The sequence below is a fragment of the Bidens hawaiensis genome, unplaced genomic scaffold, assembly GCF_021521415.1.
Source record: "Bidens hawaiensis isolate Kalapana, Puna unplaced genomic scaffold, B.hawaiensis_p1.1 tig00018482_1, whole genome shotgun sequence".
In the NCBI taxonomy this organism is placed as follows: domain Eukaryota; kingdom Viridiplantae; phylum Streptophyta; class Magnoliopsida; order Asterales; family Asteraceae; genus Bidens; species Bidens hawaiensis.
The window spans coordinates 165,172-237,260 of record NW_027492790.1 but is presented as its reverse complement, the minus strand read 5'-3'; the positions used below and the strand labels follow the sequence as shown (position 1 = coordinate 237,260).

At 38.3% G+C, this 72,089-nt stretch overlaps 2 protein-coding genes across 3 annotated transcripts in view; one reads left to right on the top strand and one right to left on the bottom strand.

The window, feature by feature from the left end:
• Positions 1 to 2,299, top strand: part of LOC143556127 (transcription factor bHLH112-like) — a 2,349-nt gene extending 50 nt beyond the window's left edge. The window contains exons 1-7 of the mRNA XM_077045543.1: positions 1 to 165; positions 334 to 742; positions 1,013 to 1,123; positions 1,205 to 1,270; positions 1,360 to 1,425; positions 1,531 to 1,581; positions 1,942 to 2,299. The exon at positions 1 to 165 is cut by the window's left edge and continues 50 nt beyond it. Coding sequence (XP_076901658.1) covers positions 1 to 165; positions 334 to 742; positions 1,013 to 1,123; positions 1,205 to 1,270; positions 1,360 to 1,425; positions 1,531 to 1,581; positions 1,942 to 2,097 — 1,024 coding nt within the window. The 3' untranslated portion in view covers positions 2,098 to 2,299. The remainder of the gene's footprint in view (positions 166 to 333; positions 743 to 1,012; positions 1,124 to 1,204; positions 1,271 to 1,359; positions 1,426 to 1,530; positions 1,582 to 1,941) is intronic.
• Positions 2,300 to 29,826: 27,527 nt separating this feature from the next.
• Positions 29,827 to 35,619, bottom strand: LOC143556130 (receptor-like serine/threonine-protein kinase SD1-8). 2 transcript variants are annotated; one of them, XM_077045546.1, is made up of 7 exons: positions 34,147 to 35,619; positions 31,541 to 31,708; positions 31,267 to 31,460; positions 30,942 to 31,152; positions 30,612 to 30,849; positions 30,377 to 30,527; positions 29,827 to 30,261 (listed from the first exon to the last, which is right to left on the bottom strand). In XM_077045546.1, the coding sequence occupies exons 1-7, from the start codon at positions 35,444 to 35,446 to the stop codon at positions 29,953 to 29,955; spliced, it is 2,571 nt and encodes an 856-aa protein (XP_076901661.1). In that variant the 5' UTR covers positions 35,447 to 35,619; the 3' UTR covers positions 29,827 to 29,952. The 2 variants fall into 2 exon arrangements, with proteins under 2 accessions (XP_076901661.1, XP_076901662.1); XM_077045547.1 differs by having other exon boundaries at positions 31,267 to 31,454; positions 34,147 to 35,615.
• Positions 35,620 to 72,089: the final 36,470 nt, after the last annotated feature.

The window sequence follows — 72,089 nt, the reverse complement described above, 5'->3', positions numbered from 1 at the left end:
TTCACCAAGAGCCACCTTCAACGGCTCACCGTTTATCGGTAACGCCTATGTAAGCTGCTGGCAAAACGACTTAGCTATGAACATGAAAACAAGGTCAACCGACGAGTCTTCGGGTAGTTGTGTCACCGCTATCTCGCCTGATTCAACCTTTCAAGCTTTATTGGTGTAAGAATACATAGAGCTTTTGTTTTTCTTTTACTTTGTTTTTTCAATTATTGTTGTTACACCTTTTAATTCCACTAAAAAATGGTCCATGCATATATAGATAATATCTTTTGTAATTATTTGAAGCAAAAAAGAATCTGATGATCACTCATTTGAAATTATTATTAGAAATGGAACTACTGATCAGGATCAAGGCTATAATCAAACCCTGACAGAAATCTTGAACAACATACCGGCTGGAAGCGAAAACACGAGTTTCGGTATGAACCAAGAACAGACATCAAGTTTCATAACCACTTCATATGGATACCCTTCAAGTTTGCTACAAAATTTGTTTGATTGTTCATCACCGCCACCGCCGCCACCACAACAACCCCTTTATGATTTTCAAGGGAATTTAGATAATATTGATAGGGTTTCAAGCATGCCTAGAGGTTTACACTTAGCCAACAAAACCCCTTTTTGGAACGCTTCTGCGGTAGATATAAACGATACTCGAGCAGGTTTTTTCGCTTCGTCGCGGCCTAGATTCGTCTCCTCGACTTATGAAGAGAGACCCAATTGTCTTAACATCAAGGTAACCATAAAGATCAAGTTTTAATTGAAAATTCTCATGTTCATCAAGATTAGGGTTTCTTCAAGAGTTCAAGAACTTTGTTTTAATTATTCTATTTAGTCTCAAAACAGCCTCCCTCATAGAGAAGATATAGAGCTTGTTTTGAGCATAAATTAAATAAATTTGTTCTTGATATATAAGATATATATGCTCTAAATCCTAAAACCCTTATCTCATCCTTCTCAAATTTGACTATGAGTGTGATTTTACTGACTACGTTTGCGTGTTTAGTCTCAAAACAAGGAAATTCGAGACATGGGATCATCATTGAAGAAAGGTTCCGGTGAACCTACACTCAAGCGAGCGCGTATCGAAACACCATCACCATTACCAACATTTAAGGTATATATATACCACTTCACTTTCATGATTTTTATGTATAAAAAATTGCATACCCCTAATGAAGTCTCTGCGGATTTTAAGGTTCGAAAAGAGAAACTAGGAGATCGAGTCACCGCACTCCAGCAATTAGTTTCACCATTCGGAAAGGTATACATCTTAACCTGATCATTTTCTTTATGTATTCTTGCAAAATTGGATTTTATGTTATAGGTTCTGATGATCAAATAAATATACAGACTGATACGGCATCTGTACTTCATGAAGCCATTGAATACATTAAGCTCCTTCATGATCAAGTCAATGTACGTTTAAATATATTTATACAATATTAATCTAATCCAATATACATTAATCATAATCATAATCATAATCATAATTTCCTAATGTATCATACATGTATATTCCAGGTTCTAAGTACCCCTTATATGAAAAATGGAGCTACTATGCAAGTGCAACAAGTGAGATACTTTTCATTATTCATACTCCCTTCGTCCCATTAAAAGTGTTCATATTACCTTTTTTGTTTGTCTCATTACAAATGTCCACTTTTAAAATTTATTAGTTAATTTTCAAATTTACCCTTGAACACACACAACTAACATTAATAAACAATATTTATTGACCAATTTTCCAATGGCATTATTGTCATTTAGTAAGAAAAAAAAGTAAACATTCAATCCACCTTAAACTTTGTGTTTTTTAAACCACGACACTTGTAATGAGACGGAGAGAGTATTATTAAACTTTTACTTAAATCTTGATATGTTTAATACACTTTGATTAAAACTGCATTGTTTAACATAATAAACCATCTTTAGATGAATGTCAAATTGAAAGACAACCATGAAGGAGTTAAACAACAAGACTTAAAGAGCCGAGGACTTTGCCTCGTGCCGGTATCGAGTACTTTCCCTGTTGCTTCGGAGGCCGCACCCGAGTATTGGACATCAAGTTTCGGGAGCACATTTAAATAGGCACAACCATGATGTCTAAAACTGAAATCTTCATAAACTTAACATAAGCTCATGTACCCGTTGGTTGTTTTCATACAAGGACGGGCTCATTCTTAAGCTTTTTCATTATTTTGATACAAAATGATTATTCAAAATAACGAAAAAACTTGAAGAATTGAAAATATAACTTAGTGATGAATATGAGCCACATATTGGAGTAGTGTCGTAGGAAGTACAATATAAAAAGTTGGAAAAGGAAAGGGAAAAAGGAATGTATGAGAGCAAAAAAAAAAGCTACAAAGTGACCCTTGATGGATGGACAGCCAATGCCAGTTTGATGTAGGGCTAGCAAATTATTAGAATTTTATTTTATAGAAAGAAAAATGTTTTTATCTTGTTTTGTGTAATAATTGTAGTTTATCTTAGTTTTGTGTTAGTTTGATGATTGCAACTATATGGTGTTAAATTTGTAGGAACTTTGTTGTTATAATAAATATGCATATATACACACATACATACAAGCATGAATACTGAAGAAACACTAATTGATCCCGGGCAGATTACGGATAATCTGGGGGTTAAGTAGATGTTTCCCACGAGGGGTTAGGTCCGGCAAAGATGGTCCTTCTGATGACCTGCAAAACAGACACCGTGAGCTCGTCACTGAGAAGGGGGGGTACCTCCTTGTGACCACCCTCCGGCGTGAGAATCAGACTAGATTGCTCTTGAATAAAAGTGTATATTAAGAGATTGCTAGAGAAGATAAGATAATGAGATATCAGATAATATAAGATAATCATACCATTCCAAGGTGTTGGAGTATTTATAACCGAAGGTAGGTTTCCAAGAAGGTACAGCCGGCTGAATAGTATTCCTGTTCTGCCAATTGTGGGCTACGCACATGCCATGCTGGTGGTTGGTGGGTAGGCAGCGGCTGATAGTGACTAGGCCGGCTGTGTACTATTCCTTTTCCACCAACTGCAGGCTATGCACGTGCTATGACAGGTTGGTGAGTAGGCAGCGGCTGATAGTGACATTAAGTAATAGAGCATGCTGCTCGTTGTACTGTTGTCAGTGAGCTGTCGCAGCTTTGGTCAGATCTTTTGTCCATACCTCGTCAGGTACAGTACAAAAGATCCTCCAGTAGCGTACGGACTGGCTCATTTGTGCGGGAGTTTTCCCGGCTTGCTCACTCCTTCTTCAGGTGACATTACTGAATTATTTAAGAGTTAAGTGCCTTGTGCGTGTAGCCTTGCTGCGCGGGTAGCCTTCCCTGATGGCTAGTATCCGTTGCTGCGGGAACAGGCGGAGTACGTCGACCATTGGGAGGCTTTTCCTGCGGGAACAGCTTGCGTACTGCGCGTAAGGACGTCACGTCTCTGAGCATGGTGGGTCCTGCGGATCCAGTTGGTTTCTACGCAGACGTCTCTCTTCAAGGTGAGTCTTGCGAGTTTAGCCTTTGCGCAGACGTCCCTGTTGAAGGTGAGTCTTGCGGGTTCAACTGCGCAGACGTCCCTCTTTGAGGTGAGTCTTGCGGGTCCAACTGGGCTCTGCTGGGTACCTCTTCAAGTTCCCCCAGTCCAATGTTCTTCTCATGAATTGTTAATAAGTGAGGTGAACTTTTGGACTTAAGCAAAGGGTTTTGAAAAGGGTTTAGTTTTAAGGTTTTCCATGGGGATTCTTCCCGCGGAAGTCCTAATGTCACGTGCAGAAATTCCCGACTTTTCTGCTTGATCTTTGGGTATGATGCGGGTAGGTCTGTAACCTCCTCGCAAGTCAGGAGCGTTGAGTTCCACTTGTGTAGATTCTCCATGAGGTTTTGGTAGTTTTGAACATAGTGATCAATTATTTTTAAACAACCAATTCCATCTTGGAGCTTCAAACAATTTAGTTCTCGACGTTCCCGCTATGCGGGGATGTTATTCCCATTTCCGCAAGCACGGCCCAGAAGATCCTTCTTGGTTTCAATTCCCTGCGGAGTGCTAGGTATGTGAAGGGTTTCGCCTAGACACTTTACCCGCACTCGTCTTATAGTTACTTTACTTCCAAGGTATTCCTGGCTTCAATTCCCTGCGGATGCTAAGTATGTGAAGGGTTTTGCCTTGACACTGTACCTGCACCCGTCTTATAGTTACTTGGTTGCCGAGGTATTCTTGGCTTCAATTCCCTGCAGGTGCTCAATATGTGAAGGGTTTTGCCTTAACACTGTACTCGCACCTGTCTTATAGTTACTTGGTTGCCAAGGTAAAGGGTATAGTCCCGCTTACTTTTGAATCTTTTTGAATCTTTTTGAAATTCGAAGAGTTGGTGAAAGGATAAGAACAGTCCAAACTGTTGAAACGTCATCCGACGGTTTCTTCTGACAGTGTCAGGACGTGCAGGAAGTTATGGCGACGTGACAGTATATGGTCATTCCAGACGCTTTTTCAGGCGCGTGGGCGCGAGTTTTCGAGCGCGTGGCCGCGAAGTTTACGGCACGCGTCCTGTCAACAGTTGTTGCCAGCTTGCATATTCCACATGTCATAGTTTCATTGCACCTGCACTTTCCTCTCTCTTCCGCATTAAATTCATCGCATTCATTGCGATGAGTATATAAAGGGAGGAGAGGATGCATCTCAACTCACAGTTTCACCTCTCTTCTTCTTCTAAACGATTTCCGGCGAATACTCTAACTTTTCTGTCGAGCATTCTCCTGAAATCGTTCTTCTTTACATTCAAAACATGTCTTCTCATGATCTTGAAGTTACTGCTGAAGAGTCGGACGTGTATTCCGAGAACCCGACGTCCACTTCTGATAGGGACGATAAGAGTACTGCTGGCGAGTGCCAGTGTGCTCTTCCAGTCGACCAGTATCAGTACATCGTCAGGAAGTTCATGCTCGAGACTTTCGAGCCTGAGTTTCCTGAGCCACACCAGACGGTGTACGATGCCCCCAAGGGCAAAATAGGGGTGTATGATGCATTCTTCATCTATGGGAATCTCAGGTTCCCATTGACGAAGTTTGTGTACCGTGTTTTGGAGAGACACGGTGTACATCTGACGGAGGTATACCCAATGGCGATCGCCAAGATTCGCCATTTTGAATGGGTGTGCCTCATTCTGGGCGTGGAGCCCCACGTCGACCGCCTGATGACCTTCTATTCCTGGAGGTGCATCCAGGGGTGGTATACCTTGGTCACTCGGATCAAGGGTTTGAAGATCTGCGCTACCGAGCGCAGTCTTCGGTCTTGGAAGCGGGAGTTCTTCTATATCTCCACTCGCGTCGTCCCCATAGCGATGACGTTCAAGAACGGGAGAGCTCTCCCGAACCTTCACGCCTTCAACTTTGAGGAGGCGGAATGGTTCTCTAAGATTTCCCGGGTCCAGTCTCCGGTTTACCGCTTTGCGGAGTCCGGGATGGTGATGCTCGGAATGAGCCGGGTGTGGAAGGATGCTGGGGCGGAGGCGCCACAGATTCCCATCGTCCTTGAATACGATTTGAACTCTATCCCTTACGGTATGCTTCATCTTCTTAGCTGATTTAAAGTTTTCTTCTAACTGTTTTTCTTTTGTTTTCAAAGGGAAACGACCTACAATCGCTCCTGCATCCGCGGGAAGCTGGTGGTCCCGCTCGGATGAGTACCCGTGCTCTTGATGAGAACGAGTTGCCCATCTTGGAGCAAACGGCGGATCGGTTTGTGGAGGTCTACCCGCCGGGCCACCCGATTCTGAGCGCCACGCGGCCAGGTAATGAGTTATTAAACCCTCGCCCTGTCAATGCTCAAACCTCTGCTGGAATTCCTCTAATTTTGTCATCTTCTGATGAGGAATCCGCAGATGGTCCTTTCTTCACGCGGAAGAAGAAGGCTGCTGGCGGGAAGGGTAAGGCGAAGGTTGCCTCCACTGCCGATAAGGGGAATCGGTCAGAGTCAGAGACCGAGAGTGAAGAGGTGGCGGGGAACCCTGGTGGTGATGAGACCACTGTTCCGGAGGTTGAGACAGCTGTCACCTCCGGGCAGCCTAGGATGACGACGGTGAACGGCGTGAAGAGGCCGGCTCCATCAGGTTCGTCCCCGCCTATCAGAACCTTCAAGCTGAAGAGAACTCGTAAGTATAATTTTCATTTACTTTAACCGCATATCCTTCCGCCATTATATTTAACTATCTTGTCTTTACGCAGGCGTGGATGCAACTGCATTCCAAAGTGGTGCGGAGAGGAGCACCTCTGGACCCATGACGGTAGGTCTGGTCAACCTACCAGAGGCGATGACCCAGGCGGCTGCGCCTGTTTCAAGTGTTGGTTCAGTTGCTCATCCCGTTGAGGCAACTGTTCCAACTGTAACATCATCCCCGCCGGCTGTCAGTGCGATCTTCACGGAATCCTTCACTGAGCCGGCGGTGATATTTTCTGCGGGTTCTTCCGCAGCGGCGGCCACGGTTGTGAGTTCACCTCTAGGGAGTTCACCTCCGATGGTCTCTACCGCAACGGCTTCGACCGTGCCTCCGACGCTGGCGACTACCTCGCCCCCGGCCGGTTCAGCAGGTATGTTTGGGGCTTCTAGCCAATCTCTGCCTCCTTCCCATCTGCCTGACCTCTTGGATGAATATCCGTTAGGTTCGGGTGATGGGTTCGGCGGCTACCGGCCTGTTGTCGACCCTACAGGTGCGTAGGGTTATTTTGGTCTATTCTCTTTTTTTTTTTTTATATATATATCATATTTTCCTAACTGCTTTTTGTTTTTACAGTGTCGGGTTCTAATGAAGTGTATGTTCCACGTTGGAACATCCACCGAGGAACAACCCTTCGGACGGCTGTGGACTGCGTCGAGTGGGCGCGCCACGCCGCTCCAAGTGGGGCGCTGGGGGAAGCTATGTCGAGCTACCAGGAGGGTAGGCTGACAAACGAGCTCCGGATTCTCCTTGCCCGGATGCAGCCGCGCGTCGAATTGCTTTGTCGTGAAAACGACAAGTTAAAGGCGGCTCGTATCCAAGAAGTAGCTCAGGAACGGGCTATCCGGGAGGAGAACAGGAGACTCTCCGCCGTTGCTGCGGAGAAGGAGAAGGCCTTCAAGGCCCTTGAGGTTGAAGTTCAGGCCCGTCTCGAGGCCCGTTCCAAGGCTACCCAAGCTGTTAACGAACAGCTTCGGCTGGCTAAGGAAACTGCGCGGAACGCAACCGAGAGGGCCACCAAGGCTGAAGCTGTTGCGGAGCCTATGCGCGCCGAGAATGAGGAGCTCAAAGCCAAACTAGAGAGGCTCCAGTAGGCTCATGACGCCTTGGCCATGGAAGACGCCAAGAAGCTTCAAGAGATCTTGGACCAGAGGGGTATGCTTGACCATACTGAGCGTAAGCTTAAGGGCGTCGAAGAGGCTGCTGCTAAGGAAGTGTTGCTTGCCAACCTAACAAAAATGAAGCCGAACGCGCCCGCGGCCAAGCTCAAGCTGCCCTCCAAGAAGCTCTGATTACCAAGGAATGGCTTCTACGAGAAGCGTTGTCGTAGGTATGCATAGCTTCATAATGTCTTTACGCTTTTCTTGATACTTAGAAAAGGTTTTGACACTTGTATTTTTGTTTTGTAGGTTGTGCATCGGGTCTTCACGGACACATCATACGACGATGCCATGAGCACAGCCCTCAACGCTTCTCATGAGGATGGGGAAAAGGCTGGCTTCCTGCTTGGTCTAGGGTTTGTTGAGAAGGGCATCCCGCCTTCCAACTTCCCTCTCTATGATGTGGATACTGAAGTTGCGTATGACCAAGCAGTGAATCAGTATGCTGCCTTCCCGCATCTTGTGGTGGAGAAGGTGAACGAAGTTGCTGCCGCTGATGATGGGCTAACTATCCTCAAGACTTTCCTTGAACCGCCACAGCCAACTGATGGTGCGGGTACAAGTGGATTTGGAGGGAGTGGTCCTGAAGTTTGAACCTTTAGATCCATTCCCACTGTTAGGATAGGTTTATATTTTTGTATAGATTTACACTCTTGTAGGCGGGTAGATACCCGGCCATTCTTGTAATACTTGAATTTTTATGGAATGTATAAATCTTTGTGCGGGTAGGACCGCCACTTTAACTGGATGACTTGCTTTATAGACGTTATATGACTTGCTCATGCATATTATAGCTTAATTTGGCACTTGTTTTGCCGCATAAACAATATATGATTCGCTCGTGCATACTTTAACTTAGCAATTTTCCAAGTGTTTTGAACAAGTTAACCGTTCGACGCGCGGTTGTCAATAGGTTAGTGTTCAGTTTCCTCTATCATGATTGTGCGGGTAGGACCGTCACTTTCATTTAGTGGGATGACCGATCTTCACCTATAACTGACATGCGTGAAGGTTTGCCGTTTTTTGTGTTTATGCGGGTTTTGCTGCCGTCCACACGCAACGACTTTTCACACTTATTTATGCGGTGAATACCGGCATATCAGTGTTGAATAAGTTAACCGTTCGACGCGCGGTTGTCAATAGGTTAGTTCGGTTTCCTCTATCATGATTTGTGCGGTTAGGACCGGCACTTTCATTTAGTGGGATGACTGAACTTCACCTATAACTGACCTACGTGAAGGTTGTCCTCATCTGTTTTTTGTGCTTACGCGGGTTTTACCGTCGTCCACACGCAACGATTTCTTCACAGTTATTTATGCGGTGAAAACCGGCATATCAGTGTTTTGAATAAATTAACCGTTCGACGCGCGGTTGTCAATAGGTTAGTTCAGTTTCCTCTATCATGATTTGTGCGGTTAGGACCGGCACATTCATTTAGTGGGATGACCCAACTTTACCTATAACTGACCTGCGTGAAGGTTGGCCGTTTTTTGTGTTTATGCGGGTTTTGCCGCCTTCCACACGCAACGACTTACTTCCCCACTTATGTATGCGGTGAAGACCGGCATATAAGTGTTTTGAATAAATTAACCGTTCGACGCGCGGTTATCAATAGGTTAGTTCGGTTTCCTCTATCATGATTTGTGCGGGTAAAACGCACTTTCATTTAGTGGGATGACCGATCTTCACCTATAACTGACCTGCGTGAAGGTTGGCCGTTTTTTGTGTTTATGCGGGTTTTGCCGCCTTCCACACGCAACGACTTACTTCCCCACTTATGTATGCGGTGAAGACCGGCATATCAGTGTGGAAAGTTCATAAGTATAAATGTAAGATTGTCAGCGTCAATGTGATAAGGAGAATCATTTCCATTAGAAGTGGCTCTGGGCCTTTTCTTTTACAAGTTTGGAATTGATCTACATGCAGACTGTGTAATTGAGCTCCCTTCCATGTTGTTTGGATGGGAGTGCCATCGAGCCGATATGCACTTGGTTCAGAATCTCGTTGTTTACGCAGTATGTAGTCTCCAACATTGAAGCTGCAGTTTCGTGTTTTTCCCAACTAGGGTTCAACACGCATTAGCCTGCTCAGCGTTCATTACGCCACGAGGTGCATGAGCGTCCCATCTCTGACAAATGCTTCGACGATGTCCTTCAAGTCTACGCATTCCTCGGTGTTGTGGCCTCTTGTCCTGTGGAAGTCACAGAATTTGCTCTGATCAGCGTTGTGACGCTCTCGGATTATTGGAGCCTTTGGCCATGGGAGCCTCTCGGTGTCAAATATTTCGGTGACGCTTTTGGTGAGTGGCGTCCATCTAGAGTTCCGGTTTGACGACCGCATGTTATCCTTTCCGCCTTACCGAGGGTATGAGCCGGATGAGGTGTCAAAGTTTACCCTTGACTGCCAAATACCTAGCTTCCTCTTTTTGTTTAGTCGGGCGGTAAGGACGTTGTTTTCTCTTGTTTTCTGGGTGTAGAGGTTTGTGCTCTGGGGAAGATCTCTACCCAGTTGCTTTTCCGTTTCCGCGAAGCGTTTAGCTGCTGTCATGATGGCATCCCATGTGGACGGCATGCCATCTTTACCCGTTAAGGTGCGGATGAGCTCTGGGTCTTTCGCGCCCTGGATGAAAGCAGCGTGAACAAGATCTTCGCTAATACTGCCCAGACTTAGCTTCTTTGAATTGAAGCGCGTGATGAAGTCTAGTAAAGACTCATCTTCCTCTCGGATGCAGTTGAGGATTGTCCATTGCTTTTTAGTGTACTTTCTTTATTGACTGAAGTGTTGGCTGAACTTCTGTTGGAAGTCTGCCCAATCGTAGATGTGGTGGACCGGTAGACGGTCGAACCACGCTCTGGCTGCTCCAACCAGCGTCATCTGGAACATATAACACCACGTGGGTTCCGTCCAGTTGCTGACGGTTGCCCCCGTTATGAATCTGTTCAAATGATCGTCTGGGACGGATATACCATCATAAGTGCCGATGTTGGAGATCTGTTTGGCACTTCTTGGGGCGATTGCTTCCGCAATGTCCCTTGCAAACTTGGAGGTTCCCGCATTTGCAGCGGTTGGTCTGAAAGTTTTAGAGAAGTCACGTGGGTTTCCACCCGCGTTTTTTGGTTTGAAGGTTTCTCCAAAATTCCTTCTCGGTTGGAAGTCCGTTTCCTTACGCTTCCCTTTCGCCCTATGGCGAGGGTTTGCGTTGGTGTCGGATTCCTCCGAGTACTCGCACTCACTACTCATGTTGAGCTGTTGAGTGCTTCCAAATTCGTCAGCCTGTTGGATGGAACGTAAGCGTTCGTCCAACTCAACTTGGAATTCCTTCTGACGTGCTTCCGCCCACGCTTTAACTTGTTCAAGTGTTTGGCGGGGGAGCCTCGTCTGTTGTCTTTCCACCTGGGTATCAATGAATCCCAGGGGATGATTGTTTACTGCACTTGCCCCGGCTTGGGTAACCGGGGTAGTGTTCGTAAAATTTACTGCACTTGTCCCGGCTTGAGTAACCGGGGTAGTGTTCGTAAATATTGTGTACTCGCCGGTGTTCCCCCCAGTAGCTGGGGTTGTGGTTACCGGGGTTTCTTGGTCACTCGTTGGCTTTGGCAACGGAGTAACCTTAACCATCTTTCCAGAAGTTTGAAAAAACTGAAAATTAGTTCTAGCTTTTATGCACGGATGGCGTCAATGAAGAAACACTAATTGACCCCGGGCAGATTACGGATAATCTGGGGGTTAAGCAGATGTTTCCCACGAGGGGTTAGGTCCGGCAAAGATGGTTCTTCTGATGACCTGCAAAACAGACACCGTGAGCTCGTCACTGAGAAGGGGGGGGTACCTCCTTGTGACCACCCTCCGGCGTGAGAATCAGACTAGATTGCTCTTGAATAAAAGTGTATATTAAGAGATTGCTAGAGAAGATAAGATAATGAGATATCAGATAATATAAGATAATCATACCATTCCAAGGTGTTGGAGTATTTATAGCCGAAGGTAGGTTTCCAAAAAGGTACAGCCGGCTGAATAGTATTCCTGTTCTGCCAACTGTGGGCTACGCACATGCCATGCTGGTGGTTGGTGGGTAGGCAGCGGCTGATAGTGACTAGGCCGGCTGTGTACTATTCCTTTTCCACCAACTGCAGGTTATGCACGTGCTACGACAGGTTGGTGAGTAGGCAGCGGCTGATAGTGACATTAAGTAATAGAGCATGTTGCTCGTTGTACTGTTGTCAGTGAGCTGTCGCAGCTTTGGTCAGATCGTTTGTCCATACCTCGTCAGGTACAGTAAAAAAGATCCTCCAGTAGCGTACGGACTGGCTCATTTGGGTGGGAGTTTTTCCGGCTTTGTGCGGGAGTATTCCCGGCTTGCTCACTCCTTCTTCAGGTGACATTACTGAATTATTTAAGAGTTAAGTGCCTTGTGCGTGTAGCCTTGCTGCGCGGGTAGCCTTCCCTGATGGCTAGTATCCGTTGCTGCGGGAACAGGCGGAGTACGTCGACCATTGGGAGGCTTTTCCTGCGGGAACAGCTTGCGTACTGCGCGTAAGGACGTCACGTCTCTGAGCATGGTGGGTCATGCGGATCCAGTTGGTTTCTGCGCAGACGTCTCTCTTCAAGGTGAGTCTTGCGAGTTTAGCCTTTGCGCAGACGTCCCTGTTGAAGGTGAGTCTTGCGGGTTCAACTGCGCAGACGTCCCTCTTTGAGGTGAGTCTTGCGGGTCAAACTGGGCTCTGCTGGGACCTACCTCTTCAAATACCTACGTTGCGCCACAAGATACCTTACTGGTGTTGCATCTAATCCAATCTGTGCAAGCCAATGTGCATAATAAAAGTTATGCCATTAGAACAGTTTAAGTTATAGAGGGTGCCTTCAACATAACTTATCAAAATATTCTAATATATCTTCTTGTAACTTTATCAAAAACTTATTAGGAAAAAACCATATGTGTCTTACTAGGCATGATGCTCTTTTATATATATATGTAAAAAGTCAAAAAAAAAATATGACATTGAATTTTTTATATGTAAAAATTAGTTTTTAATGATCTTTTTATATGTAAAACTGATGGTTCTTCGATTTTTTATGGTCTTATGTTTGGACTTATACTGTTTTACATTTCATGTAGAGGTGCATATATCCTCTTTGTGTTACATCTACAACTTATAAGAGTCCACGTGCATGTCCATACAATGTATGCATGTGTTTGTTTGAGAAATTTGATATCCAGAATTTAAATTATTTTCTTAAAATGACTTACATTTACACAAATCTTTATATGAATGAACACCATGTATCACCTTAAGACCAATTTAAGTCCTCTAGTGAATTGTCATATGCCATGTAATTAATTTCATTAGAAAGTTAAAAACTTTAGATGGAAATGTGATGAGAGAATTGAGGAAAAAAAAATACTTCCTCCGTCATATTATAAGTGTCCAAATTACTTTTTTTAATTTGTCTCATTACAGGTGTTCACTTTCAAAACTTATTAGCCAATTTTCAAATTAACCATTAAACACACACAACTAATATTAATAAACAATATTGATGGACCCACTTTTTAAGGACATTATTGTCATTTGGTAAGAAAATAAAGTAATAGTTCAATCCACCTTAAACTTTGTGTTTTTCAAATATGGACAATTATTATGAGACGGATGGAGTAAAATGAGTGGGAAAGAGAGAAAAAATCATTCCATTTCTAGCCCTTGCATATTATCTGGTTCTCTCACTATTTCAGTAATTAGAAGAATACAAGAATATTGAATAGGGCTACATATGGTAAAAAGAAAAGGAATTCTATTAACAATGATATATATCATTTTGACACTTCTATGCATGTATGCTTTTGGAAAGGTTCTTGAAATAGATATTCGTCATGTTACATATTGTTTGTAGCATTTCAGGAACATATTCTTGCGCGAGTGTTTATATATATATATATGTGGAATATTTAAAATATATATAGTGGAATTTGTGTATAAGACATAATGACTAATCAAATAAAGAAATTTAATTATTCGACGAGGATGGTTTTAGTTGATTGATACTTACTGGGTCCGATCGATGGGTTTATATGCTTTACATTTTGCGAAATTTGACTAGATCGATGGATTGTTTGTGCTGTTTCTTTAAGCATCAGGATCAGTACCTCTTGTCCTTAAGACATAAAAAAACAATATCAAACTTCCCTATCACTTTTTAGGGTAAATCTAAGACAGGAAGATTAAACACAAAGGAATACTTTACAAAAAGCATACTAGACATCATTAATAATCATCATGAGCTCTGTGTGTGTATATATAGGGTGAGGTTACTGTACAATAATTGCTTAATGTATGATAGGTACGCGAGACGCTCAAAGGCAAAAACAAAAACGCTCAAAGGCGAAAAATTCTAAAACGCTCAGCCAAAAAACTAAAACGCTCAAAAACGGTTTTTGTGAATAAAAGTAACAAAATTGATCGATTAACGATCCCAAACTGTTTTTCGGTGAACCAATGATTAATTGGATATGTATTGACGATTCCGAGATGTTGAGATGTAATTTCATGGATCGATTTTGTGAATATAGGGTTTTCGCGTACCTAGGTACGTTATGGTATTATTGTACGTTCAGCAATGAACCATTAACGTAGTCTTGTTCATTGGAAAGTCAATAAGGGTGACTTTATGAGTGATTTAACCAAGTGACAGTTGTAAAATCTAACTTACCAGGTTCTATTATCACCACTATCAATTTAATTGTACAATAACATATATCAACATCAAATTGATAAAAGCAAAATCAAATAAATATCAATTACAATCTATACACAATCAATTTTTTAATTGTTGAACTACAAGTTGAAATAAAGTAACTTAAGAGGTTATAATTTAATCCTAAATACCTGAACAAAACAAAACAAAATAATTTCTTACATGAACCCTACACATGGAGGTGATCACAAAGAAATTAGCTAATCATAATAACTTAATAAGAAAGAAAACAAATATTGTTAATGAGTAAACAATACAACACCGAACACGTAAACCAACTCTTTAGCAACAGGAAAGGTTGTTTGTTTCTAACTTCACCATGCATGCAATAAGCAATGATGTCGCTGCCTCTTGTCCTAGAACCCTTTACTAGTCATCACGCACCATGTGAAGTCTCCCAAATAAACTTGAGCATTAAATCCGGTTCCGGACGGTAACCGGACTCGTCTTACCCAACTCGCAGGTACAAACCGTGTTCCAGTCCCTCAGAGAAACCATACCTGGACCTGGAACTCAATCAAAATCACCAGAACCCAGTGGCGGATCTAGAAAATTTTCTCACATGAGTCGGGAATTTTTATGGTCGGTACTAATACAACTGTCGGGTCGAATCGGGTCGAGTCGGGTCATATATATAAAAAAAATATTACCAAACAAAATATTAGATAACAAATATATTAAAGTTGTTCTCTACGAGTTTTCATTTTTTGAAATCTAACCATTACATCATCTACTTTAACATTGACAAACAAGTCTTTCTTAATATAACAAATACAACTGTCGCTTAAAATTTTCATCACCCATTCGATTACGCAAAATCGGACTTCACATACTTCATCGCCGAAAATGATCTTTCAACGGTTGCGGTTGCAACGGGTAATACGAGAGCTAACTTTAATAAACGATACACCAATGCAAAGGAATGGTGTTTCTTTTTTTGAACCATCAATTGAACAAGACTTGCTGAACCATTCAAGTTTTTAAATCGTTTATCTCCTTTCAAATTATCGATGTATGTCGCGAGTTCAACCGGGAGTCTTCTTTTATCACTTTCATCAAAATCATATGGGTACAATTCGACTAATCGTAAAATTTTTGGAATTGAAAATGCCCGAAAATTATCACAATGAGTCAAACAACTCAACAAAACAAGTCGGATGTTACCTCGTTAAAACGGTCCCCAAACTCTTGGATTTGCAAATCTAGAACCGCATTGAAGCAATCATACTCATAATAGTGGCAATTTTTCATGTTTGTTTTTTTTCTTGGCCTTAGTATGTTAATGTAGTCATCATCGATCGAAAGGACGAAGTGAGGTAGCAGAGGCGGTCAAAAAATAAATTTTAGAAGTTAGAACTGGATTTTGGGCTAAAAATTGAGTAGGTTTTGAATTGGGTTTTGGGCTTAAAAGTTGGATTAGATATTGGACTAATGGACTTGTTAATATTAAAGTCAAATTTAATTGAAAAATTGTTTATATAACGTTTATATAATTATATTTATAAAAATGTCATTGTATTTTTTGTTAGGGTTAGTCTCAAAATCTCATGGGGGTCCTCTTAAAATTATACAGGGTACGGCTTCAAAGTTTCACAGGGGTCGGTACCAAAATTTTACAGGGGTCGGTCGGGAATTTTTCGGTATATTAACACTAAATTTTTTTTTCACAGGGGACGGGGGACACCCCTCCCTTGTAAGTGGCTACGCCCCAGCCAGAACCGGTTCCACTTCTACGGTTCTACCCGGTCAAAATCCATACTAGACCCTACCAAAAATCGGTAAAAGCACAACCAAACCGGTAAAAAACCGATTATACCCGGAACCTGTTCGTGCCGTACCTGGTTCTAGACTTTGTTGACCAAACCTAAACCAATTTAAAAAAAAAAGATTTGTGCACCTTTACTCCCAAATCCTCTAATATGCCATTTTTCTATTATGGTTTTCATTGATTGTCTTACCATTAGTAAGGGTAGCCCATCAGTCTTAGCCCACATGGATTACAACCTTTTCATTCTTCTCCTGGCTACCCAAACATCTTGATATAGGCCCAATACAATTAATATAATTCTCACTTCAACTAGTTTATTTTGAGTTATAAATAGTAAGTTGCAAATTAAACCATACAATAAAGTTGAATTCCACTCTATAATGCATATTTAATTACTTTTGATAGTTTTGTCATTCATCTTGTTTTTTAATTTGTTTATTTTATTGTTGTTTCATTATTAAAATATCTTTAAATATTAAAAAATAGTAAAGTAAGATAACATATATTAAACCTAACTCATTTAAAAAATACTTAACATGCAAACACCATTGTCTAAAATAAACCGATCATATATTCATCTTGTTGATTCGTCTCATAATAATCTATCGTGTGGTATCTATACTCCCATGTATGTATGTTACATCAGTAATAGTTATAAGTTACTAAGTCAAGGGTGAGTTTTTTAATTGTTAGAAAGTTATGGATACCATTCTAATTGGTTAGTTAGTTGTAGCTGATCGAGTCTGTATAAGTAATTGTGTTACCAGTAATAACAGTAGGCTTGATTTGGTGTGAACACCCTTCTTCTATGACTTTTCATTCTACCATAACAAGTGGTATCAGAGCATCCGTTCCTCGGAAGTTCTTGATTTTGTTCAATTTCGTTCAATTCAGTTCAAATTCCGTTCAAACCATAATCATCAAAAATTCATTCATCTTCCATTCAATTCGTCCAATTTAATTGTTCATTCCTTTGAATTCACTAGAATTTGATCATTCGTTCGATCAAATTCGTTCCCGAAACCCTAATTCTTTCCAATTACTCTAATTGTTTGTCAATTGATCAAACCCCAAATTTCTGCACAAATGGCTACTCATAATCAGTCTCTTGAACAAAGACTTAATGATCATGACACGGCACTAAAAAGATTAGAATCAGCTACTAGTCTCACACAAACACAATTAAATGTGGAGATTGATTCTGTGAAAACCCAATTGAATCAAACTCAATTGCAATTGTCGGCACATATTGCAGAGCTTCTCCAAACTATACAACAAATGAATGTTAATCAATAGAATTCTAATGGAGTGGGAGGATAGAACCAACAGCAACAACCCCAATTTCAGCCATATAATCAAAATCATGATACAACGGGTCACAATTTTGGAAGTTTCAGTCGTTTAACCAAGATTGATTTCCCAAAACTTAACTGTACAACTGTGGAAAGGTGGTTATGTCATGTAAAACATTTTTTTTTCTGTGGATGCTACCCCTGAACATCATAAGGTAAAAATTGTTGTTAAACACCTTGAAGATATGGCCTAACTGTGGCATCAGTCTTTTGTTAAGTCTAGAGGAGGATATTACTTGGAACTTTAAAGACTTGACTATGAAGGTAAACAATAAAGTGCTTGGGTTGAAGGGGGCTAAAGATCAAGGGGTCAGTTTATGTTATAGTGAAAAAATGGAGGGTATTTTGGGAACTTCTGCCAAGTTTGCGCAAGGTCAATTATTTAATGTTCAACCGATGTCATCAACAATTTAAGAGGGAAATTTTGCTCCTGTTATACAAGAATCCACATCTAACAGTCAACTTAATACTCTATTACAAAAATATGGTGAGGTATTTTGCTTACCTTCTTCTTTACCTCCGAAAAGAAATTGTGAACATCAAATCATTTTAAAATATGGTGTTAGTGTCATTGCTCAAAAGCCTTATAGATATCCAGCAGCTCAGAAGGATATCATTGAGAAAATGACACGAGAACTATTAGATATGGGTATTATCAGAGAGAGCACTAGTTCATTTGCTTCATCTGTAGTTTTAGTTAAGAGAAAATGTAACACCCGAAATTTAGATACAACTTTATTACAGTATTTTAGTGCGGAAAATACAGTCCTAGAAGTTTCTTTTGTTTCCAAAAACATAACATCCATTCTATCAACCGAACATCACAAATAATATCCATAGGAACTTGTCTTTTTAATCAAAGACAATACATATTTTAAAACTTGTTCATAACTCTTTATCAAAATTAGAACTATGAACTTTAGATGTGTATTGGTGTCCAAATCCGAGCACTTGATCTTCGACTATCCGGTTCCATTTGGGGGCTTCACCTAAAGCAGTCTAACACCACATATTAGTTTTTAGTTATTAACAATATATATATATATATATATATATATATATATATATATATATATATATATAAACAAGACATTAAACCCGGAGTAACATTAATCAAAATTTTAAAGCCAAACCAGATCTAGCATAGTCTACACTAGCTATCGTTATGCAACTCCAAATATTCAATTTAATATGTATCTTAACTCGTTTGATTGATCCCGAGCTTCTCGTACCTGCTTCTAGTCAACGTGATCATAATCCATCAACATAATCACAACCCATTGAAATTAATCTTAATGTGATTTTCACGTCTCCACTAAATTTCAACTTAGAAACGGTTACAACTTATCAACATATTATTTACAATGCATCTAAACAACTTAGCAAATCATTTCTCCAATTAAATTATGCTACTAATCTAATATTCACCAACTAGTCAAAACGTCATCTAACCGTACAACTTTATTATTATAATCAACAAGTGGGTCCGGAACCCAAATCAAATCGTACTACACCATGCTAGTATTATTTATATTCTAGACACGAGTCATTCCCACTTAAACATTTGGTAAGGTGAACTTCAAATTTAAACGGGTTAAAGCCACCCATACACATCAAGCATAGTCAAAAGAATCAACTTGCAATCTAAATGTCAAGGCAACCCGTATCAATTTAATAATGTGTAATAAATTAAAACATACTGATAGGACTTATAACTTCTTAAACTAGATGTAAGATAAACTTACCTTTACCCGTAGGAGCTTGGTTACGCTTTGTTCATTTGAATTTGACACATTGACTTCCAAGCTCATCGTGCCTATCTTGTTAATAAGTCAAACTTTTAATACTTAGAATACTAACATGTGGAAAGAATTTCAACATGTAAAGCTCAACAAAGTTAATCATTCAATATTCATTTCTTTTGACCTGTTAATGCAATTTCTTACATAACCAATTTGCTAGTATTTCAAACCCACTAAAACAACTTCTAATAGATAATTAAAACCTATTAGAATCAGCAAATTTATGTTTTAGATAAATTGTGCTTAAACATTTACCTATAACTTGTTTTAGAAAACTAAAAATATGTGCAGTACTTTCTGCACGGGCTCACCGGCCAATTTGACTCACTTAACGACCATAATTTTCTTGGTTAAAAACTTATTGGAAAACTAGACTCAACATAGCTTCTAGCCCAAAACAAATCACCCAAATCGGACACTCGGTTGATTTTATATGATTTATTTATGACTAACCAAAATCAGAAATCAAAGCTACGAAAATCAACAATGTAATCTATTGCTAATGCCACCTAACCATCAAGGACATCCTAATTTACTTGTTCTCACACCCAAATTAAGCATGCATAACAAATTAGGAACACTTAATAACTTTTATTGATGTTAAGGTGCTGTCAAATTACAAGTAATCATTAATCCTTATCAATATAAAATCTTATGCTCATATTACAACATCTAATCCTGCATATGTAGACTCATCTTCAACAATGGAAGAACTAGGGTTAGAAATTGCATACCTTTGCATAAATATCATGATCCCTGCTTTAATTTTCACATACAGTAGCTTGATTACAAGATTTACATCAGAATTGTTCTTCTAAACTTCCTGATTTGTGTCCCCTCATCAAATAAGAAAAATCATGGGCTACTCCCATTGCATCTGAATGTCTAACTTTAATTTGGGTATTTTACAATACTTACACTCCATTTATTAACAGTTTGCTATTTCTAATTCCCAAGAAAAGAACTTTTACCAAAAACAACTCTAAATGATATAACTATGTTTACATTTTTCATTATAAATCCCAGTCAAGTTGTTATATAGGGCGCACGAGTATACATCCAAGATACTTAACTCAAAAAAAATATGGGATGTTAATGTTATTTTTTAAAAAATTATTATTATAAAATTGTTTCCAAATCGAAATGTTACAAAAAAGATGTTACTTGGCGTATGTGTGTGGACTACAGGAAATTAAATTAAGCTACGGTGAAGAACAGTTTCCCTATTCCTCTGATAGATGAATTAGGAGGATCAAATGTTTTCTCTAAGTTGGACCTCAGATCTGGGTACCATCTGGTTAGATGTATGAGCCTGATATTCCTAAAACCGCATTCACAACTCATCAAGGCCACTTTGAGTTCTTGGTTTTACCCTTTGGGTTAACCAACGCACCAGCCACATTTCAGGCTTTGATGAATTCTACATTCAAGCCTTTATTGAGGAAATGTGCTTTAGTGTTTTTTGATGATATTTTGATCTATAGCTCTTCTATACAACAACATTTATCCAATTTGGAGGCTGTTTTGAATTTGTTCAAACAAAATTCATTACTTTCTAAGAAATCCAAATGCACATTTGTTGTTCTAGAGTGAAATATCTAGGAAATGTCATTACAAAAGAAGGTGTCAGCACTGATCCTTCAAAGATTGAAGTTGTGGTGAATTGGCCTGTTCCTGCCACTCTCAAACAGTTAAGAGGATTTTTGGGTTTGACAGGCTATTATAGGCAGTTTATTAAAGATTTTGGTGGTATAGCTGGATCTTTAAACAATATTTTGAAGAAGGAATCTTTCTTATGGAACGATAGTGCTCAGATTGCTTTTAATCAACTCAAGACTGCGCTAACAACTTTTCTTGTATTGTCTCTACCTGATTTTGCTAAGGTGTTTATTGTAGAGACAGATGCCTCTTTTAAACACTTAGGGGCAGTCCTAATGCAGGAAGGTCACCCTTTGGCTTTTCTTAGAAAAGGCATTTAAGTTAAGCAACAATCTATGTCTGTTTATGAGAAGGAACTACTTGCAATTTTGATGGTTGTCATACATTGGCACCATTATTTAATTGTTAAGCATTTTTTAATCAGAACAGACCAGCAAAGTCTTAAATACCTATTGGATCAAAAGGTCAGTACACCTCTCCAACAAAAATGGTTGGCAAAGTTGTTGGGATATGACTATGAAATGGTGTATAAACAAAGGGTGCAAAACAAGGTAGTTGATGCCTTGTCAAGGGTGGAAGGATTAGCTCTATTTCAAATGGGACTGAGTTCTATTGATCCCTATCTTTGGTCAATAATAAAACTCAGTCGGGATCAATACCCAAAGATTCAAGCTTTATTACACAAATTGCAGCATACATCACATGTACACCATTATACCTGGGATGAAAAACTGTTTAAAAGGAAATCCAAGGTTGTTATCGGAGATAATTCACAACTCATAAAAGATATTTTACATTTGTGTCACTCTTCTCCTATTGGTGGGCATTCAGGGTATCATGCTACTTTACACAGACTTAAAGAACTATTTTATTGGGAAAAGTGTGATAAGGATGTGATGCAATGGATAAAAGGACTATCAGATTTGTCATAAAGCCAAATATGAACGGGTAGCTGCACCAAGCCTGTTACAACCTCTTCCTACACCTACTTCTAGTGGTTTTTCAAAAGCCACCGGTAAAGACTCTATCTTTGTGGTCATTGGCCGGCTCACTAAATATGCCCAATTTCTAGCCTTATCTCATCCTTATACAGCTGCTCAAGTTGCTCAAGTTCTATTTGATAATATGTTCAAACTACATGGGCGTCCTACCACTATTGTATCTGATCGCGATCCTCTCTTTTTAAGTCAATTCTGGAAAGACTTTATGAAGCTACAAGGAGTTCAGTTGAATTTCTCTACCGCCTACCATCCACAAACTGATGGTCAGACTGAAGTTCTCAACAGGTTTTTAGAGACTTATTTAAGATGTATGGTAATGGATGATCCTCTTCTATGGCCTAAGTGGTTGGCTCTCTCCGAGTGGTGGTACAATACCACTTTTCATTCTGCTATTAGTATGTCACCTTTCTAAGCCCTATATGGTATTCTTCCACCTATACATTTACCATATATTCCCAATGATACTAAAGTCACTTCAGTGGATGAATGGTATCAAGCCAGAGAAGCAAAGTTAATAACTTTAAAATCTAATCTTGCTAAAGCTAAGAATCGAATGAAACAAATGGCAGACAAAAAGCGATCACAACGAACTTTTAAGGTGGGGAATTGCGTTTATGTCAAATTACAACCCTATGTTCAGACATATATAAAGAAACATCATAATCAAAAGTTAGGGCCTAAATACTTTGGTCCTTACCGGATCACAGAAAAGATAGGAGCTGTATTATAAGCTTACTTTACCAGTTGATTCACAAATTCATCCCACATTCCACGTGTCATTGTTAAAAGTTGCATTTGAACCTGCTACTTCAGTAATTCCTCTGCAACTGGATACTCGTTCCATTGTCCAACCACACGCTATTTTAGATCGGAAATTACTAAAGAAAGGTCGACGTTCTGGGGGTCCAAGTACTGGTTCATTGGATGAATTTACCTGTTACAGAGGCTACTTGGGAAGACCTCGAGGATTTTCAATTGCGCTTTCTAAATTTTGAATCTTAAGGTCAAGATTCGTTATATCGGGGGAGTATTGTTACATTAGTAATAGTTAGCAGTTACTAAGTCAAGAGTGGGTTCTGTAACTGTTAGAAAGTTGAGGATACCATTGAAATTGGTTAGTTAATTGTAGATGGTCGAGTCTGTATAAGTAATTGTGTTACCAGTAATAACAGTAGGCTTGATTTAGTGTGAACACCCTTCTTCTCTGATTTCTCGTTCTACCATAACAATGTACCTAAATATAAGAACGAAAATATTAAAAAAAATTAACTAGCCATAAACTAAATAATTCCACACCATACCTATCTACTATAGTTAAACTTGTTTATTGCACCCAATCAGAGATAACCATATCAAATTCCAAGAACTGTGTGTAAACAAGGACTCTTTAGATGTTCAAATCAAATCAAGATTAAACAATAAAGTCTAACAAGGCTCATTTAATAAAAGTTTTTGGTTTTAAAAATGGTGGAATTATTCATTAACAGAAAAAAAAAGGTCAGGGGGAATGCCTCTCTTTTATCCTTCTTTTCAGAATAACGATTGTCACACACCAACCTACGGCGAAAATGCCGGGGCGTGAACTGATTGCTCACAGCTCTGAAGGTACTATCTTGCAATAATGAAAATTTCAATATCTATTAAATTAAATTCAATTAAAACCAAATATTCAATACAATATCCAAAAGCAAATAATTCACCAAACAAACATAAATCAATGTCTTGTTTATTTCTCTATCTTGAATCCTAAGTTCTCTTTCAAATCTCGACTTAACTTCACATCACACGATGACCTGCGTATGCGTTAAAAATAAAATAGAATTTATCAACACAAGGTTGAGTGAGTAGCACACGATGTATATATAATAGACATATAAATATGCAACAAGTCAAATGAGATAAACAATTCAACCAATGAGCAAATATAAATGAGCTGTCGATAAGCACGATGGCTATTACAACTGTCGTATGATCATACTATTTTGAGATTATGCTGGACCTCTCCGAATGCGATTCACAATAATCATTTAAGCACGTAACAAGTACGGTATAAAATTGTTAACACATGTGACAATAGTTGCAATTTGTGTATTAAATAGTAGGGAAATAATATATAAAACGCATATGTCCTCAAAACATTGAAAACAAGTAAAATAGAGAAATGTGGTACTCACCTCAATAAACGAGCAAAAGTGAATAGATAATATAAGAATGACGATCGCGGATCACGCGTTGACGATATAGCCTATAAAGGAGATGAAATGCGGAGATACTAAGTAAAGGAAATTAATCGGATTCGATGGTTAAATATAATTTAATTAAATTATATTATTAGTTTTTAAATCCTTTTTAATCATACTTAATATAATATTTTATTATATATAAAAACATTTGTATAAGAGTAAAATACATCTTTTAAAATTACTTAATTCGTTAAAATATATAAGTATAATAATTTGCCTTTTAAATATATATTAAATCCAAAACATTAATTTACGTGGTTTTATTTATACGTATATATACATATATGTATATCTAATTACACATATACGTACATACATGAACGAAAAGATGCGAGAAAACATGAGTATCATAGTCGATTTTTAATAAAAATAATTTATTTAGTTATTACTATATTTATTATATATTAAAATATGATTTAAAAACAAAAGATACCAAAAATATATATAAACGGGGTGGCAGGTACTCGAACCTGCGACACGCCACTCCGTAACCAACGTATTAACCAGCAGGGTTACCAGCTACATACGCTATAAGTTAGGAAGCAACATTTATAAATAAACGCTACCATAACATAATCATAAACAAACCCTAACAACATCAATCGGTTAATCAGATTGATGTTGTTTTAATAGATGTTAGGGCTTTTGTTAATGACAATATCGTGATCACATTGCACTAAATAATTACCTCGAACGATAAACAGAGATGGATTAATTGATTCAAACAGTGGCCGACGAGGGGTGGTGAACGAGCAAGTAAACAACAAAACTAATACTTAGTTTTAGGGTGAATCTTGCCAATTCATGAAAGTTATAATTATATAACTAATTAATAAAACAAATAAATAAACTTGATAAGTACGGAAATTTTTATTGACGAGATAGCCCAGGCCCATAAATGGGTCGGGTAACGGTTACAAACGAGATATAGGAAACCCGAATTGTTACCACGACTTTTTTGTGTGTTAGGCCACCGCACTCTCTAAATTTAATAAACCCATTTCAATTTAATTAGAAAAATATCATTATTTTTATCTCAGCATTAAATTGTTTAAAAATGGCCCATATAACCTCTCTCTTTTGTAGGTTAACACATACATACTGATAAAGGAAACAATCTGTAACGGGAATGAAACTCTTGTAATCCAAATTAAACGGCTATAAAGGATAATCAAATGTCCGATTGTGATACAGACACACAACACAAACAATAGGGAAACGAATTTCCAACCAGATACACCACCACGGTTAGAAACTCGGGTCTAAAAACACCATCCAACTTGCCAAAGTTGAACTAGCATAAACAAATTAACTCTTCTCAAAATCCATTGAGATAAATTAACCAAATAAAACTCTTCATAATCGTAAACTCATCTCCCCTTTGCCTTTCTACATATGTTCGATACATAAAGAAAATAAAAAGAAAACTAACCCACTACTTAACCCATGATGTCTAAACACGGGTTTAGGGCCGGCCCACAGGGTGTGCAATGTGGGCGGCCGGCCGGGGCACGTTCGTTTTAGGGGCACAAAAGATTTTAAATTTTCCTAATATTATGTATATAAATTTCTTTTTTTTGTGATTTCTTTTGTAGTTTTGACCCCGTTTTAATAGATAGAAAGGAAGACATGAGAAGTGTTGTGATTGTTTTTTTGTTCCAAGGTGGTAATCGGAAGACCTGCGAAAAAGAAAAGGAATGATATGAAGAAGAAGATAGTAGGGGCATTAATGTAAAACAACAAAAGCCTACCTAATAAAAGTTAAAAGTCTATTAACTAAGAGCATTCTCATCTCATTCCCTATAATTATGTGTGGGGAGTTTGCAAATTATAGGGTATGTTTGTGAGTGATTGTGAGTGTAAATTATAGGGTGGAGAGAGAAATGTAGTGATTTTTTGTAAATTTTGGGAAACATTTGGGAAACATTGTTTGCCCCTATTTATTTTTTAATATTTGTTGGATTTGTTGTGAGTAGAGGAGAGAGAAAACTGTAATGATAAAGGTATAAAAAATATTATTTAATTGAACAGGAGAGAGAAATTTAGTGTTTTTTATTGTAATTATAAAGATAGGGATGAAGAATGAGATGATAATACTCTAATATATAATTCTTTAACCCACTATGTGTCTATTATTTTTTGTTTTATTTTTAAAAAGTTTTATATTAGCCTGATAACACAGACTTGAAATGTGTGGCTAGAGTTTTATTAGTTACTTATCTATTTGATTTTAATTAAAGTAACTAGAGTCTTTTTTCAATTGAAGTTTAATTAGTTGTTACTTTGTCATATAGAATTTAGTTATAGATGTTATTTCTTTCTTTTTGAAAAACGGTAGTGTTATTTGATAATAGTTGTGCTTGCAATATATGGATTGGTTGGTTGAGAGAAAAAAAAGTTAAGTGTAGCAATGGTAGACCGGTAGAGAATAATCAAATATAGACTATTTTATTTATTTTGACTATTTCCTTTTAAACTTATAATTCCGTGTCACTGTTATTGTCATGATAAACTCATTTTGATGTTATGATTTTTCTTATTGTATTTGATTTTAGCAATTAATTATGTCAGCTAGACAACCATATGGCGCTACGTAAATAAGAGAAAACTAGATTTTTGCTAGAATGCTAGGATAATTTCATGAATAATCATTTAGTCATTAGCTATTATGGTATTTAATTTTAATATTATATTTTAGCTTTGTTTATTGTTATAACGTTAATCGGCATTTACAAAAATTAGCTTATAAATTTCTTTACTTGTTCGAGCCTACGGGCCTTTTTATTTCGGCTCGGCTGAGGTATTTAAATCCTCAGAGACGGTCCTGCACGGGTTACTTAAAAAAAATAGAAAAACAAACATGGAAACGGACAAATAAACGTTGGATCTAAATTGCTAATAGATATAGACTTGAAAATAAAATGTGGCTCCATTTGCTTAATTGATGGGCTGGATTATGGTGTCTTTGGGTTCGGGTGCGGGTAAATTCGTGATCCAATTTACCCATTTCATGAACCTGGTGTATATCACATACCTATTTATAAAATAAATTATAGAAGTTTTCTTTAAGTTTGAATACCAAAAATTGGAAGTTCATCGTTAAGGTTAATGATTTATTGTATGTTTGTCAATTGCTTCAACTTTATATATTTAGAATGTATTGGATGTTGCAATTTTGAATGGTCTATTTATTTTTTTTTAACTTGTATTTTTTGTTGCTAAAAAACATATTTGTACTAGTTTTGGAACCACAATTAAAAATATAATTTTTTTTTGAAACCACAATTAAAACGAACCAAACTTATTTTTACCAAAAATAAATGAACCAAAATTTTTTAAACATTAATAAGCTAACCGATATTATCTTTAACAAAGTATCATCGTAGCTTGTGCTAAGGTGGAGTGGGAGTGCGATTTGATTGCTTATTTTAGAAGTAGTTACGTTCGTTTAGTTAAGTAAAAATTAGTAAAAAAATTGTTCGTTTATTTTCGCTAAAAAGGTACTTCGATCGTTTATTTTTGATAAAAAAGTAGTCTGGTTCGTTTATTTTTATTAAAATGTAGTTCGGTTCGTATTTCTGTTAATAAATAGTTCGGTTCGTACTTATGTTAAAAAAAAGTCTGGTTCGTCTATTTTTGTTAAAAAAAAATTAGTTTAGTTCGTTTTTTTTAAGTTTTTTTTTTTATTTTTGTTAACAAAAAGTTCGATTCATTTATTTTTGGGTGATTATGGTATGGTTAGTTGATTATGTCTTGATTGATTATAGTTTAGAGGTTAATTATGTAATTTGGAGGTAAGTTTTAAAGAAGGACTAAAGCTGAGCAATTATTTAACCACAAGGACTCATATGAATCACAAAAAAGGGTAAACTAGTAATTTCAGTTCAGGGACTCAAATGATTCATTTTTGAAACCAAATGGACTCAACCAGTTCCAACTTTCTTTTGAGGATTCATTGTGCCTCCGCCTTAAAACCACAGGGACGCAAACAATCATTTTCTCTTTTATATATGATCCAACTTCGAACTCCTATGTATATACACACACATACTGTTAAAGGAATCAATCGGTAACGGGAATGAAACTCTTAGAATCCAAATTAAACGGCAAAAAAGGATAGATCAAATGTCCGATTGTGATACAGATACACAACACAAACGAATAATAGGGCAACAAATTTCCAACCAAAGATACAGATACACCACCACAGTTAGAAACTCGAATCTAATAACAGCATCCAACTTGTCATAGTTGAATTAGCATAGACAAATTAATTCTTCTTAAAATCCATTGAGATAAATTAATGAAAGAAAACTCTTCATCCCCTTTGCCTTTCTGAATATGTTCGATACATAAAGAAAATAAAAGAAAACTAACCCACTACTTAACCCACGATCTCTAAACATGGGTTACTTAAAAAATATATAAATAAAACATGGAAACTGACAATTAAACGTTGGATCTAAATTGCTAATTAGATATAGAGTTGAAAATAAAATGTGGCTCCATTTGCTTGATGGGCCGGATTACGGTGTCTTTGGGTTCGGGTGCGGGTAAATACATGACCCAATTAACCCATTTCATGAACCGAATCACATACCTATTTAAAAAGTAAATTATAGAAGTTTTCTTTAAGTTTTGAATACCAAAAAGTGGAAGTTCATCGTTAAGGTTAATGATTTATTGTATGTTTGTCAATTGCTATCGACATGTAATCGGATCAGATGTTAAAACTTTAAAATATTTTGAATGCTTCCACTTTATATATTTAGAATGTATTGGATGTTGCAATTTTGAATGGTCTATTTATTTTTTTAACTTGTACTTTTTGTTGCTAAAAAACATATTTGTACTAGTTTTGAAACTACAATTAAAAATATAATTTTTTTTGTTGAATTCGAATTGAATCAATAATTCAGAATACAAACTCGAATCAAATTTGTGGAACCTATTTTGAATTTGAATCCTCCTTCAAAATTTTCAAAATTTAATTGTTGGCGCACCCATAATTTTCATCACAAATAAGAGGCCGGGCCCGATTCTTGGGCAGTGTAGCCTGTGCAGGGGCACAAGGCCCAAATGCTTAAAGGGCCCAAACGTTTTTCTTAACTTATATAAACTTTAAGGCCTAAATTCAATTTAATTAAATAAAGAAGAACTAGGAAGGCCTTGAACACATAGACATAAATTAGACCACAATGTGTTAAATTATAAACAGACCAGTTTTTTTTTAAAGTGGATTATTAATAGTAACACGTTCTCTGTCCAAATAATCTAAATAAACTAACTTTTTTTTCCATTTAACTTTTGTGAGTTTGTCTAAGGGTATTATTGTAAAAACTCCAAACCCGGGCAACCTTGCACGTGATTTTTCAAAAAAAAATGAATAAACTTGACAATGGGTTTATAAAGCCAAATCAAAATGTAATATTGGTTTCATAACATCAATAACTGAAACTCTTAATATTTTGTTTTTGTTTAGAAATAACACCTCTCGTACTCAAATATAAATACCCCTTCAATGCGAAAAAAATGTAAAAAGTAACTAGATGGAAAAAAAGAGCAAAGGCTGACAAAGGGTTGCGTATACACAAGGTTTTTTTTCCTCAAAACTATCTCCAAGCATTTGTATTGTGATATCAATATAACTGATGAGTTCATATTATAAAGAGGAGGCCCAAATTCTATCTTACACGAGGCCTAACTTTTTTTATCATTCTCGGAGACGGCCTGAAAGAGGCTGTCTTGGTACATATTAGGGCAACTATATTTTCTGAAACAGTAAGTTTCTAGATGACACATTGAGTGTACAGTATTACACTTTTACAAAAATAAGCAGGAGAAAATCATCTATAACCGTTCATTGGTTGTGTAAAATGCGAAATAAAATTCTCTTTTCTCATGAGAAAAAAAAACAAATAATGCACAATAATATAACAAAAGGGATATACAATATACAATCAATATTAGAGGATGGCTAACCTAATTTTGGCTATCTGCCATGTAGCATTGTCACGGTTAGTTCGTTCGTGGTTATAGATTCATCTTGTTTACTTGACGACCCTTTTTCAGAACCTCTTTTTCCAAAACCGAATCCAGGGTGCTTCGGTTGTGGTAGGTTTATAACGTCACTGCTCAACATTAACAACACTTTTGACATATTTGGTCTATCGTCTGCATGTTCTTGAACACATAACAATCCAATTTGTATACATCTCAATACTTCATCTTGTGCAAAATTGTCCCCTATTGATTCATCTATTAGTTCTAAAGCATTGCCTTCTTTCCATAAGTCACATATCTAAAATAAATATTGTTACTTTAGTAACTAAAATTGTAAACTAAAAGTACATGGGATTAAATTAATGCAATCAATTGTAGAGATGTTATATGTAGTGTTTTAATTAGTTACTTACATGTCCAATGAGGTTGAGTTGGTTACTGGCATGGTAGAATCCTCTATTCTTTTTACCACTCACTATCTCGAGCACTAAAACTCCAAAACTAAAAACATCAGATTTTATTGAGAAAAGTCCATCCATTGCATATTCTGGTGACATATAACCGCTGCAAAGGGAAAAAAATAAGACAATAAAAAAGTGTGTCGTGACGGGAAATAAACAAGGAAAGGCACAAAGTTATGATCCTTACAGTGTTCCGACAACTTTTTTTGTTTCTGCTTCGGTTTGATCTCCTCCAAAAATCCGTGCCATACCAAAGTCAGATATTTTTGGGTTCATTTCCTTATCTAGTAAAATATTACTCGCTTTAAGATCTCGATGGATGATTCTAAACCTTGAATCTTGGTGAAGATAAAGAAGCCCTCTTGCAATCCCGGTTATGATAGCGAATCGTTTTTGCCAATCAAGTTGTGGGCTTTTCTCTTTATCTACAATGAATTCAAGAACCATGTTTAACCTCAACTATGAAAGCTGGGTGCATATTTAGGGAAAATATGTGATAGAAGGGGTAGAGACTCACTAAAAAGAAAAGTATTGAGACTTTTGTTTTCCATGTACTCATAAACCAACAACTTTTCTTCAACTTCAATGCAACAACCTAGTAGTCGAACGAGGTTTCTATGTTGAAGTTTCGCTATTAATCGGACCTCGTTTGTAAGTTCTTCAATTCCTTGGCCCGACGTTGTTGAAAGCCTTTTTACAGCTACAACTTGGCCTTCCATTAAAATGCCCTGATATAATAAACATTCGACGATAAAAAAAAGTCACTTTTATTTTTCTACACCAAGGTGATGTCCTATAACATATGATATTTAATATGCTTTTACAATGCATATAACATTTACCTTGTAAACACACCCAAACCCGCCTTGCCCGAGTTTATTTGCATTAGAGAAGTTGTTTGTGGCTATAACCAAAGTCGTAAAATCAAACAATGGCAAGTCAAAATCATCTGTTGTCGTTTCACCTGAATAATCTCTTTTACTTGCCACAATAATCCCTCCATTCATCATGAACTCATGGCTTCGTTCATCTGGACCTATATCAAAGAATGTATCATTATACTTACTGTTTTATAACTGAAAACTAAGACGTTTGACTCATGAAAGTCAAAATTACCTTTTCTATCGATGCTGGAATTCACGGACCGTTTCATTTTCTTCCTCCATAGGTAAAGGAGTATCAACAAGATTAATAAAACAACACAAGTGCTGACTGTAATGGATACAATCTTTACAACATTGTTGTCTGAGCTATTTTTAGATATTCCAACAGTAGGTGATCGGTCTGCAGTGAAATCAAAAACACCATTATGGATACTTCTAATGCAAAATTTTAAACTTATGTAATGTTAAAAATACAAAAATTACTAAAATAATGTTACTTTGGAAATGCAAGATTAAAAGTTATATCAAAAACCAAGTATGAATTTTGCTATGACGTCTCTTCGATGTGGTTAGTCATAGGAGGCGCCATCCGGCGACCTCACTCATTAAACAGGAGCCAAATTAACCACAACATATGCCAAATACCATTCTGACGCCATTCTCTTAACGCCATCCCCATCCCCCTTTCTTGGTGACTAAAGTCACTTCAAACTCACCAATCATATGCACACACACATAAATTTACTTTTTATTCTTTTTATTTATTTTTCTTGTATTTAAAGATTACTTAAACAACAGCACGCTAGTTAAAGATGAGCAAATTAAAATTTCACTATCTACATAACAATAACCTGACGTTTTAAGTAGTCAAAACTAGTTAAACTACAACATAACAAAAATTAAATATGAGTAAGTTTATAAATGAAGCTACCATCATTTTCAAACGTGTAACCTTTAAAGTTCAAAAATTACATGTTAACCACATACTTCCTCAATTATTGTAATAAAGGAATTTTATCAAATGTTGGTGTGAGGATGGAGCCCATATGTATTTGGGAGTAATTGGACGGTCAAAGCAGGTGGCCCCATGATATTAAAATGTTTACAAAGCATTTATGAAGGGTAGAATTGGAATATGAATTTTAAGAGAGAAAATATTTGATTTTGAGGATGAAAGAAACTGAATTTAGATTGATTCTTTCAGATTTTAAATTAAATTTTATGTCACTTTCAAATAATTAATCATTTCAATCAAAGCAAGTAGTTGTTAGATATGGATATTAGTTTAAATAATAATATTAGTCATAATAATTTATACAACTTCGATTAAAAAAAGTCCAATTTAACTTTCCAGATATTTTGGTGTCAAAAGAATGGTTTACTTGGTAAAAAAAATATAAACATTAAGTAATCATAACATCTAGAAAAAAAGAATGGTTCCTTCTATTCTATGTTCTCATTGTTCATCTTCCGTAGAAGTTTTGGATCATGTTTTTTGAAGGTTGTTATTTGGCTTCTAACATCTGGAAATCGATAAGTCATTGGTTGGATGTGGATCTCCCGATTAATAAGGGTCATACGGATATTATTAATTGGTTGGATTCGACTAGATGGGTGAAAAAGAAAAAAGAGGTTGTTGAGGCGATTATTTTTACTGCTTGGTGGATTATTTGGAGATCCCCGAATGAGGCGATTTTTGGCTCACGAATCGAATACAAAGATTCTCTGTTCGATTCAATTGTGATAGTTTCTTATTTGTGGTCCTCGTCTTGTAATTGTAATTTTCGTATGAACTGGATAACGTGGCCTAAAAACCCGTTACTTATCATGTGATTTTGTTCTTGTCCCCGGTTAGGCTTTTCTAACTGGGTGTGTGTTTTATATTCAAGCTTGCTTTTCCATAAAAAAAATAAAAAAAAATCATAACATAAGAAACCATTAGTGAGGGGATTGAGAATTCCTTATGGTATCTTAGTTTTGAGTGATTTCTAAATGACTATACTACCCTTTTCTGTCAAAATCATAGATATAAAATTTGAAAATGAAAAAAGTAAATCATATGATGTAAAATTAAAGTAAAGGTAGCAAAAACAGTCAAAATCTAATCAATATGAAAGTTTAAATGGTGATTAGAAAGTTTATGAATTTAGACAAAGTAATAAAGGTTAAAGTTGGAACTATATGGACCATATGTGCAACTTTCCACACTAGCCTGTCGGCAAGGGTAGTTAATTTCACATGTTAAATTGGTTAAAGTTGGAACTATATGGACCATATGTGCAACTTTCCACACTAGCCTGTCAGCAAGGGTTGTTAATTTCACATGTTAAATTAGTAGTCCAAAGTTAATAGCTTATTAAGATTTTGTGGTTACAAAATAACTTTTAATGCATGACCACATTTAATCATTATATATTTTTCTCTTTTGCTATCTTCTTTAAACATGTGTATATTAACTAAATCATTTATTTTTCTTTTTAAATTTTACATTACACTTTTTGGCTTTTATTTTAATAAAAAGTATATTTGCAAAATTAAATCTTTAACTTATCTAAAACTAAGAAAAAATGTTCTTTTTAAAATGTTTAGGTATTTATAAAGTATTTTTTATGAAGTTTTGAAAATATGAAGACTTATTAAACAGTTGTATTTATATAGTATTTTCAAACTTATTTTTGTTATTTTGTTAATTTAGTAAGATTGCTATTTTAAATATAAACATCATACCATTATATAACTTAAATGTAATGTAATATAAGCAGACTTTTGTTTTCTAAACAAATCTTTTTTTCTTTATTTTATAAAATCAGTCTGACCAGTGAACAAGTAAAAACGTACCCAAATCCGAAGCTGCAGCTCTCACATAAAGATCTTGTCCACCTTCAGAATCAGCATACTGTCTCATATCCAAAAGATCCACAGCCCAAATCACACAACCCGACCCGTTTCCACTAATATTCGTATTAGCATAAGCCACACAAGAACAATTTCGTCTACAAATCTCACCACATTGACTCAAACTCAACGTCTGGTCAACAACTCCTTTCGAACTCTCGGGTAATTTCATGTTCTTCATCAGTAAAAACCCGTCCGACCCGCATTCCATCTTGGAGCTCCGAACGCACCCGTCCAACCCGTCCCGTAGCTTCCACGCTTGCTCGTTTTTCGGTCGAAACCCCTTCATACATTTGCAAAGAGGGGAAGCGTTCGCATCGCAGATGCCCCACGGCCCACATTTCCTATACTCGTCACACTGGTCACGTGGAGCGGACCAGTACACGTTCCACGTGCCGGAAGATTCCACACACGTCAATCTTTTTAAAGAACCAGATGACGTCATAATTAACCGTGAATAAACCAACTTATCCCTCATTTCAAAAGAATACGAAATCTCATTATTATTATTTTCAAACTCGAACTCGATTAAACTCACGCCTTTCATCTCGGGCACCCCACTAAACCGTAACCCGTTCCACGGCCCGCTTCGATATAACGTTTTCATCTCCGGTCCTTTCGATAAAAAAATCTCCGGGAACCCGTCTAGGTTCATTTTAAAATAATAATCACCCGAACCCGGATCCATACTCGTCTTCCAAGACCGTAAAAACTTATTTTTACCCGTTTCCCGGGCCCACCCAAGTTTCATCCTGGGTAATAGAGTATCCGTTGGGTTTTTAAAACTTTCCCACAAATAATTATCCGGATTCTCATCGTTTTCCAACCTAAGCACAAAATTACCCGAATCCAGAAGCTCTGCCACCGTGTTAACCGTCGGAAGTGACAAATTCGACGTCCAGATCGCGGTTTCACCTTGGTTTAAAATTACTAAACCGCTTTTATCGCTGATCGTTAACTTCCCGGATGACGAATTAACCGGGGAGTCTCTATTAGCTACCCAAACATATGTTCTTGGCTCAATTTGCTTGTACCATATGCCAACATACCGATTATTATCGCCTACGTCGAAGAATCCTAATTCGAAAACTTCATGTTTAGAGACAAGAGTTTGATTAATATTAAGAGGTTGTGTGGGTGTGATTGTATCAATGGCTAGAGAGAATATAAGGAACATGAAGAAGAATATGATGATGGTGGAATAATAATAATAATAATAATAATAATAATGTAGTTTTTTCATTATTGAGAGAGTATGGCAAGCAAATGTTTGTTTAGTTTTTGTGTATTGAATTGAGGGATTCAAATGTTCAATACTTTTAGTTTGGAGAAGAGAATAATGGAGTGTTAGTTGACCTTATACATGTTTGGTAGGTGTTGATTTGTTTTTATTAGTAGAAGATTATTATCAAGGTTGAAAGTTTTGGAGATCTTGAAGGTTTATAGGTGAGAAAAGGACATAGAATATTAAAGAACCAAGTGAGTAACCTAGTTTGTTATACTTAGGTTTTTATTTTACACTATTAAGTGTAGATTTTGTGTCCTTTTTAATTTGATATAATTATTTAAAACGCTGTGCGTCTAACTTGTTACAATATTCGATAAGGTAACCTTAGTTTCTCAAACATTGTAAGATAACCGTAGTGTTATAACTGATTTTGACATACAAATTTATAACGGTGTGTTGAACATAGACAATGGTACTTCAAACCATTAGAACAACGTGTTAAATATTTTGATGTTACTTGAATGTAGTTTTGGTTTGACGCATAGATTACAGCAGCTAGTACGTCAAACATGTACAAAGATGCGTTCAAACCTTTAAAACATTGCATCAAACTTTGCAAATTTATTTTGGTGTCGAAATTCGTTTTTGACACATAAGTTAGTTAGTGGTGTGTCAAATACGTACGATGGTGTGCCCATCTTTGAAGGTTAATTGATCTAATGTAGTAATGTGTTTTGATGCGTAGTTTTTATTAAAGTGTTTAACAAATTATGACGCGTACAAATTTTTAGGGTTGAATTACTATTATTAAATTCGTTATGATGAAATGATTGCATTCTTAAGTTTTTTATTTAAGGGTTTGGAAAAGAAAATGTAAGAAAAATTTTTCATTTTTCATTCCTGAGTTTTTTTATAAAGAAAAGAAAAAGAATGGAAAGAAAAGAGTTATGGTTTTTTCCTCAACAACTCTTCAACAAAATATGGTCTGATTGTGAAGGAAAACTTTATAGCCTGTTACAATATTACTAATTTACTCTATCTCAATTTTCTTTTCTATGTTACTATGAGGACATAATTGTAAAGTTACAATTTTTTTTCCTAATTTTTTCTTCCGATCTAACTCAAGAATGTAATTAACATTTTTTTTTCTTTTTTTTTTAACTCGATAATGCCTTTTAAGTATATAAAATCTTTTCCTTTTTTTCCCTATAAAATCTTATCATTTCTTTTCCTTGTATTTTAAACCCGAGAATGCGATGTTAATAGTAGTGTTTCAAACTTTACAGGTTGCAAATTGGTATCGACATTCAACTTATAGGGACATGCTAGCGATCTACTCCCTCCGTGCCATTATAAGTGTCCAGGTTTGAAAAACACAAAGTTTAAGGTGGATTGAATGATTACTTTTTTTTTCTTACCAAAAGACAATAATGCCCTTGAAAAGTGGGTCCATCAATATTGTTTATTAATATTAGATGTGTGTGTTTAAAAGTAAACTTGAAAATTAGCTAATAAACTTTGAAAGTGGACACTTGTAATGGGACAAATAAAAAAGAAAATATGGACATTTATAATATGATTGAGGGAGTATAATATTATCTGTTATCTAGATTAACTAGATGTAATTCAGCCTACAATATAAAGGCATTATTTTTATCAATCTACGATCATTAAAAGTGATAAAGTCTAGTTTTCATTATTGTAATCGTAAATATAGATCTAAAAAGTGATAAAACTACACTCGAATATTATTAACATACAAAAAAATTTATAAACAACATTAATTATTAAGAAATCCTTACTTAAATAATTTAAAAGTTTTGTAATGATATTCATCTTACGTATATTAAAACACTTTTACGTCAATTATAATATTCTTGAGTATAATTAGCCATGTTCGTTAGGATAGAAAATGATTAGACATATGTTATGTCCTACATACATGTGAAACACTGATTTACATTAAGTTTCCTAGTGGTCCTAACAACGTGTTTGGTTCAAGATCGGTTCATTCACTCTTGTTGCTAAGAAAACATGCATGCTGTAGAGAGAACCTTCCGGTTAGTGATAATGCAGTTGCAAAGAAGCAGCTTCCATTGGCAGCTTGTACCATAAATTTCCTATAGATACAAACAGCTGAGCTGTGTTGACTTGTTGACTTCGACTTGTTAGTATAGAGACTTCAACAAGTGGAACATGGAATGAAGAAAAATGGAAGTGGTTTGTTAGATTTTGATTACTTGGTACATTGCACATTTGTCTGTTTGGTACGTGTTCGATGCATTTGATGAAAAAAGACAATTCAATTACACGTCAGAAAAAGAAATATGAAAGTCTCGAAATGATACGTTTCAAGCTTCTATGAAAATGTGACACGTATTTTAACCGTGAAGTGGATGTTCGCTTGTAATACTGAACCAAATTCTTGTGATTTATTTATAACTGAAGCGATTTTTAGGAATTTCAGTATCTTCAATGTCGTTTTAGTTTTAAGAACAAAAGGTAAGCATTAGCAACAGTTACAAGTTAAAAGGTGTAAAGTGTACACTTGAACTAATATAATATGAGTAACAGTATATTTCAAAATGTTGTCTAAGTCTTTTAAGTAACACTAAACTAAATAGATAAATCACCGAAATGCTCATTTTTTATTGGTTTCTTTTCATGTTTACGAATCTTTTAAAATATAATTGTATCCATTTATTCTCCAATTTGAATTGAACATGTCAACTTATTTTATTATTCCTTTGAACATGTCACCCTAACAAGTAACAACTACTTAAAAAATAACAATTAAGAAAAATAAGTTCATCTCACATAAGCATATCCGAAATAATAAATGGAATTAAATCCGCATTTAAAATTAGATTACAAAAATATTTCAAGGTCAATATATCTATTAAATAATTTATTTGCACTATCTATATTATATATAAAGGAGGGAGTGATGGGCAATGGAGGTAATTTCACAATTACATGACAATGGTAAAAAAGTCATTTCATAATTGGGCATAAAAGGTAATTTGTCAACACTTACATCAATTCTTAAAGCACTTTGTGCAACTTGATGAAGCTTCATCCACCTACGAAGTTACTCTCATGTCCTTTGCCTAATGAAGTTGGAGAAGATCCAAAGGTTTACCATTTGGGGGTTCAAGTAATTATGATAATTATTATAAATTATTATCCACAATACTATCATCTTAAAGTCTCATGATGTTAGCATTAGTTACTTCTGTAGCAACATTTTTTATATATGTGTGTACTTTTGAAGAATTCCTATCAATGTTATATGCATTGCACGGTAGGGGTGCTTATCTTGTTATTATTTAGTATATTCAAATGATTTAACTCAATTCATCTTCCGGATGGTTGTTTGATGTTCCTTTTATTTAAGAAGAAAAGAAAACTACATGTACTGTTCTTTTATACACATTTTTTAATATAATTTAAACAAATTATTTTGATTAATGCGACTTAAAATGAGTATGATTAGTTTTTTTATGTTTTTGGTTAATTATATGATTATTCATGTGTTAACTCAGGCATGTATTGTTCTTTCTTTACATTTTTTTTATCATAATTAAGAAACTTTTTCTTATTAATGCAACTTCAAATTGGGTATGATTAGTTTTTTTTATGTTATTTGGTTAATTATATGATTATTCAGGTGTCAAGTCATTAGTTTTGGATAACAAGAACGATTTATTTACCCAAAACCCACACCTAAAAAGTGTTTATTCAAGAATGGGGCAACTTCATATATACCTCTCAATTAACAAAAGCAGGAATCATAACAGGAGCGAAGTATATTCAAATGATTTAACTCAATTCATCTTCGGGATGGTTGTTTGATGTTCCTTTTGTTGGGTTTCTATGGAATTTACAAACTTAGTTAACCGTTTAACTAGTTATAATTAATGCGGAAACGTGATAGACAAACTAACCATATGAACAACCTAGTTTATTCATTGCAAGATTACCAATAATCTATTTACTAGAAACCCAAAGCTAGGATCAAATGATACGGGAATAACTAAACTATCAAAGTATGTAAACACTTACAATCTTAGCCCTTTAAGAGTTTGGTGGATGGTTGAAGAAGATGATGATGTGAATGCAAGACTTTCAAATGAAAACCCTCAAACCGATTATACCCCGAGCCTCCAACACGCACCGAGCTATGCTAGGGAGCTTGAACACGAAAAACCCGAGCCTTTTTCTTCTTTCTTTTGGCCGTGAGGTTGAGAGAAAGAAAGAAAAGGGTTTTTTTTGTTTTTCAAAAGGTTACTTAAAAGATGTAAACACTTGATCATTATTTATCCTCACATGCAAACACCATCACATGGGTTTATACAAGACAACACTCCATCTTTTGCATGTTGACATTTTGACCAAATTGGTGGGGTGTGGGGCCCACCCAAAACCGGCCCCAACATTATTTTTTTTTTTTTTTATTTTATATATTTTATACTTTATAAAATATATAAACACCCCATCTTTTATAAACCATTTTATAAAAGAATACATAGTTAAATAATTATTCCAATAATAATTATTTGAATAAATAAATTAACCAATTAATTATTTAATACTTTCAAGTAATTATTCAGAAACCCGTTTTTCTGAATGTGTCGTGTTCTGTATTTGTCTTATAGATCTTATCTTAACAAATACATAATTGGTGTGTGTCTAACTCGTTATTGGGTATGACCCGACTTGGATCAAACATAACTAGCCACATTAACTTAATTATGTGTCTCGGGCATACGATATTCCAACAATCTCCCACTTGCATGAGACTCATAGGAAGTTAATGCTAATGGTGAATACCGCCTAACAACAGGTCACCACCCCTAGTATGTTTGACTAAGTGCCATTCAATAACATCATCCCCTTCAAGTCCATACTTGATATGATATAGGTAAGTCTTATCATTACATCCCTTTGTTACTAGATGTCCTGTCAAATCGAAGAGACATAGATTGATCATTCTCTCATTGATTTAACTTAACAGGCCTTAGACATCTAAACTCTCAACACATAAGAGGAACAAATCCCATCTTGACTGCATACATCCTTGTTGACATCTCGTATGATATCTGAGCTCTTTCTTTTATGTCATCGTGTTACCGAAAAACAAAGAAGAGAGTCAAGTTATCAGACTTGATGAAAAGTCAGATCCAATATGCATCTCAGGTCAAAGGACACAATGATACTCGCCTTTACTCAAGGATTACTTATGATCAGTTGCACTAACTCCATGCAGTGATCCTCGAGAGCGGATCATGTCCAATATTTGTATCCCACAAATATCTATGAACCTTGGTGGCAAACCTATGCCTTATATTCATCACATGAATATCAACCAATCCGGGTTCATAATAGTCTTATCTTCATACTTGTTCCCACAAGCATGATCGACTACGGACGTTTAGAACAACATAAGTCATTCATGGATTAAACATGCAAAAATAGAACATAACTCATTTAATAATTAAAACTTAATTAATTTCATGAGATACCCATTACATTCGTTCTTAAACAAACACTAAACACGGATTAAATCCACTCACTAGAATACCGAAGTCCTAATGCACAAACATGACCCTCATGCTTTGGCCTATCGAGGAGCTTCGTGAGTGGGTCCGCAATATTTTGATCGGTATGAACTTTATGAATACATATTTTTCTCTTTTCAACTTCATCCCTTATGTAGTTGAATCTGCGCTCAATGTGCCTCGTTTTCTGATGAGCACGAGGCTCCTTGATCTGTGCAATAGCACCCTCATTGTCACAGAATATCTCTAGGGGCTCCTGAATGGAAGAGATAATCCCTAGATCCATGATGAACTTTTTCATCCATGCAGCCTCTTGGGCTGCCATTGAAGCGGCGATGTACTCAGATTCTGTAGTGGATAACGCGACAACATCCTGCTTCGAACTCTTCCAAGAGACAGCGCCTCCATTTAAGATGAAAACATATCCCGACTGTGACCGAGAATCATCTCGGTCAGTTTGGAAACTCGCATCCACGTAACCCTTTACGACGAGTTCCTCCTCACCAGACCCATATATTAAAAACATATCCTTAGTCCTTCTAAGGTATTTTAATATATTCTTGACAGCCATCCAATGACTGTCACCTGGGTTGTGCTGGTATCTACTTGTTATGCTTAAAGCATACGAGACATCCGGTCTAGTGCACATCATTGCATACATAATAGATCCTATTGCCGAAGCATAAGGAACATGCTTCATCCTATCCTGCTCTTCCTTAGAGCTAGGACTTTGGGATGAGCTTAATACGGTTCCTCTAGGAATAGGCACCAAACCTTTCTTAGAGTTTTCCATCCTAAACCTCTTTAGGATTTTATCAATGTACGCACTTTGATTGAGTCCGATCAATTTCCTTTGTCTATCCCTATAGACTTTTATTCCCAAGATATATGTCGCTTCTCCAAGATCCTTAATTGAGAAACGACTACTTAACCACGTTTTAACGTTTTCCATACTTGGTATATCATTTCCAAATAAAAGTATATCATCGACATACAAAATAAGGAAAATGATTATACTCCCACTAGCCCATTTATACACACATGCCTCATCACCGTTTTGGACGAAACCAAACGCTTTGATTTCTTCATTAAAACGATGATTCCACATCCGTGATGCTTGTTTCAATCCGTAGATTGATTTCCTTAACTTACAAACTTTATCAGGATTAGATGGATCGACAAAACCTTCAGGCTGAACCATATGGACATCTTCCTCAAGATATCCATTTAGAAAAGCGGTCTTGACATCCATTTGCCATATCTCATAATCAAAATGAGCTGCAATGGCAAACAATATCCTGATCGACTTAAGCATCGCGACTGGCGAGAAGGTTTCATCATAATCAATCCCTTGAGTTTGCGTGAAACCTTTTGCGACAAGTCGAGCTTTGTAAGTATCTAAATTTCCATGCATATCGGTCTTCTTTTTGAAGACCCACTTACATCCAACCAGTTTGGAGTTAAGTGGACGATCAACCAATTCCCAAACTTGGTTATCGTGCATGGATTGCATCTCGGCGCTCATGGCTTCAAGCCATTTGTCACAATCAGGTTGTGACATAGCATCTTTGTAGGAGATCGGTTCATCCGAATCAATCAAGTAGCAATCATCCACAAGAAATCCATATCTCTTGGGAGGTTGACTAACCCTACTAGATCTGCGAGCAACGTGCGTATGATCAACCATTTGATCATCTTCAACATCCTCGTGTTGAAAGCTAGTATCGACCAACTGTGTATCATCCAGTGATTCTTGAACCTCTTCAAGTTCCACTCTCTTTTCACTAGGTCCTTCCATAAGGAACCTAGTTTCTAAGAAGTATCCTTTGCGTGAAACAAACACTCTTTGTTCACTAGGATCATAGAATATATATCCTATATCATCCTTTGGGTATCCTATGAAGACACACCTGATGGATCGAGCCTCAAGCTTATTTGGGGTGTCACGTTTAACATAAACTATGCATCCCCATATCCTTAAATATGAAAAGGATGGAACCTTTCCATGCCACACTTCATAGGGTATTCGATCCACCTTTTTGGTCGGGGCCATATTCAAAATACGAGCCGCTGTGAGTAGCGCATATCCCCAAAATGATGGCGGTAGTGAGCTTCGTGCCATCATTGATCGAACCATGTCCAACAGTGTTCGATTCCTCCTCTCGGATACTCCGTTATGTTGAGGAGTTCCAGGAGGAGTGAGCTGTGAAATAATTCCACAATCTCTAAGATGACTTTGAAAGGTATCACTTAGGTATTCGCCTCCTCTATCGGAGCGGAGTACCTTGATTGTTCGGTTGAGCTGATTTTGCACTTCATTTTGAAATTCTTTGAACATTTCAAAGGCTTCATGTTTGTGTTTCATTAGATAAACATACCCATATCGACTAAAATCGTCGGTAAAGGTAATGAAGTACCTTTCACTATTCCTACTAGTTGGCTTGAAAGGTCCGCATACATCCGTATGTATGATACCTAACAAATCCTTAGCCCTTTCATTTGTACCTTTGAAAGGCTCTTTGGTCATCTTGCCTTGAATACAAGATTCACACTCATCAAACGAACCTAACTCGTTTGTTTTCAAAAGACCATTCTTTTGGAGAGTGTTTATACGATTCTTGTTTATGTGTCCAAGGCGACAATGCCAAATGTAGGAATCACTCAAACCCTTTTTGAGTCTTTTAGTAGAAGTTTGATATAATGAGCTATTTGAGGTATTATCATGAACCAATTCATAAATACCGTTGTTTGGTACAGCTTTAAAATAAAAGATACCATTAGATGACACATGCATTTCCGATCCTACAAATTTAAAGTCAAAGTTACATTGTCTAAGAAGGTGCACAGAAATAATGTTCCTAGTCAAACTAGGAGCATACAAAACATTTTTTAAAACAACTTCCAAACCACTTGGAAGTGATAAAGTGAAGTCTCCTCTAGCGACCACGTGTACTCTTGCACCGTTGCCCATGAAAAGATTCACTTCGCCCTTCTTTAAGTCTTCATTCTTTTTGAACCCCTGCAACCAATTGCAAATATGAGTTCCACATCCGGTATCCAATACCCATGTGTTAGAAGAAATAAGATTTAGCTCAACATTAATCATAAAGACATTACCCGAGGTATGCGCCGCATTCCTCTTGTCTTTTAGCTCTTTTAGGTAGACCGGGCAATTGCGTTTCCAGTGTCCGGTCTCCCCACAACCAAAACAAGGATCATCCTTATGACCCCTTGGTTCCACAACCTTTTGTTTCTTTGCCATAACCGGTGATTTGCCCTTACCCTTAAGATGCATAGGGGACCCTTCCTTTTAGCTACCTTAGCCTTAAGATTGGGTTGAGATCGATTCTTGGATCTACCTTCATTGATTGCAAACACGGGTAAAACCCTTTTGCCCATGCTCGCCTCGGCTGTTTTAAGCATTGAGTGAAGTTCTCCAATGGTTTTGTCCCACCCGTTCATGTTATAATTTAACACGAAAGTGTCGAACCTTTTCGACAAAGAGTTAAGGATCAAATCCGTTGCTAACTCATTTGAGATGGGACAATTGAGCTTAGTGAGCCGATCAATATAACTTTTCATCTTAAGTACATAAGATGAAACTGGTTGACTATCATCCATTCTACATGCATGTAAGGCTCGAACCGTTTCGAACCTTTCCACTCTCGATTGCTTAAGGAACATTTCCTTAAGTTGAGTAATCATGTCGTACGCATTATGGTTTTCGAAATCCTTTTGGATTTCGGGAACCATAGTCGCCAACATGAGGCATGATACTTGAATGGAATCTTCCGTGAGTTTGACCCAATTCATGTATTCGACCTCAGTTCCCTCTTCCGGTTCTTCGGGGATAGGTGTTTCCAAAACATGATATAATTTTTCTTGTTTTAGAACAATCCTTAAATTTCGGAACCAATCCGAAAAGTTATTGTGGTTAAGACGGTCTTTAGCGAGAATAGATCGGAGAGATACGTTTTGGACGTTAGGGATTATGTTGTCGTCGACGTGTGCGGCCATCTGCAGAATTTTAATTAAGTTCATTTTAGTGTTTTACCTTTTAATTATTAATACCCTTTTTATATATGCAAATATAATTAATAATTAAAATCTAGAATCCAACGATAAACCCGACTCCGGTTAGGTGACCTTTTTCCCATTGTCGGTTTATCAAGGTAGTTATTCATAACAATTGCAAACCCTTTTGCAACTTCTAGAATTTATGGGACCGGTTCGAAATCATATTTCGTGTTGGCATGTTTATCCCATCAACACCTATTAGACCCCATGCTTGGGTGACCCTCTTCACATGGTTCTAATTTAAGTCGTCCTACTTGTATCAACTTGTAATATTAACATACAAACGGTTAGGTGACCTTTTTCCCATTTTATGCCAATATTACCTCAACATGTTAATTTACTCTATGCGGTTAGGTGACCTTTTTCCCACTAAGAGCTTATTAATATGTTAAGTGTTATACAAAAGGATGGTGTTTAACTTATTATCCTTAAATTTAAAAAGGGATTTTTTGTTTTAATAATTCTAGTTGTAAAACTTTAAATCATGTTCTAACATGCATTTAGTAACATGATATTTTGAAACCATTTTCAAAATTCTAATTTATAATAAAGCCATTTTATTATGGGCGTGAGACGGCTAGTTAATAAATCCATTTTATTAAACTATGTGTCACGTAATTACCGATAATTATTAGAACCCGTTTTATGCTTTGTTAATTAATTCTATGTGACGAAGTTGATATCCTAATATCTAACAACCACACAATCAAACAATCAATTAACAAGCATACATAATTATACTAGACACGAGCCACTAAGTTAGACCACACTTGTTAGCCGAAACAAGTGTGTGTCTTAGGTCCGATCCTAAGGGACACATGACACATGGATGTTGTAGCTCCCACTCGATCCCGCATCCAAATGCTTCGAGCATCTTCTTCAACCTTGTTGTGATCCATTGGGCTTGAACTTGGGCCTTAGCTTCCATAAGCTTCCACTTGGGCTCAATTGGTGGGCTTAGGTCCTTTTGGGCTTGAATCCCTTAATGGGCTTGTGAAACCCATTATGACCATACCCGGCCCAATTAGGCCCAAACTTCCAACTTTGCAATCTTCTTTAATTTTACAAAATTAAATGTCCTAATACATTTTTTCTATAAAATAAAGATATTACAAATTACCTATTTATTACATGCCCATATGAATAAATAATTACAAAATAGCCCCTAATTAATTATTACAAACCGATACTTTGAATAATAAATTACAATCACAACCATCAATCACAAACAAAACATCCATTTGGTCTACGGCTCGGTCTAGTACTAACAAACATAACCCGATATGTCATAGGAACCCGTTCCAAAACCCCTTGCCTTTATCGGGCCTAGCCCAACCCATTTGGGCTTGACCCAATACCAAGATTATGGGCTTCGGCCCAATCAAAACTGCATGGGCTCGGCCCAAACAAAATTGCATGGGCTCGGCCCAAATGAAACTTATGGGCCCGGCCCAATATAAAAACCCATGGGCTCGGCCCAAAAATTTTTATAAAACCGGTTAGCCCAATAACCCTTTTTCAAGTGGGCTTCGGCCCAAATTCACCCGAATTGGGCTTCGGCCCATTTGCTCGGTTTTTTTTTTTTTTTTTTTTTTTTTTTTTTTTTTTGAACTAAGCCAAAAACAATAACAAGATTAAATACAAAAATATCATGCATGTTAATTTTTGTATAAATCTTTCAAGGGGAAAATAAAAAACCGAGAACCCGAAGCTTAGTTTCCCGTATCCCGGCTCTTGATGCCATTTGTTGGGTTTCTATGGAATTTACAAACTTAGTTAACCGTTTAACTAGTTATAATTAATGCGGAAACGTGATAGACAAACTAACCATATGAACAACCTAGTTTATTCATTGCAAGATTACCAATATAATTTATTTACTAGAAACCCGAAGCTAGGATCAAATGATACGGGAATAACTAAACTATCAAAGTATTTAGCCCTTTAAGAGTTTGGTGGATGGTTGAAGAAGATGATGATGTGAATGCAAGACTTTCAAATGAAAACCCTCAAACCGATTATACCCCGAGCCTCCAACACGCACCGAGCTATGCTAGGGAGCTTGAACACGAAAAACCCGAGCCTTTTTTCTTCTTCCTTTTGGCCGTGAGGTTGAGAGAAAGAAAGAAAAGGGTTTTTTTTGTTTTTCAAAAGGTTACTTAAAAGATGTAAACACTTGATCATTATTTATCCTCACATGCAAACACCATCACATGGGTTTATACAAGACAACACTCCATCTTTTGCATGTTGACATTTTGACCAAATTGGTGGGGTGTGGGGCCCACCCAAAACCGGCCCCAACATTATTTTTTTTCTTTTTTTTTTTTTTTTTTTTTTTATTTTATTTTATATATTTTATACTTTATAAAATATATAAACACCCCATCTTTTATAAACCATTTTATAAAAGAATACATAGTTAAATAATTATTCCAATAATAATTATTTGAATAAATAAATTAACCAATTAATTATTTAATACTTTCAAGTAATTATTCAGAAACCCGTTTTTCTGAATGTGTCGTGTTCTGTATTTGTCTTATAGATCTTATCTTAACAAATACATAATTGGTGTGTGTCTAACTCGTTATTGGGTATGACCCGACTTGGATCAAACATAACTAGCCACATTAACTTAATTATGTGTCTCGGGCATACGATATTCCAACACCAGGTTTGTTAAATTTCTCTCCTGCTCTCAAATTTATTCTACAGGCGTCGTGATATGAAGATCGATTATATCATATTTTGTTTAGTTAGAATTGTGTTTCCTTCATTTAATTTGTATGCGCAACCTATCAATTTGATTTTTCCCCATTTCAGAAAGTTTGGATGTTGTGACCCAAGAACCCAACCCACAAGTTACAAGGCCATTGGAATTAAGAAGGGGTAAAAGAAAGAAAACACATCCTGCAAAGCTGAGGGACTACAAGTTAACATAGAAGAAGAGTGCAGGGTTATCTAATTAATTATTTAATTCCTATATATGTCTTGACAGTATGATGGGTGGGGGTATGTTAATTGTTATGAAAGTTTGTTAGATCTTCTCCTCTCACCCAATCTTCTCTAACTTCTCTCATCTCCATTCTACTAAATAATAAAATTATCCATTCCCTGTCAATTGTGTTCAGTTTTCTATTAGATTTATAATCAATACACTTCATTGGTGCTTTCATTGACCATCGGCACCATGGCTGATGGTACTCGATTCAAGGTGTTAGATGACCACATCAGATCCCTACAAGATAGCCATCGAGATCTATCTTCTCAACTCGCCTCTGCGGCTCGTCAATCGGATGTAGCTCTCCTCGCTTCTTCCCTGGAGGATACCAAACAGGTCGTCAACAAATTGTGTGTCCAGGTGGGTTTATTAGCTAAACAGAAATAAGGCGATTCCTCCAGTTCGTTGAGCTCTGGTACGTTTGAATCCTCTATTTTCGGTCGACACAAACCCGCACCGGTTAATTTGCCTCGCTTTTCCGGTTCTCATTTGGAACGCTGGGTGGCTCAAGCGAATGGATATTTCGAATTCTATCGTATTCCGGAGGAGGAACGGCGGTTTATCGCGTCGTTTTATTTCGACGAAGCCGCCGCTGACTGGTATGATTGGGTGGATAAACACGCTCCGATTCATAACTGGACGGCGTTTACATCGGCTGTGATTCTTCGTTTTCGTCCGAAAAACATTGATGAAGAGGTAGGTCCCAGCAGAGCCCAGTTGGACCCGCAAGACTCACCTTGAACAGGGACGTCTGCGCGGTTGGATCCGCAAGACTCACCTTAAACAGGGACGTCTGCGCAGTTGGACCCGCAAGACTCACCTCGAAGAGGGACTTCTGCGCAGTTGAACTCGCAAGACTCAAACCTTAGAGGGACGTCTGCGCAAAGACCAACTGGATCCGCAGGACCAACCATGCTCAGAGAGATGACGTCCTTACGCGCAGTACGCCAGCTGTTCCCGCAGGAAAAGCCTCCCAATGGTGACGTACTCCGCCTGTTCCCGCTGCTGGGATACTAGCCATCAGGGAAGGCTACCCGCACTAATAGCAAGGCTACACGAACAAGGCACTAAATCTCAAATAATTCAGTAATGTCACCTGAAGAGGGAATGAGCAAGCCGGGAATACTCCCGCCCAAAGCCGGGAATTCTCCCGCCCAAATGAGCCAGCCCGTACGCTACTGGAGGACCTTTTGTACTATACCTGCCAAGGTATCGACAAAAGATCTGACCAAAGCTGCGACAGCTCACTGACAACAGTACGACGAGCAGCACGCTCTAGTACTTAATGTCACTATCAGCCGCTGCCTACTCACCAACCCTTGTCGTGGCACGTACATAGCCTGCAGTTGGTGGAAAAGGAATAGTACACAGCCGGCCATGTCACTATCAGCCGCTGCCTACCCACCAACCACCAGCACGGCACGTGCGTAGCCCACAGTTGGTAGAAAAGGAATATTATACAGCCGGCTGTACCTTCTTGGAGACCTACCTTCGGCTATAAATACTCCAACACCTTGGAACGGTATCATCATCTTATATCTTATTATCATCTTATATCTTCATATATTATCTGATATCTGCTCTAGTCATTTCTCTTAATACACACTTATATTCAAGAGCAATCTAGTCTGATTCTCACGCCGGAGGGTGGTCACAAGGAGGTACCCCCCCCCCCCTTCTCAGTGACGAGCTCACGGTGTCTGTTTTGCAGGTCATCAGAAGAACAACCATCTTTGCCGGACCTAACCCTCGTAGGAAACATCTATTTAACCCCCAGATTATCCGTAATCTGCCGGGGTCAATTAGTGTTTCTTCATTGGCGCCATCCGTGCATAAAAGCTAGAACTTATTCTTTTTCAGTTTTTTCAAAACTTCTGGAAAGATGGTTAACGTTACTCCGGTCCCGAGGCCAGCGAGTGACCAAGAAACCCCGGTAATCACAACCCCAGCTACTGGGAGGAACACCGGCGAGTACACAAATTTTACGAACACTACCCGGTTACTCAAGCCGGGGCAAGTGCAGTAAATTTTACGAACACTACCCCGGTTACCCAAGCCGGGGTAAGTGCAGTAAACAATCATCCCCTGGGATTCATTAATACCCAGGTGGAAAGACAACAGACGAGGCTCCCCCGCCAAACACTTGCACAAGTTAAAGCGTGGGCGGAAGCACGTCAGAAGGAATTCCAAGCTGAGTTGGACGAACGCTTACGTTCCATCCAACAGGCTGACGAATTTGGAAGCACTCAACAACAGCTCAACATGAGCAGTGAGTGCGAGTACTCGGACGATGATCGGGAGGAATCCGACACCGACGCAAACCCTCGCCATAGGGAGAAAGGGAAGCGTAAGGAAACGGACTTCCAACCGAGAAGGAATTTCGAAGAAACCTTCAAACCAAGGTACGCGGGGGGAAACCCACGTGACTTCTCCAAAACCTTTAGACCAACTGCTGCAAATGCGGGAACGTCCAAGTTTGCAAGGGACATTGCGGAAGCAATCGCCCCGAGAAGTGCCAAACAGATGTCCAACATCGGCACTTATGATGGTATATCCGACCCAGACGATCATTTGAACAGATTCATAGCGGGGGCAACCGTCAGCAACTGGACGGAACCCACGTGGTGTTATATGTTCCAGATGACGCTGGTTGGAGCAGCCAGAGCGTGGTTTGACTGTCTACCGGTCCACCACATCTACGATTGGGCGGACTTCCACCAGAAGTTCAGCCAACACTTCAGTCAACAAAGAAAGTATACCGAAGAGCAATGGACGATCCTCAACTGCATCCGAGAGGAAGATGAGTCTTTACTAGACTTCATCACGCGCTTCAATTCAAAGAAGCTAAGTCTGGGCACTATTAGCGAAGATCTTGTTCGCGCTGCTTTCATCCAGGGCGCGAAGGACCCAGAGCTCATCCGCACCTTAACGGGTAAAGACGGCATGCCATCCACGTGGGATGCCATCATGACTGCAGCTAAACGCTTCGCGGAAACGGAAAAGCAACTGGGTAGAGATCTTCCCCAGAGCACAAACCTCTACACCCAGAAAACAAGAGAAAACAACGTCCTCACCGCCCGACTAAACAAAAAGAGGAAGCTAGGCATTTGGCAGTCAAGGGTAAACTTTGACACCTCATCCGGCTCGCACCCTCGGTTAGGCGGAAAGGATAACATGCAGTCGGCGAACCGGAACTCCAGATGGACGCCACTCACCAAAAGCGTCACCGAGATATTCGCCACCGAGAGGCTCCCATGGCCAAAGGCTCCAATTATCCGACAGCGTCCAAACGCTGATCAAAGCAAATTCTGTGACTTCCACAGGACAAGAGGCCACACCACCGAGGAATGCTTAGACTTGAAGGACATCGTCGAAGCATTTTTCAGAGATGGGAAACTCACGCACCTCGTGGCGTAATGAACGCTGAGCAGGCTAATGCGTGTAGAACCCCAGTTGGGGAAAACACGAATGAAACTGCAGCTTCAATGTTGGAGACTACATACTGCGTAAACAACGAGATTCCGAACCAGGTGAATATCGGCTCGAAATGCTCGATGACACCCCCATCCCAAGAACATGGAAGGGAGTTCAATTACACAGGTTGCATGTAGATCAATTCCAAACTTGTAAAGAAAAGGCCCAGAGCCACTTCTAATGGAAATGATTCTCCTTACCACATTGACGCTGATGGTCTTACATTTATACTTATGAACTTTCCAGACTGATATGCCGGTATTCACCGCATAAATAAGTGAGGAAGTAAGTCGTTGCGTGTGGACGGCGGCAAAACCCCCATAAACACAAAAAACGACAAAAATTTGTGAGATGAGGACAACCTTCACGCAGGTCAGTTATAGGTAAAGTTTGGTCATCCCACTAAATGAAAGTGACGGTCCTACCCGCACAATCATGATAGAGGAAACTGAACATTAACCTATTGACAACCGCGCGTCGAAAGGTTTAACTTATTCAAAACACTGATATGCCGGTATTCACCGCATAAATAAGTGGGGAAGTCGTTGCGTGTGGACGGCGGCAAAACCCGCATAAACACAAAAAACGGCAAACCTTCACGCAGGTCAGTTATAGGTGAAGATTGGTCATCCCACTAAATGAAAGTGACGGTCCTACCCGCACAATCATGATAGAGGAAACTGAACACTAACCTATTGACAACCGCGCGTCGAACGGTTAACTTATTCAAAACACTTGGAAAATTGCTAAGTTAAACTAAAGTGTGCACGAGCGAATCATATATTGTTTATGCGGCAAAACAAGTGCCAAATTAAGCTATAATATGCATGAGCAAGTCATATAACGTTTATAAAGCAAGTCATCCAGTGAAATTGGCAGTCCTACCCGCACAAACATTTATATTTCATAAAAAATTCAAACATTACAAGAATGGCCGGGTATCTACCCGCCTACAGAAATATAAATCTATCCTAACGGTGGGAAGGGATCTCAAGGTTCAAACTTCAGGACCACTCCCTCCAAACCCACTTGTACCCGCACCATCAGTTGGCTGTGGCGGTTCAAGGAAAGTCTTGAGAATGGTTAGCCCATCATCAGCAGCAGCAATTTCGTTCACCTTCTCCACCACCGGATGCGGGAAGGCAGCATACTGGTTCACTGCTTGGTCATAGGCAGCTTCAGTGTCCACGTCATAAAGAGGGAAGTTGGAAGGCGGGATGCCCTTCTCAACAAACCCCAGACCAAGCAAGAAACCAGCCTTTTCCCCATCCTCATGGGAAGCGTTGAGGGCTGCGCTCATGGCATCGTCGTAAGATGTGTCCGTGAAGATCCGATGCACAACCTACAAAAAGAAAAAATATATCAAACTTTTCTAAGTATAAAGAAAAGCGTAAAGACGTTATGAAGCTAAGCTTACCTGCGACAACGCTTCTCGTAGAAGCCATTCCTTGGTAATCAGAGCCTCCTGGAGGGCAGCTTGAGCTTGGTTACGGGCGCGTTCGGCTTCACTTTTGTTAAGGTTGGCAAGCAACACTTCCTTAGCAGCATCCTCTTCAACGCCCCTTAGCTTACGCTCAGTATGGTCAAGCATACCCCTCTGGTCCAAGATCTCTTGAAGCTTCTTGGCGTCTTCCATGGCCAAGGCATCATGAGCCTGCTGGAGCCTCTCTAGTTTGGCTTTAAGCTCCTCATTCTCGGCGCGCAGAGGCTCAACAACAGCTTCAGCCTTGGTGGTCCTCTCGGTCGCGTTCCGCGCAGTTTCCTTAGCCAACCGAAGCTGTTCGTTAACAGCTTGGGCAGCCTTGGAACAGGCCTCGAGACGGGCCTGAACTTCAACCTCGAGGGCCTTGAAAGCCTTTTCCTTCTCCGCAGCAACGGCGGAAAGTCTCCTATTCTCCTCCCGGATAGCCCGCGCCTGAGCAACTTCTTGGATACGCGCCGTCTTTAACTTGTCGTTTTCACGACAAAGCAACTCGATGCGCGGCTGCATCCGGGCAAGGAGAATCCGAAGCTCATTCGTCAGCCTACCCTCCTGGTAGCTAGACATAGCTTCCCCCAATGCACCACTTGGGGCTGCGTGACGCGCCCACTCGACGCAGTCCACAGCCGTCCGAAGGGTTGTTCCCCGGCGGATGTTCCACCGCGAAACATACACCTCATTGGAATCCGAAACTGCAAAAACAAAAAGCACTTAGGAAAAGATGATAAAAAAATAAAAAATAAAAAGGCCAAAATAACCCTACGCACCTGTAGGGTCGAAAACAGGCCGATAGCCGCTAAACCCATCACCCGAACCTAAGGGATATCCATCCAAGAGGTCAGGCAGATGGGAAGGAGGCAGAGATTGGCTAGAAGCCCCAAACATACCTGCTGAATCGGCCGGAGACGAGGTAGTCACCGGTGCCGGAGGCACGGTTGAAGCCGCCGCGGTAGAGACCATCGGAGGTGAACTCACGGGAGGTGAACTCACAACCGTGGCCGCCGCTGCGGAGGAGCCCGCAGAAAAAATTACCGCCGGCTCAGTGAAGGATGCAGTGAAGGATGCAGTGACAGCCGGCGGAGATGACGTCACAATTGGAACAGTTGCCTCAACCGGGTGAGCAACTGAACCAACACTTGAAACAGGCGCGGCCGCCTGGGTCATCGCCTCGGGTAGGTTGACCAAACCTACCGTCATGGGTCGAGAGACGCTCCTCCCCGCTCCACTCTGGAATGCGGTAGCATCCACGCCTGCATGAAGACAAGATATTAAAAACAATGGCAGATAGAATTGCGGGTAAGATTAATTTACACACGAGTTTTCTTGAGCTTGAAGGTTCTGACAGGCGGGGACGAACCCGATAGAGCCGGCCTCTTCACGCCGGTCACCGTCGTCGTACTGGGCGGATCGGAGGTGACAGTTGTCTCAACCTCCGGGACAGTTGTCTCACCACCACCAGGGTTCCCCGCCACATCCTCACTTTCGGTCTCCGAGTCAGACCGGTTCCCCTGATCGGCGGTGGAGGCAACCTTCGCCTTGCCCTTCGCGCCAGCTTCCTTTTTCCTCACGAAGAAAGGACCGTCTGCGGATTCCTCATCAGAAGGTGACAAAATTAGAGGAATTCCAGCAGAGGTTTGAGCATGGAGAGGACGGGGGTTAAAGAAACCCTTACCTGGCCGCGTGGCGCTCAAAATCTCGTGGCCCGGCGGGTAGACCTCCACGAACCTATTCGCCGTTTGCTCCAGGTTGGGCAACTCGTTCTCGTCAAGATCACGAGTACCCAACCGAGCGGGACCACCGCTCTCCCGCGGCTGCAGAAGAGACTGCAAGTTGTTTCCCTCTGAAAATAAAAAGAAAGAGATGGTTAGAGCAAAAAACCCTAAATCAGCAAAAAGATATGAAGCATACCGTAAGGGATAGAGTTCAAACCGTATTCGAGGATGATAGGAATCTGTGGCGCCTCTGCCCCAGCATCCTTCCATACCCGGCTCATCCCAAGCATCACCATCCCAGACTCCGCAAAGCGGTAAACCGGAGTTTGGATCTGGGAGATCTTGGCGAACCATTCCGCCTCTTGGTAATTGGAGGCGTGAAGGCTAGGGAGCGCCCTCCCGTTCTTGAACGTCTTCGCATTGGGGACGACGCGAGCGGAGACATAGAAAAACTCCCGCTTCCAAGAACGAAGACTGCGCTCGGTAGCGCAGATCTTCAAACCCTTGATCCGATTGACCAAGGTATACCAGCCCTGGATGCACCTCCAGGAGTAGAAGGTCATCAGGCGGTCGACGCGGGGCTCAATGCCCAGAATATGGCACACCCATTCAAAATGGCGAACCTTTGCGATCGCCATCGGGTGCACCTCCGTTAGGTGTACACCGTGTCTCTCCAAAACACGGTACACAAACTTCGTCAATGGGAACCTGAGATTCCCATAGATGAAGAATGCAGCATACACCCCTATCTTGCCCTTGGGGGCATCGTACACCGTCTGGTGAGGCTCAGGAAACTCAGGCTCGAAGGGCTCGAGCATGAACTTCCTGACGATGTACTGATAAACGTCGACGGAAAGAGCACACTGGCACTCCCCAGCAGTACTCTTATCGTCCTTGTCAGACGTCGGGTTCTCGATGTACACGTCGGACTCCTCGGCAATAGCTTCAGGATCACGAATGGAAGACATGTTTCGAAGGATGGAAAGAAGAACGATTTCAGGAGAATGCTCGACGAAAGTTAGAGTATTCGCCGGAAATCGCTTAGAAGATGAAGTGAAACTGTGAGTTGAGATGCATCCTCTCCTCCCTTTATATACTCGTCGCAATGAATGCGATGAATTTAATGCGGGATAGACGGAAAAGCGCAGGTGCAATGAAACTATGACACGTGGAAAAAGCAAGCTGGCAACAGCTGTTGACAGGACGCGAGCCGTAAACTTCGCGCCCACGCGCCCGAAAACTCGCGCCCACGCGCCTGAAAAAGCGTCTGGAATGACCATATACTGTCACGTCACCATAACTTCATGCACGTCCTGAAACTGTCAGAAGAAACCGTCAGACCACGCTGACGTCCCTTCAACGGTTAGACTGTTCTTATCCTTTCACCAACTCTTCGAATTTCAAAAAAATTCAAAAAGATTCAAAAGTAAGCGGGACTATACCCCCTTACCTTGGCAACCAAGTAACTATAAGACAGGTGCGGGTACAGTGTCAAGGCAAAACCCTTCACATACTTAGCACCTGCAGGGAATTGAAGCCAACAATACCTTGGAAGTAAAGTAACTATAAGACGAGTGCGGGTACAGTGTCAAGGCAAAACCCTTCACATACTTAGCACTCGCAGGGAATTGAAACCAAGAAGGATCTTCTGGGCCATGCTTGCGGAAACGGAATTAACATCCCCGCATAGCGGGAACGTTGAGAACTAGATTGTTTGAAGCTCCAAGATGGAATTGGTTGTTTAACATAATTGATCACTATGTTTAAAACTACCAAAACCTCATGGAGAATCTACACAAGTGGAACTCAACACTCCTGACTTGCGAGGAGGTTACAGACCTACCCGCATCATACCCAAAGATCAAGCAGAAAACTCAGGAATTTCTGCACGTGACATTAGGACTTCCGCGGGAAGAATCCCCGTGGAAAACCTTAAAACTAAACCCTTTTCAAAACCCCTTACTTAAGTCCAAAAGTTCACCTCACTTATTAACAATTCATGAGAAGAACATTGGACTGGGGGGACTTGAAGAGGTAGGTCCCAGCAGAGCCCAGTTGGACCCGCAAGACTCACCTTGAACAGGGACGTCTGCGCGGTTGGACCCGCAAGACTCACCTTAAACAGGGACGTCTGCGCAGTTGGACCCGCAAGACTCACCTCGAAGAGGGACGTCTGCGCAGTTGAACTCGCAAGACTCAAACCTTAGAGGGACGTCTACGCAAAGACCAACTGGATCCGCAGGACCAACCATGCTCAGAGAGATGATGTCCTTACGCGCAGTACGCAAGCTGTTCCCGCAGGAAAAGCCTCCCAATGGTGACGTACTCCGCCTGTTCCCGCTGCTGCGGATACTAGCCATCAGGGAAGGCTACCCGCACTAACAGCAAGGCTACACGCACAAGGCACTAACTCTCAAATAATTCAGTAATGTCACCTGAAGAGGGAATGAGCAAGCCGGGAATACTCCCGCCCAAAGCCGGGAATTCTCCCGCCCAAATGAGCCAGTCCGTACGCTACTGGAGGACCTTTTGTACTATACCTGCCAAGGTATCGACAAAAGATCTGACCAAAGCTGCGACAGCTCACTGACAACAGTACGACGAGCAGCACGCTCTAGTACTTAATGTCACTATCAGCCGCTGCCTACTCACCAACCCTTGTCGTGGCACGTACATAGCCTGCAGTTGGTGGAAAAGGAATAGTACACAGCCGGCCATGTCACTATCAGCCGCTGCCTACCCACCAACCACCAGCACGGCACGTGCGTAGCCCACAGTTGGTAGAAAAGGAATATTATACAGCCGGATGTACCTTCTTGGACACCTACCTTCGGCTATAAATACTCCAACACCTTGGAACGGTATCATCATCTTATATCTTATTATCATCTTATATCTTCATATATTATCTGATATCTGCTCTAGTCATTTCTCTTAATATACACTTATATTCAAGAGCAATCTAGTCTGATTCTCACGCCGGAGGGTGGTCACAAGGAGGTACCCCCCCCCCCTTCTCAGTGACGAGCTCACGGTGTCTGTTTTGCAGGTCATCAGAAGAACAACCATCTTTGCCGGACCTAACCCTCGTGGGAAACATCTATTCCCCCAGATTATCCGTAATCTGCCGGGGTCAATTAGTGTTTCTTCAATTGAACAACCCGAAGGATTATTGGCTAAGTTACAGCAGACATCAACAGTTGAAGAGTACCGTCAGCGTTTTGAAGAAATCTTGAATCGCACCATGGTGGCTCTTCCACGGGAGTTTCTGGTTTCATGTTTTATTTCGGGGCTCCATTTAGATATTAAGCAGTCGGTTCTGATTCATAACCCGACCACATTAGAAGATGCTATGGATAAGGCCCAACTACACGAGAACCGTATTAACATGGAACGCGGCATGGGCCGCCCTTCCTTGGGCTCGGGTAAGCCCATTTTACTAACACCTAAACCTCCATCCAATTTTACTACTGGGCTTGTCTCAAATTTACCAATTACACCTAAGGTCCCAACCACTGTGGGATTTCGACGCCTATCTCCAGCCGAGTTATCTCATAAAAAGGCACTGGGTCTTTGTTTCAGATGCGATGAAAAGTATACCATTGACCATGAATTTCGCTCGGCTCCTCAACTGCTCTTCTTTGATGACGATCCGGGGACGGAACAACAGGCTGACTCGGGTATAATTGATTATCCTGACACTGTTTTGGCCGATACCTTGCAAATGGATGAGGTAAAATCTCATTCTACAATATCTTATAATGCACTTGCGGGTGGTTGTTCGGCTTTCACTCTTCGATTTAAAGGGTCGGTAAAAGGCCAGTCGGTCCAGGTGTTGTTGGATGGGGGCAGTACCCACTGCTTCGTCCAAACGCGCATTGCTAAATTTTTGAATCTTGCAATTGAAGCCATTGCTCCCTTCTCGGTTTTGGTCGGTAGTGGGGAACGGTTACCGTGTTCTGGAGTGGCTAAACAGGTTGAATTGGTTATTCAAGGCTCACCGGTATGCATTGATTTCTTTGTTCTACCTCTCCAAGGGTGGGATATGGTACTGGGTGTTTCTTGGTTATCCACGTTGGGTCCGGTGATTACTGATTATGCAAAGGCCACATTCGAATTCCATTTAAAAGACACTAGGGTGGTTTGGCAAGGTGAACCCACCCCAGTGGCTGATCCTATTCAATTTCATGGGTTGAAACGACTGGCTCACAGTGATGCTATTGATCAGTTCTTCCATCTAACTGTTATACCGCCTCATGTTGACTCCTCTTCAGGACACCCACCTGACATTCAGCAACTTTTAACTGAGTTTTCACAAGTTTTTCAGCCTCCCAATGGTCTACCACCGGCCCGATCTCAAGACCAGAACATCACTTTACTTCCTAATTCTGCCCCGGTTGCAGTTCGCCCGTATCGGTATCCTCATTTTCAGAAACAGGAAGTGGAAAGATTGGTTAAAGAAATGTTGGAGCAGGGTAGTATTCGCCCGAGTTGTAGTCCATTTTCTTCTCCAGTCCCGCTGGTTCGTAAGAAAGATGGGACTTGGCCCTTTTGTGTGAATTACCGGGCTTTAAACGCTATTACAGTTCCGGACCGCTTTCCGATCCCTACGATTGATGAGTTATTCGAAGAATTATATGGGGCAGTTTACTTCTCTAAACTCGATTTATTGTCGGGCTACCACCAAATTCGTCTTCAAGAAGGGGCGATTGACAAAACTGCATTTCGAACACATGATGGGCATTATGAGTTTCTCGTGATGCCATTTGGCCTCACAAATGCTCCTTCAACCTTTGAACGTTTGATGAATGATATTTTTCGACCATTTTTAAAGAAATTTGTCCTTGTGTTTTTTTGATGACATACTTATATATAGCTCTACTTGGACCGATCACTTATCACATCTCCGGTTAGTTTTCCAAACTCTCATTGATAACCAGTTGGTTGCTAAAATGGCCAAATGTCTTTTTGGTCAAACAACAGTGGGTTACCTGGGTCATGTCATATCAGCCCACGGTATTGCAGTGGACCCCGACAAAATTAAGTGTATCAAGAACTGGCCAACACCTAATACAGTTAAGGATGTACGCAGTTTTTTGAGGTTGCCCGGTTATTATCGCCGATTCATACACCATTATGCCTCCATCGCAGCACCGTTGTCTGACTTATTAAAAAAGGACAGTTTTACTTGGGCCGCTTCCCAAGATAAATCCTTTTCCACTCTTAAAATGTTGCTGAGTTCTACTCCGGTTCTGCGCTTACCGGACTTCTCTAAACCTTTTACGGTTGAAACGGATGCCTCGGGGACGGGAATAGGTGCAATTTTATCCCAAAACAAACAACCAATCGCTTACTATAGTCTCAAGTTGAGCCCTCGGATGCAACAAGCTTCAACCTACCAACGGGAGATGTTTGCTATTACCCAGGCAATCGCTAAATGGCGTCAGTACCTGTTGGGCAACAAATTTCAGATTATTAAAGATCAGCAGTCTTTAAAGAACTTACAGGATCAAATTATACAAACCCCTGATCAACAAAAATGGCTCGGCAAGTTATTGGGGTATGAATTTGACATTATATATCGACCCGGTAAACTTAACGCAGCTGCTGATGCTTTATCTTGGGTTTTTTCTTCACATATGATGGCCTTTTCTAGTCAAGATTCATCATTTTTTTGATTCCCTCCGGACCACACTTCAAACCGACAGTACGCTTCACAAGGTAATTTCTGATATACAAAAAGACCCGTTGCTCTTTCCTGATTATCAAATCCAGAATGGTTTGTTATTATTTCGGGGCCGTCTTATGATTCCGGATAATTCAATAATTAAACAACACATTTTACTTGAGTTTCATGCTTCACTCACCGGAGGACACTCCGGAATTACCCGCACATTTCATGGATTATCCTCCACTTTCTTTTGGAAACACATGCGCCGGGATGTTAAAGAATTTGTTGCTAATTGTCAGATCTGTCAACAAGTCAAATCTTCTTCCTTATTACCAGCAGGGCTGTTACAACCATTGCCAATTCCCTCAATTTTTGAACACATCGCCATGGATTTCATCATGGGGCTGCCACAATCTCATGGGTATACGGTTATTTTGGTTATTGTGGATCGATTATCCAAATATGCACATTTTGTGGGTCTATCATCAGCCTTTACCAGTTTATCGGTTGCTACCAAATTTGTGCAAGAGTTCGTAAGATTACATGGGGTCCCGGTAGACATTGTGACGGATCGTGACCCACATTTCATGGCTGACTTTTGGAAGGAATTACACCGTTTGCAAGGTACCACATTGTCCTTTAGTACCGCGTACCACCCACAATCAGATGGTCAAACCGAAGTCCTTAACAAATGTGTCGAAATGTATTTGAGATGTTATGTGATGGACCGTCCCTCCGATTGGTTCAAGTTTTTACCTTGGGCAGAATATTGGTATAATACATCATTTCAAACAGCAGCTCAAATGACTCCTTTTGAGGTTGTTTATGGCCGGAAACCGCCTAACTTGACCCGTTATATCAAAGGTTCCACTTCCAATTCTTTGGTGGATTCCGAGTTACTTGATCGAGATGAGGTTTTGGGAACCCTTAAAAACAATCTGCTTCGGGCACAATCTCGCATGAAAACGTATGCTGACACTAATCGTCGAGACCTTCAGTTTGTTGTGGGTGATTGGGTTTTTGTTAAATTACAGCCTTTTCGTCAACATTCGGTACGCCTTCAACGCCATTACAAACTCAGTCGCCGTTTTTTCGGCCCTTACCAGGTTTTGGAACATGTGGGACAAGTTGCTTACAAACTCCATCTGCCCCGAATCCAAGATACACAATGTTTTTCACGTGTCTATGTTACGAAAGTGCACAGGCAAACCGACCCAGCAGGTTACACCCCTACATTTGGTGGATTCCTCATCCACCTTCAAGCTACAACCGGCTCGACTGCTGGCTCAACGCACCATTATTAGGGGCTCCCCTACTGTCCCTCAATATCTAATCCAGTGGGAGGGATTAACCGCTAGTGAAGCAACTTGGGAAGATAAGAAGATAAGACCTCCCTGCAACAATCTTTTCCAACCTTTCACCTTGAGGACAATGTGAATTTTAAAGGGGAAGGTACTGTTGTGACCCAAGAACCCAACCCACAAGTTACAAGGCCATTGGAATTAAGAAGGGGTGAAAGAAAGAAAACACAACCTGCAAAGCTGAGGGACTACAAGTTAACATAGAAGAAGAGTGCAGGGTTATCTAGTTAATTATTTAATTCCTTTATATGTCTTGACAGTATGATGGGTGGGGGTATGTTGATTGTTATGAAAGTTTGTTAACTTCTCTCGTCTCCATTCTACTAAATGATAGAATTATCCATTCCCTATCAATTGTGTTCAGTTTTGTATTAGATTTATAATCAATACACTTCATTGGATGAGTGCTTCGGTTCTTCCAGATAAGTTATAATGTGTTTTTGTGGATTTTTTTGGTGATTGTTTATCAAATATGTTACTGGTTTGTTCCACTGGGTCCTATGTTAAGTCATGTATATATTTACTATCCTTTTGCATGAACTTGGTGAATTTGTTTGCTATATGTCAACTGTGAATTTGTTAAATGGTTTCGTTGGTTGTTGATAGCAATTGTTTGTGTTTGTCTAAACTTCCACTATTTGGTATTGCAGTTTTATTGTTTTTCGTTACTTTGTAGTAATTTAATATAATATGAATTCTGAACGAGGCCAACTATATCTTCAAAAGTTGTTCTTCATGGTGCTCATACAACTTGCGGGATTGATTTGAGAGTTGAATGATGTGAGGAATTCTTCTCCCCAAAGTGTACTTAAATTATGAGAAAACCCGAGTAGGTGAAAGGTACTTTGACATAGTTTTTAAAATAAACGCTAATTGATGGATAAAAAAAAAAGTATGAGTTTGCTCCCTGTCCACATGATAGTTTTAGTGACAAATTTCAAGCACAAAAAACATACACCAACTACAACCTGCAACATGGAATATTATTTACTTCCTGGTTTAATAAATTAACATCTTTAGGTATTTTTTTAAAGAGTCGATGCTTTGTTATAAAACAAGCCAATAAAAATAAATAAACTATTTTTTTGTTTTAAATCTGGAAGTGATGAAGCTCGATCTCCTTGTATGGCTTTTTTTTAATGAGTTTGTCTCTAAACCATATCATAACTATGCATTGCTATTTTTAGTGTTTATGAAGTTTTTTATGTGGTAATCCATTTGATTTGTAACTGCTGGAAGAACACACGTTTTTTTATCTATATGCATATATTTTTTTTTTTGCCAGAACTGATTTGGAAGAAGCTGCATTTTACAAGTTACATATTCCTGTGAAGCTTTGAGATATTGTTAGTATTGTCGTGTTTCCAGGTTTGCAGTTTAAACTTGCAGCTTTGCTTTGTTCATTTTATTAATGGTGTTAATGTAAAAGCATTAGATGAAGCATTTTCATACATGTTGATGATGCTTCATTTTTTCAGTTCATTGCTATTTTATAGGGGCGGCAAGTTCCGACACGACCCAAACCCGTAGAGAAAAAATAAACATGTTCTAGGTCAGCTTACATGACCCGTTAACCCGTTTACATTTAAATATTTAAAACCAACTTTAACAGAGAATAGACAGCCTCTGGGTCAACTTACATGACTTGTTAACAAAACGGGTCGGGGTCAATTGTCTGCAACACGGTACTTGCCTCCATTGATAGTGTTTTCTCTTGTTAAGATGTCCGCAACAAGTAAATTAAAGCGAGATTATTAACATGTAGTAGTAACAATAATAATGACAATCCGAGAAGGTGAAAAAACCATACATATTTTCTGTTCAAATCATTAATGTAACATCCCTTGTGTGGTGTGAAGGTGAACACCTCACTAAGTTTTCAATTTTTATTTTCATTTCGGTCTCGTATCATTTCGATTTCGGTTTTTTTTTCAATTTTCTTTTCGTTACGGTTTAAGTTTTTTATGGTTTTGTTACATTAAGATTTTTGTTGTTTGTTTTGTTGCGATTTATTTGGTTTTGCGTTTTTTGCTTTCCTTTCGGTTTGGACCCCTTCTTCAAATACATAACATTAAACGTGTTTGTTTTCAACACATATCGCAGGATCGCACCCGGAACACACATGTCAAATAGCAGGAGTGTACACCCGCTCGCTTCGTTGAACCCGTATCAAGGAAACTGGACCATTAAAGTCTGTGTCACGTCTAAAGGGATAATGCGCTATTACAAGAATGCCCGACGCGAGGGCTGTCTTTTTAATGTTGAACTGACTGATGAAGATGCAAGTTTGCGTTCTGTTACCAACCAGGCATGTATCATGCTTATAAATTCACTGCTCTTAATTCTCAAGTACAATTTGTTTACTGTGAACATGCATGACATTTAGTTGCCTTGTTTGTGTCAACCTTTGTGCATTTGTATTTTATATATAAAACATGGTTTATGTGGAAGCTTAATTGTTTTTGTTTGTATTGGAGCTTGTGTTAACTTTTTTTAAACAGAGGTCTATATAAACTACTAAACCAGGCAATGTTACAAACTTACGAAGACTTTTTTTGTTCAAATACAGTATTAAAATTTGAAAAGCATCAGTGGCTTGTCACAATTTATGAACTGTGTCAACCTTTTTTTTTTGGAAAACATTTTATTTTGGTTAACTTGATTTCATTGCATATTTTAAGCTAAGTACTGTTGCAGCACCACACAGTTTTATGTTGCACCTTTGTATTCCTGTTATTTTATTTTATTTTTTATTTGGGAATGAGGCACTTTACATAAAATGATTAACCAACAAAAAGTTTAGGGAAAAGTTCATTATTTTCGGCCAAGTATCTGGTTAAAGTATCATGTGGCGTTACAAATGATTAATGGTTTCTCATTATTGTTATATGGCATCATGTGGCGTTACAAATGTTAAAGTATGAGTTTGTTATTTCGAATGGTTGCTTGTTATATGGTGTAGTTAATGGTTTTACAAGCGACACATCATGAAAACCTAGGCCTGTAAATGATCCAAAGAAACACAAACGATATCTTTTTCTTTTGGTTTGGAATGAGGCTTATAACTATTCGGCAGCTGCACTTTGAGGTTGTATAAATGAAATTGTATCATTTTGGTAGAAGCAACAATTTCGTGGGTCAATCGCTTGTACCGAATTTTGAGTCGTTTTTTTTTCCAAATACGGGTTGAAACAAAGTAAACACTTATTGCAAATATCTATTCTACAGTTTTCCTTTCTCTCTATTTTTGGTAGCACACATACTGATTGCATTGTAATAAAAGCCCGTAAACGAAACGGGCTACTCAACAGCTAAGTAGCTTTGCACAACAGAAACGATATTGTTCGTAAATTAGTTTTAAACTTACATAGTACAACGAATGTGTACTGTAACGAACTGACTTTCGTTAACTTAAAAATAAAAAAGAAAAGAAAACAACTTAGACTTTCCCTAACTTAAAAATAAAAAACAGAAGAGAACAACATAAATACGTAATTGTGTTCAACTTAGTTTTTATATGAAATATATTTTTTTTGTATCCTAAACTATACCAACTACAAATTAGACTACACAAAATACCGGTACCTGAACGAACCAACCATTTATCGACTAAGTCCTTCTTGTGTAACAGGCGCAAAGCGTGGTTGTGCGTATACATGTAACGTTAAGGGTCGGTAAAGAGCCAAGGTCATTTACATGGACATAGTGGTCATTTTACACCTTTAACAAGAACATAGTGGTTAAGACACTTTGTTTATTACCTTACTAATATATATATATATATATATATATATATATTTGCACAATTTTATATATTTGCAATTGAAGGGTATTTTCGGTATCTTCTCAAAACATGCCAAAATTGGGTGTTGTGAATATGAGCTTTTGAACAATGGTCTGGCTGTTGAAATAGAAACGGGTGCTTCATGGATCAAACCGTTTTTGGGTTGAAAGTTGAAATACATAATCCTCCATATCAATTTGACCCGTTACAGTTGACTACCAACACTTTTTGTTCATCCATTGCAGAAGAAAATATAATTAAGCTTCAGGATATGGAATCATGGACCTTATATTGTTGCAAAAACATATTCATCTTGTACATGTGGTTGGACGGATGACCATCGGATTAAAACGGGTATGTATTTAAACATATAACTTTCAATATAAAGTTGATCAATTAGGGCTGACTAGCCACACCTTTTGTTCATTTTACATAACCAACATATATTCAATATTCACCGTTTTAAAATTAGATATAACTTTTTTTTATTTCACCCGTTTAGATAAGAGTAAGCTTTAACTAACCCATTTACAAGAAATAAATCGTTAGGCAGCTAAAGTGAAAACGGTTGACTGATGGATGAAATGGGTTTGGGTTGAAGGTTGATACACTGAAAAAATAATGCTTACTCAGGTCAGAAAAATGTTACATTTAATAATGTCTGGTAAAGTATTATAATCTGTTTGTTGAAATTAACTCCTATTATCAGTTTCGGCCAGAATTGGTTGGTTTCAATATGTGTTTTCCAGTTAAATGACTTCGGGTCAACACGGGTTGTATTAAATAACTCAACTTCACTAGGGTCCAAACATGTATGGGTCGATTTCGGTTTCGAGTAATATGACTTTCTGTATTAACTGGTCGTTTAAATCGTTTAAACCTTTTCAAATTCACCATATTTTAAAAATTGTTTAAAATGACCACTTTTTGAAATTACCCGTACCTCTACCGGTACATCCTCTAACATGTTCTTCAACAAATGTTTAATAAAAACGCAATATTTGATACGCTAAAGAAACGAAATCAAACAAAAAAAATTAGAATACATGTATTCTACTTTTTATATTATTTTATCTTTGGCTAATATTGTTGTCTAAAATTCTTGGTATCATAAACTATATAAAAACTAAATTTTACTATCGTAAACTATACGGAAGCCAAATTTTACAATCGAAAATGTTGGTAACACAAGGAGCCGCTACTAATTGAATCAGAATTGTGTTCCCGCCGCAATGCGCGGGCACTCTTACTGATATATATATTATCAAGCCTAATAATTTGATGCATGGGCTTCATTTCACATTTATATAATCCAGCCCAATACAAATTACATTTAAATTATACAACCAAATTCTACTCTCATCTTATTCAACCATGTTTCTAATTTCTAAATAGCCAGCCGCTCTATTTCAGTTATTATCCCATAACCCTAATACTAAGCCTCATCTAATGGAACATGTTACATGATGAAGTCACACATCTTGGGATCCTCTTAAGCGAGTCAGCAGTTAAAGAATGGGATGCTAATAATTTAAAGATTTTAGGTTCAGAATAATAAGAAAATCCAAGCGGAACTTGAAGAAGAAATGCAGTTTTAGAGATATTTGACTCTATAGTTGACTAAAACTCAAGATTTAAACCTTGAACTTGGTTTTCTTCTTCAAGAAAAACAAGAAACCATAGAGAAACATAAATTAGATATTAAGAATCTTGAAACCATAGAGAAACATATTACTTTTGAGTTCGAGCCAAATAGAGTCGAGCCGAGCTGGCTTAATCTAAAACCGAGCTTGAGCTCTAATTTCTAGCTCGATTTAGATTTTGAATTTGTGCTGAGGCAGCTCGATTAAATTTCGATTCGAGCTCGAGCTCAAGCTGGCCTTGTCTCTTGCTCAGCTCGGCTCGTGAATAACCCTAGGCACCGGTAACCAAATGTTTCTTACCAATGCGACTCAATCAAAGGCAAATGTATGCTTTATTAGACTCAAACTAATCAGCAAACCCTATGAAACACGTATCACAACAATTGACAAACTAATCATTCAGATATATATATATATATATATATATATAATACTAAACTAACTAAATTTTCAACAATACCAAACATCAAGTCATCAATGATCATAGAGTATTAATCAATAAATACAAATACGTCAGTTCTAGACATGAAAAAAATTGAAAATATTACAATACTCTACACCCTGAGGATGACTCGAATCTACTAGACGCTCATCGTCTTCGTTAGATACACCCTGAGGATGACTCGAATCTACTAGACGCTCATCGTCTTCGTTAGATCTTCGATTTTGATGTAGGAGGCCATGAAGAGCGATATGATAATAATAGAGATCTTCGGCTTTCGTCTACATGCTCCTAGAAACAGCTGGAAATGAGTGATAACTTATTAGGGTTCGTCAAAATGATTTATTATTTGACATATTTTTTCACGTTTTGAATTCCCGTCGTGTATCTCGATGACTTCAGATCATGTCCATCGCGCATCACACACTTTTTTTCACGATAACGAGTCTTCACCCCGTCATGTAACACGACGGGTTTCAATATCAGAAAAAAATAGCTTTCTTATTCGTTTTTCTTGTCAATCATTACGAGCCTTAATCCCGTGCCCGTAAAAGTCTAGAATAAGCCTCTTTAACGTCGAATGACCTGTAACACGATAACACGAATGAAGTACCACATTTCGTATACTAAACTGAATAATAACTATACAGTTGATATATAAAAATGCAATATGCACACTCAACCATTAGTGGCTTTGTAAGGACCTATTCTACGGTACTTCATATCGGTTAGAATTACTCATGAACATTGTCATAATTAGAGAAAACACATTCATTGAAGTGGAATTAAACTTAACATTCAAGTAATCATCATAACTAAAACATATATTTGTCTTTAAACATAACTCAAACACTCATTCATGGATTCTAGTCTTTCTTCGGATATCTGCCAATACTCCTCAGCTAGCAACTTAGCTTGAGTGCGTAGTAAAATTCAGCTATGTTGAGAGTAGGGGTGTACACATATCGAATAGGATCGGGCAAGAGCATGTCCGTGTCCGTCCGTTAAGCTTTTAACGGATAAACAGACGGTTCACGAACACTCTACCAAACAAAAATTCATGACCGTGTCCGTCCATTTAGAAATTAAGTTTGTCAATGTTCGTCCGTGTTCGTTCGTTAATATTATAAACGAACGTTAATGGAAAATAATGGATAAACAGACACAAATGGACAAACAGACATGTTGTAACATTCGCCATTTTCTAAACCCGAAAAGCCGACCCATTTTAAACTTTGTTATACTTCGGATCCTTTAAAAGAATGTTTCATGTTGTAATCATGTCCCATACTTGTCGTGTTGTTTTAATATTTTTAACGATGTTTAATTCGTTTATTTTATGCTCAAAACCAACCCAAACCAAAGTACAAGGACCATTTTTGCCAAAAACCAACTTTTCCCTAACATCTAAATCAAATTTTATTTAATTAATTATTTTATTTTATTTATTTTAAAAACCAACCAACCACATTGAATGCAAAAGTGGTTGTATGATGGTTAAATGTCCAACAATCCATACAAACTTGTCCCTTCATTCTTGCCTATAAATACCAACATTTCCAAATGCTAATCTCTTCCTTTCTCTCTAATTTTGGATTTGTGTTTGTGGAAGCAAATTAAAATGTTCTTGGCTAAGTGGACTTTAAAAGTCAAACATAACAGATTGTTTTTCAATCCGATTTGAGTAATGATTTGGGATATTTTCAGTTTGTGTTATTCTTATATATATATGTGTGTTTCGTTGTTTCCCTTCTTCAACCTTGATTTATTAAGGTGTTTATGACATCCTAACGCACGCCTTTTCTTAAAGACTAGTTTGGCCCGATTTGGGATTTTTACTAGTTTAAAGTTTCTGATTTTTATTTGAATTTGTTTGTCGGTTATTTTACCATGAGTATTTGTGTAATAAGATGGTAAACGTGTACTAACATCACACAATTAGTGGCAAAATTATTCTTCATAAAAAATCATTCCAAAACACCTCAACTTAGTATCCAATGACGTTTCAGTTCTGGATAGAAGTTAGGTTGTCAAAGATTAGGCCATAACTTAGTCATAAAGAACTATAATGGTGCATGACCAAAGCCTACGATGAACTTTATTGAGTTTTGGTTCCAACGATCATTTAATACCATTTTAGCTCATTCATATGGCTTTACAATCACTATTTTGGTTTTAGTACGCAGATTTTTACCAATTGAGAAAATCGTTGTTTCAGCCTATCTCAAGTCCTAGTTCAGGAAATATTTCTAAATGAAAGATGTTCAAAACATCCTAATAAAATATACTAGAGATTTTTATATTTTTTAGAAATTTATTTATATTTTTAATTATTATTCAAATCAATGGTACACTCTGTCCAAAACTGATTAAAATCTTTTTTGTTGTTTTCACACCTTAGATGTGATATATTTTTGCTTGATCATTCTTGGATAATGTTTTGTAGTTATTTTTCATGTTAAAGGGAGATTGGTACTGTACTTTGTCTCAAACCAAGCCCTAAAGTAAATAAACCAAGCAACCTGCCTTACACCGAATCACTCGTATAAAAACACAAGTTGTATTTCAAGCGACCGATTCTTGTATATGTAATGTCCATTCGTTAAGGATGTTTAACGAATGGACTGTAATTCGTTATGTATGTTCCCATTCGTCATGGAATGTTGACGAATGGGGGTATAACGAATCACTGATTCATTATGCTTTCCCTTTATGTTATGTAAGTTAACAAATGGAGCCAATACGTTACGGGATGTGTAATGAATTGGACTCCATCGTCTATATAATACTGAGATGCCCTACATAATTTAAGTATTGATTTTTATATTACATCGAACCTTTGCTCAATCTCTCTCTCGTTCAATACTTAAGCTTATTAATATTACTATTATCAATTACTATTACATATATATAACTAAGAACATATCATTAACTAGATCCGTAAACTAATCTATCTAATACGTTATGGGTTGATTAGATATGAGAATTAAGATATTCACAAGTGGTATCAGAGTTTTCTGGTCATTATATTGCTCTTAGTTAAGCTATTTTGATCATTAATTGAAGTTTATTGGTTAAGTTTCGGTTTAATATAGGTTTTATTGAATTTGGTTGAATTAACGATTGAATTTGTTAATTATGGACTGAATTGATATTGAATTGTGTTCGGTGTGGATTAAGGAAGGTGTATGTGAATTGGATTGGGTTATGGTGTTTGATTTTGATGTTTATGGACTGGATCTGAGGTGTACGGAACAGAGTGTTGAATTATCGGAAATTGGTAATCGTTGGTTTGATTTAAGGTATACGGGGTTATTTGGTTGTGTTCGCAAGTAAATTACGAGCATAACGAGCTTTGATTTGGCCAAATTGGTGCTAAATTGAGGTTGTATTACAAAATTTTAGTTTAGGTTTTAGTAAGGTTTGAATCTAGAAAATTTCCAGATTTCTGGAAATTTAACTTTGAAGATTTTAGGTTTGAAGATTTCCTTAATTCGTTATGATTTAATTCGTTATTCAAGTGCTTTAATTCGTTATCAGTCACTAACTGATTCGTGCCACGTGTACATTTTGTTACAACTGAATAACAACCTAGTTAGTTATTCACTGTAGCTAATTCGTCATTTTGATTCGCCATTGATTCGTCATTGATTCGTTATACTGGTTCGTCTTTGATTCGTCATTCTGATTCATCACTGATTCGTCTTTAATTCGTTATTCTGATTCGTCATTGATTCGTTATTAACTCATCATTGATTCGTTACTCATTCGTTACACTTAATTCGTTACTAGTTCGTTAAGATACTGTTCCTTATTCATCATCCATACTTCACTTAATTCGTTAAGTTACTGTTTATAATTCGTCATTCATACATCAATTAATTCGTTAAAAACAATGTTCCTGATTCGTTACTGAAATTTTCATTTTTAACCCCAAAGTTTGAATTTTGTTAAATTTGAACTTTTATTTTCTTAAAATGGCTATTTTTTTTGCGTTGGCATCTCAGAACGTACTGATGCAACATATGTTGCATCTCGATGAGGAAATTGGATCTCATTCAAAATTTCCACGTTTGATGAAGTTTAGTTATTTTGCCAAATGTGAACCACGTTTTCGAGCACATCTTGGTTCTGTGCATCCTGATTGTTCTCATTGTCTTGATGAAGTTTATACAGTTTCAATGCTTGGTAGTGAAACTACGGGTTTTACCCCAAAAGCCTTTTCTCAATACTCGCAAGAGGAAAAGAAAGCATTAGAGATTGAGACCAAAGCTTACTCAACTCTAACTATGGCATTACCCGATAACATATTTCATCAAGTTGGGAGTATTAAGATATGTGCTTCATTGTTTCAACACATCAAGATGAGAAGCATGGGAAACACAAAAGAAAGCAAGAAAGTGATGTTGAAGTTTCAATTTTGAAACTTTAACTTACTAAAGGGTGAGA

Coding starts and splice junctions, on each gene's coding strand:
- LOC143556130 (XM_077045546.1), bottom strand. CDS start 35,446: ATGAAAAAACTACATTATTATTATTATTATTATTATTATTATTCCACC. Junction 31,461..31,540: donor TTCCAGCATCGATAGAAAAG/GTAATTTTGACT, acceptor TCTTTGATATAG/GTCCAGATGAACGAAGCCAT. Junction 30,528..30,611: donor AAAAAAGTTGTCGGAACACT/GTAAGGATCATA, acceptor TTCCCTTTGCAG/CGGTTATATGTCACCAGAAT.